The following is a 71,636-nucleotide window of genomic DNA, read 5'->3' on the forward strand; positions in this document are numbered from 1 at the left end:
TAGAGAAGAATACAGAGACACAATAACAAAATGTAATGTGATATACTGTATAGTATCAGAAAAAGGATATTAGTGGTGCTAAGGCTCAGAAAATAATACCCCAAAGTATGGTGCTTTTGCATGATGAGTGCTTTGAACTAAAGGAGATCAGAAGACCTCAGAAGTAGCCTCAGAAGCAAAGTCTCTCCGACCTTCTCCTGCCCTGTCTCTCACCCTTCTTTCTCCCCCCAAATAAGTTATAGAAACAAAATTATTCTTCCCCAAGGATAGTTATAGAAATTACACCTCCTCTCCCCCAAAGTCAGCCATAAAACCTAGAAATTCTACTCTAACCTACCCCCTCCTTTCTGTGTAAGAGCTGGCCATAAAGAAATTCTCTGAACTAATTTGTCTGACGGTAGGTCATAAGACCTCCATTCCAGAAGGATCTTGCCCCATACCCTGGAGGAAGGAATGCTAAACAGAGAGGCCAAGAAGAATCTGGACAGGCCTTGCCAGGTTCCCCCTATTGACCTATTATCATTAGGTTATACCTTTTTGTCCACTCATGTTTCCATATGGCTGTCCATTATTCATAGAATCTAAGCATAAACGTGGGCAGTTTTCCCTGGGTCTTTGAGCCTTCATTTCTGATTTCTCCCATGTCATGTAAAACTTTGATTAAATAAACTTGTTATGCATTTCTTTTGCTAATCTGTCTTTGTTATAAGAATGTTGGCCATGACTGTTATGATGGTTGAAGAAAGGTATCACACCTTTTCTGCCCCTACTTTAGAAAATTAGTGAAATCTGATAATGTCTGTAGCTATTGGTATTGTACCAATGTTAATTTCTTAGTTCTGACAAATGTATCATTGGTATGTTAACATTAAAGGAAACTTGGTAGAGGCTGTACAAGAATTCTTTGTACTATCTTTGGAACTTTTATGTAAACTTAAAATTATTCACCCCAAAAGATTATTAGAACTAAGACTTTCTTTAAGAAAGATACAAATAGTAGCTCCTAACATCTAGAAATTGGTTTTAAGAAATCACATGTGTGTCTTAAATTGTGTCAAAAGTTTTCTCTTAATCTACTGAGATAGTTACACTATCTTTCCTTTATTCTGTTAATGAGATATATTACATTGCTTGATTTGGAAATACTTAAGAAACTTTACATTTTATCTAGTTGATGCTGGTCTCATCGAATGAGTTGGGAAGTTTTAAATTCTATTCAATTTTCTGAAAGAAATTCTGTAAAACTGGCATTGTTTTCCTACTTATTATCAAGAGAATACACTGGTGAAGCTAACTAGAAGGCTTTTGACTAAGTTCTATATGACACCATTTACATGTTCTATATTTTCATGTGTAAGTTTGTTAAATCGTATTTTTAAAGAAATTTTGTTCATTTTATCTAAGCTTTCCAAATTTTTGTTATCCAGTTTTTATATGTTTTTACTTTCCTTTAATTTCACTGGAGTCTACAGTAATTTCCACTTTTACATTCCTTATGTTGGTATTTTGAGTCATTTTTGTTCTTAATCACTCTGGCTATGGTTATATAAACTTTATTAATTTTTTTCTTAAATTTATTTATTATTATTAAACTTCAAGTTGTAGGGTACATGTGCACAACGTGCAGGTTTGCTACATATGTATACTTGTGCCATGTTGGTGTGCTGCACCCATCAACTCGTCATTTACATCAGGTATAACTCCCAATGCAATCCCTCCCCCCTCCCCCCTCCCCATGATAGGCCCCGGTGTGTGATGTTCCCCTTCCCGAGTCCAAGTGATCTCATTGTTCAGTTCCCACCTACGAGTGAGAACATGCGGTGTTTGGTTTTCTGTTCTTGTGATAGTTTGCTAAGAATGATGGTTTCCAGCTGCATCCATGTCCCTACAAAGGACACAAACTCATCCTTTTTTATGGCTGCATAGTATTCCATGGTGTATATGTGCCACATTTTCTTAATCCAATCTGTCACTGATGGACATTTGGGTTGATTCCAAGTCTTTGCTATTGTGAATAGTGCTGCAATAAACATACGTGTGCATGTGTCCTTATAGCAGCATAATTTATAATCCTTTGGGTATATACCCAGTAATGGGATGGCTGGGTCATATGGTACATCTAGTTCTAGATCCTTGAGGAATCGCCATACTGTTTTCCATAATGGTTGAACTAGTTTACAATCCCACCAACAGTGTAAAAGTGTTCCTATTTGATAGGAAGAATCAATATCGTGAAAATGGCCATACTGCCCAAGGTAATTTATAGATTCAATGCCATCCCCATCAAGCTACCAATGAGCTTCTTCACAGAATTGGAAAAAACTGCTTTAAAGTTCATATGGAACCAAAAAAGAGCCCGCATCTCCAAGACAATCCTAAGTCAAAAGAACAAAGCTGGAGGCATCACGCTACCTGACTTCAAACTATACTACAAGGCTACAGTAACCAAAACAGCATGGTACTGGTACCAAAACAGAGATATAGACCAATGGAACAGAACAGAGTCCTCAGAAATAATACCACACATCTACAGCCATCTGATCTTTGACAAACCTGAGAGAAACAAGAAATGGGGAAAGGATTCCCTATTTAATAAATGGTGCTGGGAAAACTGGCTAGCCATAAGTAGAAAGCTGAAACTGGATCCTTTCCTTACTCCTTATACGAAAATTAATTCAAGATGGATTAGAGACTTAAATGTTAGACCTAATACCATAAAAATCCTAGAGGAAAACCTAGGTAGTACCATTCAGGACATAGGCATGGGCAAAGACTTCATGTCTAAAACACCAAAAGCAACGGCAGCAAAAGCCAAAATTGACAAATGGGATCTCATCAAACTAAAGAGCTTCTGCACAGCAAAAGAAACTACCATCAGAGTGAGCAGGCAACCTACAGAATGGGAGAAAATTTTTGCAATCTACTCATCTGACAAAGGGCTAATATCCAGAACCTACAAAGAACTCAAACAAATTTATTAATATTTTTTAAATGGCCTTTTGAATTTGTTTTTTTATTTTTTATATTTTCTCATGATGACATCTACTGTTTTAATTATTTATTCTTTTATTTATTTTGGGTTTAATTTTCTATTCCTTTTCTTGAGTCTTAAGGCATAAGATTATTGATTTGAGATCTGCCTCAAAAATTTGATAGCAATTCAGTAGAAAATATTTTATAAATTCCCTATGGTTTATTCCTGAATTGATTATTTATTTAAAAGTGGGTTGTTTTTCCTTTGGAAGCTTCCTCTCACACATGCACACGTATGTTTATTGCGGCACTATTCACAATAGCAAAGACTTGGAATCAACCCATATGTCCATCAGTGGCAGACTGGATTAAGAAAATGTGGCACATATACACCACGCAATACTATGCAGCCATAAAAAAGGATGAGTTTGTGTCCTTTGTAGGGACATGGATGCAGCTGGAAACCATCATTCTTAGCAAACTATCACAAGAACAGAAAACCAAACACCGCATGTTCTCATTCATAGGTGGGAACTGAACAATGAGATCACTTGGACTTGGGAAGGGGAACATCACACACCGGGGCCTATCATGGGGAGGGGGGAGGGGGGAGGGGGAAGGGATTGCACTGGGAGTTATACCTGATGTAAATGACGAGTTGATGGGTGCTGACGAGTTGATGGGTGCAGCACACCAACATGGCACAAGTATACATATGTAACAAACCTGCATGTTATGCACATGTACCCTAGAACTTAAAGTATAAAAAAAAAAAGAGGGTTGTTTAATTTCCAAATAGATATTAATTGATATTATTATAGATAACTCATTTAATAATGATTTGATCAGAAAATATAATCTGAATTTCAGTCCTCTGATATTTACTGAGACATGCCTTATAGCTCAGAACACAGTCAATCTTGATAGATGTTTCTTATGGACTCACAAAGAATGTATTCTGAAGTTGTTAGGTGCTATGCTTTATAAGCATCAATTAGGTCAAGTTGGTTGGTAGTGTTTAGTTTTTAAAATGTTCTTTCTGGTTTTCTTTTGTCTACTTGTGTAAATTTTTGGCAGAAAGATGCTGAAAGTCTTCAGTTATATTTGTAGATGTGTCTATTTATTCTTTTATTACTGTCAATATTTTATTCATGTACTTTGAATCTCTGGAATTAGCTGATAACATATTTGGATGGTTATGTATTTTTGATGAAGTGACACAAGATTTCTTCCTGCTTCTAGATTTACTGAAGTACAATTGATATATAAAAACTGTACCTAATTAACATGTACAATTTGATGAGTTTGGACATATGTATACATTCATGTTGCCATCACTACAATCAGAATAATAAACATATCCGTAACCTGCAAAAGTTTCCTTGTGTTCCTTTGTTGTTATTTTTTAATGGGGGTGGCATAAGAAAAGTTAACATGAAATATACCCTTTTAACAAATGTTTAAGTGCACAATACCTCATTGTTAATTATAGACACTATGTTATGCAGGAAATCTCTGGAACCCACTCATCTTGTATAAATGTAACTTTATAACCACTGAAAAAAGAGCTCTTAATATCCCACATCCTCATCTCCTGGTAACCACCGCTCTATTTTCTACTTCTACATGTTTGACTATTTTTTAATGCCTCATAGAAGAGAAAGTATGCAGTATTTGTCCTTCTGCAACTGATTTATTTCACTTAGCTAGTATCTTCTAGGTCCATCCATATTGTCATGAAAGATAGAATTTCCTTTTTTTATTTTTAATTTTTGTGGGTATATAGGTGGGTGTGTATATTTATGGCATACGTGAGATGTTTTGGTACAGGCATGTGCTGTACAATGATCACATCATAGAGAATGGGATATGCATGCCCTCAAGCATTTATCCTTTGTGTTATAATGAAATAAACCAGTTATACTCTTTTAGTTATTTTTAAATGTACAACTAAATTATTATTGACTACAGTCACCCTGTTGTACTATCAAATAGTAGGTGTTAGAAATTCTTTTTATTTTTTTGCACCCAATAATGATCCTTACCTCCTCACCAGCCCCCACTACCATTCCCAGCCTCTGGTACCAGGCTTCTATTCTCTATATCCATGAGTTCAACTGTTTGGATTTTTAGATCCCACAGATAAGTGAGAACGTGCAATGTTTGTCTTTCTGTGCTTGGCTTATTTCACTTAATATAATCATCTCCAGTTCCCTCCATGTTGTTGCAAACGACAGGATCTCATTCTTTTTATGGCTGAATAGTACTCCGTTGTGTATATGTACCACATTTTTTTATCCATTCATCTCTTGATGGACACTTAGGTTGCTTCCAAATCTTAGCTATTGTGAATAGTGCAACAATGAATATGTGAGTGCAGATATCTCTCCGATATATTAATTTTCTTTCTTTTGGGGTGTATATCCATCAGTGAAATTGCTGGATCATATGGTAGCTCAAGTTTTGGCTTTCTGAGGTACCTCCAAACTGTTCTGCATAGTGGTTGTACCAATTTATACTCCCACCAACAGTGTACAAGAGTTCCCTTTACTCCACATCCTCACCAGCATTTGTTATTACCTGTCTTTTGGATAGAAGCCATTTGAACTGGGGTGAGATGATATCTCATTGTCGTTTTGATGTTTGCATTTCTATGATGATCAGTAATGTCGAGCACTTTTTCATATGACTGTTTGCCATTTGTATGTCTTCTTTTGAGAAATGTCTATTCAAAGCTTTTGCCCATTTTTTGATCGGATCATTAGACGTTTTCCTGTAGAGTTGTTTGACCTCCTTATATATTCTGGTTATTAATCCCTTGTCAGATGGGTAGTTTGCAAGTATTTTCTCCCATTCTATGGGTTGTCTCTTCACTTTCTTGATTGTTTCCTTTGATGTGCAAAAGAAGCCTTTTAACTTGATGCGATCTCATTTGTCCATTTTTGCTTTGGTTGCCTGTGCTTGTGGGGTATTGCTCAAGAAATCTTTGCCCAGTCTGGTGTCCTGGAAATTTTCCCCAATGTTTTCTTGCAGTAGTCTCATAGTTTGAGGTCTTAGATTTAAGTCATTAATCCATTTTGATTTGATTTTTCTATGTGGTGACAGATAGGGGCCTAGTTTCATTCTTCTGTATATGGATATCCAGTTTTCCCAGTACCATTTATAGAACAGACTGTCTTTTTCCTACTGTAGGTACTTGGCACCTTTGTCAAAAATGAGTTCACTGTAGGTGTGTGGATTTGTTTATGGGTTCTCTATTCTGTTCTATTGGTCTCTGTGTCTCTTTTTATGCCAGTACAATGCTGTTTTGGTTATTATATCTCAGTAGTATAAATTTTAAGTTCATAATGTTTTATTTTTCTTTGTTTAAAATAGTGTTGGCTATTCTTGGTCTTTTTTGGTTTCATATAAATTTTAGAATTGCTTTTCCTATTTTTGTGAAGAATGCCATTGGTATTTTGATAGGGATTGCACTGAATCTGTAAATTGCTTTGGGTGGTATGAAGATTTTAACAATACTGACTCTTCCAATCTATGAACATGGAATATTTTTCCATTTTTTCGTGTCCTCTTCAATTTCTTTCATCAGTATTTTTTAGTTTTCTTTATAGAGATCTTTCACTTCTTTGGCTAATTCCTGGGTATTTAATTTTATGTGTGGCTATTGTTAATGGGATTACTGTTTTTATTTCTTTTTCAGAATGCTCACTGTTGGCATATACAAATGCTACTGATTTTTGTATATTGATTTTGTATCCTGCAACTTTACTGATATTGTTTATTAGCTCAAATAGTTTTTCGTGGAGTCTTTAGATTTTTTCATATATAAGATCATATTTTCTGCAAACGAGAATAATTAAACTTCTTCCTTTCCAACTTGGATGTCCATTATGTCTTTCTCTTGTCTGATTACTCTAGCTAAGACATCTAGTACCATACTGAATAGCAGCGGTGAAAGTGGGCTTCCTTGTTGTGTTTCAGATCTTAGAAGAAATGCTTTTCAGTTTTTCCCCATTCAGTGTGATGCTAGTTGTGGTTGTGTCATAAATGACTTTAATTATGTTGAGGTATATTCCTTCTATTCCCAGTTTTTGAGGGTTTTTATCTTGAAGGGATGTTGGATATTATCAAATGCTTTACATAGAAATGATCAATTGAAATGGTTATATCATTTTTATCCTTAATTCTGTTGATAGGATGTATCACATTGATTGATTGGCATATGTTGAATCATCCTTGCATCCCACAGAGAAATCCCAGTGGGCCGTGATGACTGATCTTTCTAATGTATTGTTGAATTCAGTTAGCTAGTATTTTGTTGAGGATTTTTGCAGTAATATTCCTAAGAGATATTGGCCTGTAGTTTTCTTTTTTTGATTGCTGGTTTTGGTATCAGGGTAATACTGGCCTCGTAGAATGAGTTTGGAAGTAGTCCCTCCTCCTCTATTTTTCAGAATAGTTTTGAGTAGGATTAGTATTAGCTCTACTTTAAATGTTCAGTAGAATTCAGCAGGGAAGCCATTGGGTCCCGGGCTTTTCTTTATTGGGAGACTTTATTATGGCCTCTATTTTGTTACTTGCTATTGGTCTGTTCAGGTTTTTGATTTCTTCCAGGTTCAATGTTGGTGAGTGTATGTGTCTAGGAATTTGCCCATTTCTTCTAGATTTTCCAGTTTATTGGCATTTAGTTACTCATAGTAGCCACTAATAATCCTTTGAATTTCTACAGTATCAGTTGTAATATCTCCTTTTTCATGTCTGATTTTCTTTATTTGGATCTTCTCTCTTAGGCTGGCTAGAGATTGGTCAATTTTAAGTTTTCAAAAAAGCAACTTTTTAGTTCATTAATCTTTTGTCTTCTTTCTTTGACATTTTTTTCTGCTCTGATATTTATTATTCCTTTTCTTCTACTAATGTTGAGGTTTGGTTTGCTCTTGCAAACTGTTAGAGCCATTTGATCTATAGTAAAGATTAAATCTGATGTTTCTTTCTTGATTCTCTGACTGGAAGATCTATCCAGTGCTGAAAATGGGGTGTTGAAGTTTCCAGCTATCATTGTATTGGGGCCTGTCTCTTTCACTCTAATAATATTTGTTTTATATATTTGGGTGCTCCAGTGTTGGGTGTATATATACTTGAAATTGTTATATCCTCTTGCTAAGTTGAACCCTTCAGCATTATACAGTAACATATTTCTTTTCTTATAGTTTTGGTCTTGACATCTATTTTGTCTGATGTAAGTATAGGGACTCCTGCTGCTTTTTGGTTTCCATTGCTATGGACTATCTTTTTCCACCCTTTTATTTGCAGTCTTTTTGTGTCTTTATAAGTGAATTGTGTTTCTTGTAGGCAACAGACTGATGGGTGTTGTTTTTTATCCATTCAACTAGTCTATGTCTTGTGATTGGAGATTTTAGTCCATTTTCATTCAATATTGATATGTCTTGAATGCGTCCACACCCAAATTTCACCTTGAATTGTAGTTCCCATAATCCCCATGTCATGGGAGGGACCTGGTGGGACATAATTGAATCATGAGGGTGATTACCACATGCTGTTCTCATGATAGTGAGTGAGTTCTCACAAGATCTGATGGTTTTATAAGGGGCTTATCCATGTAATTTAACAATCTGAGTTCTCCCAATCCCTATCATAGTAGCAATTTGATCTAAATAAGGAGTTAGAGTCCGTGAATTAGTATGTGGAAGAAAAAGCCACTCTACTAAGTCCTGTTCTTGGACAATAACACCAGTAGGTGAATGCTGAGTTGAAAAAATTAGCAAATGTAGAGACTTCTCTGGATCTATTCTATTTATTTGAGCTTTACGGATTTGCTTCTGAATCAGTTGTAACGTTGCCTCAGCCTCCTTTGTTAATTGTCGAGGGCTAGTGAGACTAGGATTTCCTCTAAGGATAGAAAACAGATTACTCATGACATAGGTAGGAATGCCTAGAGTAGGTCATATCCAATTAATGTCCCCTAGTAATTTTTGAAAGTCATTTAATGTTTTAAATTTATCCCTACATATGGTTACTTTCTGTGGCATAATGGTAGTGTCATTTACTAAGGTCCCCAAGTAGGAGTAAGGAGTAGTAGTCTGAATTTTGTCAGGAGCTATAATTAAACCAGCACGAGAAATCAAATTTTGCAAGTGATCATAACATTGGAGCAATATTTCTCGAGTGGGGGCAGCACAAAGTATATCATCCATATAGTGAATAATGTAACACTGTGAAAAATTTTTACAAGTAGGCTCAATTGCTTGCCCCATATACGTCTGGCAAATGGTGGGACTGTTTAACATGCCCTGTGGCAACACTTTCCAATGATAACGCTTAGCAGGCTGCAGGTTGTTTACTGCAGGAATTGCAAATGTAAACTGTTCACAGACTTGCTCAGCTAAAGGGATAGTAAAGAAGCAGTCTTTTAAATCTATGACTATTAGAGGCCAATTTTTTGGAATTACAGCAGGAGAAGGCAATCCTGGCTGCAATGCTCCCATAGGTTGTATAACTGAATTGATAGCTCTTAAGTCAGGTAACATTCTCCATTTACCTGATTTTTTCTTAATTACAAAAACTGGAGAATTCCAAGAGGAAAATGTTGGAGCTATGTGCCCATTTTTTTAATTGTTCAGTAACTAATTTCTCTAAAGCCTCCAGTTTCTCTTTACTTAGTGGCCATTGTTCTATCCAAACTGGTTTATCTGTTAACCATTTTAAAGGTATAGGTTCTGGAGGCTTAACAATGGCCGCCATCAAAAATGATACCCTAATCTTTGGCAGGAACTTGTCTTTCTGCTTGAAGTGGTTCTTGAAAACCTTGCAAATTTTTTTCTAGTCCCATACCGGGACCTACCCCATTTCATGCATTGTATGTTGATTTTGAGGGCTATATAATTGTTCTGGAATTAGAACTTGTGCTCCCCACTGTTGTAATAAATCTCTTCCCCATAAATTTATAGATACAGAAGTTATAATTGGTTGAATAGTCCCAGGTTGTCCATCGGGCCCTTCACAATGCAAAAAAATAACTACTTTGATATACTTCAGGGGCTTTACCAACTCCAACTATGTTCAATTGAGCAGGTTGAATTGGCCATGTGGATGGCCAGTGCTGTAGAGAAATGATTGAAATGTCCGCTTCTGAATTTCTTTTCCTGAATAGTTATTTCACAGGTAGGACATTTATCAGTAATTTGATTTACCCAACAAGCTGCTTTGCCTTGTTTATTTGTGCTTCCAAATCCTCCTGTTCATTTAATTTCACTTTTACCCATTCCCACATATGGCACAATCAGGAGATGTGCTATGCGCTCTCCTGGCTCTGCTTTCCAGGGAACAGAAGTAGATATAACAATTTGAATTACCCCATTATAATCTGAATCAATGACTCTTGTATGTATTTGTACGCCTTTTAAACTTGAACTAGACTTTCCTAAAAGTAATCCTATTGTCCCTGCTGGCAAGGGTCCACAGACTCCTGTTGGGACCTTTTGAGGGGGTTCCCCAGGCAGAAGGCTCACAGCTTTTGTGCAGCATAAATCTACTGTGGCACTACCTGCTGTGGTGGGGGACAGATATCGTACAGGGGTGAGGGAATGGCCTGAACTGGAAATGCCCTGGTTTAGAATGGGGCCCGAGACGGGCCCCTCATGGCCTTTCCTGAAATCGGGTTCCCTTCTTTATCAAACTTATAGTGACACTGATTAGCCCAGTGTTTTCCTTTTTTACATTTTGGACATATTTCAGGCTCAGCAGTTTTCTTTTTTCCCCTATCTGGCGGCCTGACTCGCTGATTTTTTCTACATTCTTTTTTAGTATGACCCTGCTTTCCACAGTTAAAACAAGCTCCAGGAAATGGAGTATTTCCATTATCTACTCTCAGTCCTGCCATTGCCTGTGATAGCAGAGTAGCTTTATGGAGATTACCTCTGATACCATCACAGGCCTTGATATAATCAAATAAATGTGCTTTCCCTCTGATAGGTCGCAGAGCAGCCTGGCAATCGGGACTAGCATTGTCGAAAGCTAATAACTGCAACACTATAGCCTGAGCAGATGAATCTGCAATCATCTTTTTTTGAACCTTTTTTTTTTTTGAACCTTTTTTTAAAAATATACTTTATGTTCTAAGGTACATGTTCACAACATGCAGGTTTGTTACATATGTATACATGTGTCATGTTGGTGTGCTGCACCCATTAACTTGTCATTTACCTTAGGTATATCTCCTAATGTTATCCCTGCCCCTCTCCCCACCCCACAACAGGCCCCGGTGTGTGATGTTCCCCTTCCTGTGTCCAAGTGTTCTCATTGTTCAATTCCCACCTATGAGTGAGAACATGTGGTATTTGGTTTTCTGCCCTTGCGATACTTTCCTGAGAATGATGGCTTCCAGCTTCATCCATGTCCCTACAAAGGACTTGAACTCATCCTTTTTTATGGCTGCATAGTGTTTCATGGTGTATATGTGCCACATTTTCTTAATCCAGTCTATCATTGATGGACATTTGGGTAGGTTCCAAGTCTTTGCTATTGTGAATAGTGCTACAGTAAACATATGTGTGCATGTGTGTTTATAGCAGCATGATTTATAATCCTTTGGGTATACACCCAGTAATGGGATGTCTGAGTCAAATGGTATTTCTAATTCTAGATCCTTGAGGAATTCCCACACTGTCTTCCACAATGATTGAACTAGTTTACAGTCCCACCAACAGTGTAACAGTGTTCCTATTTCTCCACATCCTCTCCAGCACCTGTTGTTTCCTGATTTTTTAATGATCGCCATTCTAACTGGTGTGAGATGGTATGTCAATGTGGTTTTGATTTGCATTTCTCTGATGGCCAGTGATGATGAGCATTTTTTCATGTGTCTGTTGGCAGCATAAATGTCTTCTTTTGAGAAGTGTCTGTTCATATCCTTTGCCCACTTTTTGATGGGGTTGTTTGGTTTTTTCTTGTAAATTTGTTTGAGTTCTTTGTAGGTTCTGGATATTAGCCCTTTGTCAGATGAGTAGATTGCATAAAATTTTCTCCCATTCTGTAGGTTGCCTGTTCACTCTGATGGTAGTTTCTTTAGCTATGCAGAAGCTGTTTAGTTTAATTAGATCCCATTAGTCAATTTTGGCTTTTGTTGCCATTGCTTTTGGTGTTTTAAGCATGAAGTCCTTGCCCATGCCTATGTCCTGAATGGTATTGCCTAGGTTTTCTTCCAGGGTTTTCATGGTACTAGGTCTAACATTTAAGTCTTTAATCCACCTTGAATTGATTTTTGTATAAGGTATAAGGAAGGGATCCAGTTTCAGCTTTCTACTTATGGCTAGCCAGTTTTCCCCAGCACCATTTATTCAATAGGGAATCCTTTCCCCATTTCTTGTTTTTGTCAAGTTTGTCAAAGATCAGATGGCTGTAGATGTGTGGTATTATTTCTGAGGGCTCTGTTCTGTTCCATTGGTCTATATCTCTGTTTTGGTACCAGTACCATGCTGTTTTGGTTACTGTAGGCTTGGAGTATAGTTTGAAGTCAGGTAGTGTGATGCCTCTAGCTTTGTTCTTATGGCTTAGGATTGTCTTGGCAATGCGAGTTCTTTTTTGGTTCCATATGAACTTTAAAGTAGTTTTTTCCAATTATGTGAAGAAAGTCATTGGTAGCTTGATGGGGATGGCATTGAATCTATAAATTACCTTGGGCAGTATGGCCATTTTCACAATATTGATTCTTCCTATCCATGAGCATGGAATGTTCTTCTTTTTGTTTGTGTCCTCTTTTGTTTCATTGAGCAGTGGTTTGTAGTTCTCCTTGAAGAGGTCCTTGACATCCCTTGTAAGTTGGATTCCTAGGTATTTTATTCTCTTTGAAGCAATTGTGAATGGGAGTTCATTCATGATTTGGCTCTCTGTTTGTCTGCAATCATCTTTTTAAGAGACTCCTGTAACCGAGCTATGAAATCAATGTATGGTTCTCTTGGTCCCTATTTTATAGCACTAAAGGAAGGGTATTGTTCTCCACGTGAACTGATTTTTTTCCAAACTCTAATACACACTCCGCTAAGCTGTTCTACAGCATCATCCTGCATGACCACTTGTGCATCTAAACCAGCCCAGCTGCCAACCCCCAAAAGCTGATCTGCAGTTATATTAATTTGAGGTTGGTCCTCTTTGTTGCAAGCAGCCTGAATGGATGCTTCCTCTGCCCACCAAGTTTTAAATTGTAAGAACTGAGCAGGAGTTAGACAAGCTCGAGTAAAAGCATCCCAGTCAGTAGGAATCATCCGACTGGAAACAGTAGCATTCTTTAACTGTCCCATTACAAAAGGAGAACCTGGTCCATACTGATTCATAGCTTGTTTAAATTATTTGAGTAATTTAAAAGGAAAAAGGCTCAAATGTAGCTATAATATTTCCCTGTTGATCTGGGGGGTGTATTCTAATGGGGAACTGCCAAGCCTCTAAATCACCCTCTCGTCTAGCTTGCTGAATTCCTGCCTGAGTAGAACTAAGAGCAGTCACTTGAGGCGCTGCTCGAACAGTCACTGGGGCAACTACTTTTTGCCCAGAGTCCTCTGGAAAAGAAAGATCTGGGGAGTCTTTTTCCTCAAAATAATAATGAGGGGGGTGCAGAAGGGTAGGGATGAACGTCTCCCTCCTTTGCTTCTTTAGCTTTAGCTGACAAATAAACCTGGTCTGTAACCTCTTCTGTTACTTCATTATACTCCTGTTCCTCCTCATCATCAGTGTGAAAAAGTTCCAAGGTGAAACGAACCAGAGTCCACACTTGTCCCATTGTTACCCTCATGATTCCGAGCTCCCCTTCTTACTCACCACTGGGATTGCTTTAAGAGTACTCGGGTGTCCTCCAGCTAGTTTTCTGTTCCAACCATTGCTCCAGTGACCCTTCGACCTGGATTCAAGCCCCCATGATGGACACCACTTGCCGAGACAAGCTTGGTTGGGGAGACCCTAACCCAGTGGCACTAGAGGAATTAAAGACACACACAAAGAAATACAGAGGTGTGAAGTAGGAAATTGGAGGTCTCACAGCCTTCAGAGCTGAGAGCCCCGAACAGAGATTTACCCACATATTTATTAACAGCAAACCAGTCATGAGCATTGTTTTTATAGGTGCTAAATTAACTGAAAGTATGCCTTATGGGAAACGAAAGGATGGGCCAAATTAAAGGAATAGGTTGGGCTAGTTAACTGCAGCAGGAGCATGTCCTTAAGGCACAGATCACTCATGCTATTGTTTGTGGCTTAAGAATATCTTTAAGCTGTTTTCTGCCCTGGGTGGGCCAGGTGTTCCTTGCCCTCATTCCTGTAAATCCACAACCTTCCAGCCTGGGTGTTAGGGCCATTATGAACATGTCACAGTGCTGCAGAGATTTTGTTTATGGCCAGTTTTGGGGCCAGTTTATGGCCAGATTTTGGGGGGCTTGCTCCCAACACTTCTCCCTCCTGCTGACGTGTGTAAAAGGATGTGTTTCCTTCCCCTTCTGCTATGATCGCAAGTTCCCTGAGGCCTCCCTAGCCCTCTGGAACTGTGAGTCAATTAAACTTCCTTTCTTATAAATTGCCCAGTCTCAGACAGTTCTTTAAAGCAGCATGAGAACGAACTAATATAAGTATTACTGATAAGTAAGAACTTATTCCTGCCCTTTTGTTATTTGTTTTCTGGTGTTTTTGTGGTCCTTTCTTCCTTCTTTCTTTCTTTCCTGTCTTCCTCAAGTGAGGGTGATTTTCACTGGTGATATAGGTCGGTTTCTTGATTTTTATCTTTTGTGTGTCCATTGTATACTTTTTTTGGTTTGAGGTTACCATGAGGCTTGCAGTTTCTATCTTGTTACCAATTGTTTTAAGCTGATAGCAACACTGTTTGCATAAATAAACAAACATGCAAAAAGAAAGCTAATGAAAATGCTATGCCTTAACTTTGTCCCCCTACTTATTACATTTTTCTTTTTTCTCTATATCTTATTGTACTGTTGATATCTTGAAAAACCATTGTAATTATTATTTTTGATTGGCTCATCATTTAGTCCTTCTACTTAGGAAAAGAGTAGTTTATACACTGCAGTTACAGTGTTATAATATTCTGTGTTTTTCTGTGTATTTACTATTACCAGTGAGTTTTGTATCTTTAGATGATTACTTGTTGCTCAGTATTGTCCTTTCCTTCCAGTTGAAGTACCTCCTTTAGCATTTCTTGTAGGACAGGTCTGGTGTTCATGAAATCTCTCAGCTTTTGTTTGTCTGGTAATGTCTTTATTTTTCTTTCATGTTTGAAGGATATTTTTTGCCAGATATACTATTCTAGGGTAAGAGTTTCTTTCCTTCAGCACTTTAAATATGCCACACAACTCTCTCCTGGCCTGTAAAGTTTCTACTGAAAAGCCAGCTACCAGAGGTATTGGAGTTCCATTATATGTTATTTGTTTCTTGTCTCTTGCTGCTTTTAGAATCCTTTCTTTATCCTTGATCTTTGGGAGTTTGATTATTAAATGCCTTGAACTAGTCTTCTTTGGTTTAAATCTACTTGGTGCCCTATAATTTTCTAGTACTTGCATATTGATATCTTCCTCTAGGTTTGGGAAGTTCTCTGTTATGTTCCCTTTGAATAAACTTCCTACCCCTATCTCTTTCTCTACCTTCTTTTTAAGGCTAATAACTCTTAGCTTTGCTTTTGTGAGGCTATTTTCTAGATCCTTTAGGTGTGCTTCATTGTTTGTTTTTCTCTTCTGTGTATTTTCAAATAGCTTGTCTTCAAGCTTACTAATTCTTTGTTCTGCTTGATAAATTCTGGTGTTAAAAGACGCCGATCTATTCTTCAGTATGCCAATTGCATTATTCAACTCCATAATTTCTGCTCAATTCATCTTAATTGTTTCAATATCTTTGTTAAGTTTACCCAACAAAATTCTGAATTCCTTTTCAGTGTTATCTTGAATTTCTTTGAGCTTCCTCAAAACAGCTATATTGAATTATCTGTCTGAAAGGTCACATATCTCTGTTTCTCCAGGATTGGTCTCTGGTGCCTTATTTAGTTCACTTGGTGAGGTAATGTTTTCCCCAATGATGTTGATGTTTGTAGATGTTTGTCAGTGTCTGTGCATTGGAAAGGTTGGTATTTATTGTAGTTTTCATTGTCTGGGCTTGTTTGTACCTGTCCTTCTTGGTAAGGCTTTCCAACTATTTAAAAGGAGTTGGTGTTGTGATTTAAGCTGTATCTGCTTTAGGGGGCACCCCAAGCCCATTAATGCTATCATTCTTGCAGATATGCAGAGGTACCACCCTGATGGTCTAGGACAGATTTTGGGAGAATTCTCTGAAATACCAGGCAGAGACTCTTATTTTCTTCCCTTACTTTCTCCCAAGCAAACGAAGTCTCTCTCTGTGTTCTGAGCCACCTAAAGCCGGTAGTAGACACAAGATGCCCTCTGGCCACCACCACTAGGACTGCACTGGGTCAGATCTGATGCCTGAACAACACTGAGTTTTGCCCAAGGCCTGATGTAACCACTCCCTGGCTACTGCCTATGTTCACTCAAATCCCTGGGATTCCACAATCAGCAGGTGGCAAAGCCAGCCCGACCTCTGTCCTTTCCTTCAAGGCAGTGAGGTCCCCCAGGCCCCAAGTGGGTCCAGAGGTACCATCCAGGAATTAGGGATTAGAGTAAAAAACCTTAGAAGTCTACCTGGTGTTCTATCGTACTGTGGCTGAGCTGGCAATCAGACCACAAGATGCAGCCCTTCTCACTCTTTCCTCCTCTTTCCAAATGCAGAGGAGCCTCACCCTATAGCCAATACCACCACAGGCCACAGGGAGTGCTAACAGACTATCACCGATGTTCCTGTAAGGCCCAGGGGCTCCTAAGTCAGCTTGTGGTGAATGCTGCCTGGCCTGGAACTCACCCTTCAGGGCAATGGGCTCCCATTTGCCCCAGGGTAGGTCCAGAAATGCCATCCAAGAGTCAAGTCCTAGAATCAGGAACCCCAAGAGCTTGCTTGGTCTTCAACTGCCCTGTGGCCAAGCTGGTACCTAAGGCAGAAGGAGTTTTGCTCTCTAGCCACCACAGCCAAGAATGTGCTGAGTCTCTCCTGAAGCCAAAAAGTCTCAGAGACTTTCCCAAGGCCCTCTATGTAGTACCTGGGTATCACTTCTGGTTTTTAAGGGCCCAAGCACACTTCAGTTAGCAGGTGATAAATGATGCCAGGACTGGATCCTTCCCTTTAAGACAGTGGGTTCCATTCTGGCCCAGGGAGTGTCTAGACATATTGTATGGGAGCTAGTGCCAGGAAGCCAGGAATGGGGGCCTTATGGCTCTGACTGGTACCCTATCCTGCTGTGGCTGAGCTGGTATCCAAGATATAAGACAAGGTCCTCCCCAGTCTTCCCTCTCCTCTCCTCTCCTCTTTTGGAGCTGCAAGCTGTGCAGCCTGGAGTTCAGGGAGGGTGACGCCAACACTCCTTTAGCCATGCCAGCTAGTGTCTCAGTAGGTCACGTGCCCTCCCAGTCCACTGTCTCTGGGCCCAATTCAGCACTAGGACTTGCCTTAAGAGTTGCAGTTCTAGTGGCCTAGACTGCCTTCCAAGTTTACTTCGAGACTCAGAACATGTTACTCCTCAGTGGCGAGGTTTGTGGGAACTCGAGTTCTGACTGCTAGGATTGGCAATTCCCCTCTGGCTAGGCTGGTTTAAATGCTCCCGTTGTGGGTAGGCATCAGCTGAGTTGATGGTCCTGTTTTCCTTTCTGATCTAACAGGACAGCATTCAGTTCAATGCCTCACAATTGCTGTGCTCTCCCTCCACCAGGATGCAAAAGTGCTCTCCACACTATACCACTGCTGTTGGGAGGTGTAGGATGGGTTGTGTCAGCAATTTAAGACAGTCCCGTTTACATCTTAAGTGCGTCTTTCAGTGATACAAAATGAAAACCAGGTACTGTGATTTTTAGTTCTCATGAACACATTTTTGTGTGTAGCTAAATTGATGTCCTTGCGGAGTAGGGGTTGAGGGGTCGGTCAGAGGAGCCTTCTATTCGGCCATCTTGTCCTACCTCCTCCACAGGAAGTCTTCCTTCTTAAAGTGTGAATAATATCCCATTGTGTGTATCACCACATTTTCTTGATCCATTCAGCTGTCAATTGACATTTGCGTTGTTTCCATCACTTGATTATTGTAAATAATGCTGTAGCAAACATAGAGTGCAGATATCCCTTTGAGATCCTGTATTCATTTTTTTAATATATCTAGAACTGGGATTGCTGGATCATATGGCAATTTTTTGTGGAACCCCATAATGTTTTTGATAATGACTGCATCATGTTATATACCTACCATATTTTAAAAGGGTTTCAATTTCTCTGCAATATTGTAAATACATATTGCCCTTAGTGCTTTTTTGTTATTACAACTATTCTAACAGGCATGAGATGATATCTCCTTCTGGTTTTGATTTGCATTTTCCTGATGCTTAGTGTTATTGAGCATATTTTCATATACCTGTTGGCCATTTGTTTGTATTCTTTGGAGAAATGTCCATTCAAGTCTTTGCCATTTTTAAATTTTTAATATATGTTTTGCTATTGACTTTTAGAAGTTTCTATAGATATTGGAAATGTATAGAGCACAAGATGTCTTTCCATTAATCTCTGTCTTCTTTAATTTATTTCATCAGTGTTCTGTAATTTTCAGTGTACAGGTCTTAAATTTCTTCAGTTGGCTTTATTCCTAAGTATTTTATTATTTAATTATTTTTGTTACTGTTGTGAATGGGTTGTTTTCTTAACTTTGTTTTTAGATAGTTCATTGTTTGCATGTGGAAATGTGACTAATTTTTATATATTGATTTTATATCCTGCAATTATACCAAATTGGTTTATGAATTCTAATGTTACTTTTGGTTGAGTCTTTATGGTTTTCTTTGTTTATGATGATGTCAAAACATCATCGTTTTACAAACATTGTTTAAACAAAACATGTTTATGATGATGATGATGCTGAAAACAGAGATAATTTTACTTTTTCCTTTCCAATTTGGAAACATTTGATTTCTTTATTGTATCTCGTTGTTCTGGCTAGAACTCTAAGACTTCCAGTACTCTGTTGAATAGAATTGGTGAGAGTGGGCATACTTGCCTAGTACCTGAACTTGGAGGGAAAGATTTTAGGTTTTCCCTATTGATTATAAAGTTTGCTGTGGGATTTTCATACATGGCCTTTATTGTGTTGAGGTAAGATCCTTCTACATCTATCTTGTTGAGAGTTTTAATCATGGATAGATTAATCAAATCAATGTTGAAATTTGCCAAATGCTTTTTGTACATCTATCAAGATAATCATATGGGCTATGTTTATGTTCCTTTTGTTAATGTCATGTATCACACTGATTGACTTTAGCAGGAAGAATCATTCTTGTATCCCAGAGATAAATCCTACTTGGTTATGACATATGTTGCTGTAGAATTCAATTTGTTAATATTTCATTCAGGATTTCTGCATCTATGTTTGTCAGGGGTATTGGTCGGCAGTCGTATTTTCTTTTGGTATCTTTGATGATCGGGGAGATGTTAACTTTATAAGATGAGTTTGCCAGTATTCCATCTTCTATTTTTTGGAAGAGTTTGAGAAGGATTTTTAGCACTTTTTCTTTGAATGTTTGGTAGAGTTACCCACGAATCCGTCTGCTTCTGGGGTTTTATTTGTTGGGCTATTTTTAATTAATAATGCAATACCCTTACATTTTTGGTCTGTTCGGGATTTCTACTTCATCTTTATTCAGTTTTGGAAGGTTTTATGTTTCTAAGAATGTATCCATTCTAGGTTATCTGATCTGTTGGTGTATATACATTGATAATCTTCCCTTAAGATATTCTTTATTTCTGAGTCATCCATTGAAATGTCTTCTCTTTCATACCTGATTTTATTTATTAGTGGCTTCCAGCTATAGGCTTACCAATTTTGTTAATCTGTTCAAGAAGGAAACTCCTAATTTTGTTGATTTTCTTTACCATTTCTCTATTTGACTTGTTATTTATTTGACGTATTTCTGCTCTAATTTTTATTATTTTTTATCATTTCCTTTTGTTAACTTTGGACTTAGTTTGTACTTTTTACTCCAGTTCCTTGAAGTGTAAAGTTAAGTTGTTTATTTGTCATTTTTCTACTTTTTAATGTAGGCATTTATTACTATAAACTTTCCTCTAAGGATTGCTATTGCATTTATTTGCTAAAGACCATGAAGAAAGGCATGTTTAAAAGTCTGAAGGGGATACAAGACATTGAAGGTGGAGATGAGGAAGTGGTGACAACCAGTTTAGACAAGATATCAGAAAAGTTTTGCTGTGAACAGCAACAAATATATGAAACAGTAAGTGGTGGGGAAGCGTCAACAAGGGAAGGTATTTAGGATAGAGGATGGTGGAATATGCTGATGTTAAGTATCAGTGGAGCAGAAGAAATTGAAGATGCACAGAAACAATTGTCATCTTCAGAAATAAAACTTTTAAAACAGTGAGAGGTAAAGATGAGATCAACCGGAAAGGCTAGCTTTGCTTAATTAAAAAAAAAAAACTCACCCCACCAGCCCCACACTTCATGCTATTGGTTAAAGACATGCTGATAACCTGTATCCCCAGGGAGGGCCAAATTGAGAATGAGGGATTGGCAGGGCAGAGATGTCTAGAGAATGAGGAATTGAACTTTGATGATTCTGAGACTCAGACTTAGTAATGGAGGTTAACCTATGCTGACAAATTCAGATTTTGCAAAGTGAATTAGGGATTATTGTGGTTAGGGATTATTATGTGACACTAACCCAAAGTGGTTAGGGATTATTGCGTGACACTCATCGTTTCTTAGCGTTTGTGTGAGTATCCCTGTGTGTACATATGTCCATAGGGGGGTGGAGATGTAGACAGATTCCATTGTTGAGACATAAAGAAATCCTACAATGAAGCAGATTAATGAACGGGACTTTCTCCTTTACAGGGTGAGAAAAGGGCAGTGCTAAAAACAGGAAGAAAAGCCATAACAGGGATTCACCCAAAATGAAGTGTCCCTAGAGAACCTTACCTTTTCTGTGAGATAGGTGGTTCTTTGTGGACTCCCGGGGCAATGATATTTAGCCATTGCTCACTAGTGGTTTGTCCCACTATCATTTCATATAGAAACTATTGACCCTTCACTGAAGTCTGTAACTGGCATAGAGTCTACAGTCTTGTAAACAAGTGGTGTTTTTGGGGGACTTAAGAGCAAAGCAGTCAAGTGAAGCATTACCTTCCTCACATAACCATTTCCCATTGGCCCTTCTCTAAGGGAGACTGGTCCTAGTCATCCAGACAGAGACCAACACAAAGTGGATCTGGGATTCCCTGAGAGGGGTGTGAAACACAGAGGAGTCACTGGTGGGTGGGTACCCAGGAGTGCATATGAGACAAAGCCCCTGATCAAAAGGAGACTGGACGTCACCTACTGTCCATGGAGGTCAGGAAGATGGGCAGACCTTCATGTGGTTCCTTCTGGTGGAGGGCACAGCTATGGGTGTGGGTTGCTCCATTGCAGTGAAGAGGAGGGATATGGTTTGGACCTGTGTCTCTGCCAAAATCTCATGTCCAGTTGTAATCCCCAGTGTTGGAGGTTGGGCCTGATAGGAGGTGATTGGATGATGGAGGTGGTTTCTAATGATTTGGCATCATTTCCCTAGTGCTGTTATCACGATAGAATTCTCATGAGAGCTGGTTGTTTAACAGTGTGTAGCATCTCCTCCTGACTCTCTTCCTTCCGCCCGGCCCATGTGAAGTGCTCCCTCCCCCTGTGAAGTGCTCCCTCTTCCTTTGCCTTCCACTAGGATTGCAAGTTTCCTGAGGCCTTGCCAGAAGCCGAGCGGATGCCAAAAATCAGGCTTCCTGTACAGCCTCCAGAACTGTGAGCCAATTAAACCTTTTTTCTTTATAAATTACCCAGTCTCAGGTATTTCTTTACAGCAATGCAAGAAAGGAATAGTACAATGAAGTTACTTGGATATTTCGGGCCGAGAGTTTCCAGGACATGGGAAATGGCAGCTGGGTCCCAGGAAAGGAGAGTGCAGGTGGACAAAGGGACTTCAGAGACTCGCTGGAATAAATGGAAGGAAGGGAGTGGAAGTTGGGGGCCTATGCCCAGCTTTTGCGTGGTTTTTCTTCACAAATTTATGGTGTGGAATGTGTCATGTCCTGCCTGGAACCCTGTTTGTCCACCCTCTGATACAGGGAGCCAATACAAAGGAGATAGCTACTCAGGAAAAAGGGATGGGGAAGAGGCCCCTCATTAGTTTGGCTGCTTCCCAAAGCAAGAGACTGTCAGAAACTTCCCTCCTTTGGGTCTCCCCCAGGCCCTGGTGGAATGGGAGTCTGGCAGGAAGGGGGAGCCCTAAGAACTGGTCCCATGATCTGGCTGAGGTCTCCCAGGCCACAGAGGAGAAAACGGAGGGAGTCTGTTCTGTTCTGTGTGATCTAGCAGGAAGGGTCAGGGAACTTTTCTGGGGCAGCATTTCTGAAATCGGGCTGGAACTATCTGACTTAAAATGGGGATGACTGAAAACCTCCCATATTATGATAGAGGCTAGTGGGTGGGGAACAGGGCAAGTGGATTGGGATAGCAAGAATCCTAGATTCCACGGGCATGGTTTGGAGGTACAATACATTGTTGGTAAGATGGTGGCTAAGGGACAAGGAAGCCTGGATGTAAACCCTTAAGATTGGTATTGGATCCCTCTGCCTTTCCGTTCTCCTCCACCCAGCAGTGAGGGGAGGTCAGGGCAGAACTAAAGTGAATGTTCTTTTCATTTTCTGAATAGGGGCTTGTGTACCTCAGAGGAAGACAGAATGTGCACATTTCTCTGTGTTTCTCTTTGTCTCATTCTTAGTCCCGAGACCGTTAGTCCTAGTTACCATGGGAACCGAAGCTGAGTGTCTGACGCATTCATTGGACTCTGGGAGAAAATTCGAGTTGGTCCCTGATTTCAGTAATCATCCGTTTACTACCTTCACTCTTTTTGCCATATTTAATTGTGATAAAACTATTATAATACCAAATGCTTCCTATCTACATTAATACTTCACTTGCATTTCTTATAGTTTGCTTAGAATTTTAATTCATTAATATCACGTGCTATCTTCATTGTCGTGTTTAGAAGGCATAGTGTTTTCCTTTGAACAAAATAGTTTTTCATCAGTAAGTATACTTTCAAAGGAGACTTAATATCACTACCATAAGTGGAAATCCAACATCACTTGTCGTAAATAGAAAGTTACTGTAAAAAACAAACGCAAGTGAGGCAAAATGTATCATTTAGGAAAAATTATTTAACGTGTTTTAAAATTGTCAATGTTTCATTCAAATGATGCACCTGACCTCATTTTGTGTACCATATGGGTATAATTTTGGTAAATTTTATCAATGTGAGGCAGTCTTCTGTAGCCCAATTCCCTCTGGATGTGTGGACAACGTTTAATTGCTGGACCTACAAAACTGGGAACAATGGTGATCGTAGCATGGTACTGACTTCCCCTGTGGAGGACCTGACTGAATGACGAGATGGCCTTCCCCAGGCATCCCTGGAGTCATTATACCTTTTAAAATGATGAGAACTGGTTTGTGAATGTTTCCCTTGCCAGCTCAGGGTACATGGATTCTTTAGTGATCTGGACAGAGGCATTGTTGATTTCCTCTGTAGCTCTCAAACCTTGCACAGTATTTGGGGGAGACAGAGTTCTCAAAAAATGTGTGTCAAATCAGCTTCCTTCTGTGCAAATTCTGTTCCTTCTTCCCGGAATGTCATTCCCACAGCTTTGATGGTTGATAACCTGCAACTCATCCCTTAAACTTGGAGTAAGTGCTTCTGATTCCCTCAGGAAGTTGTTTCTTCCCTCCTCTTTGTCCCTGTAAGAAAGGTAATACTGACTATGATAAGTATCATTGTCTATGAGCCTTATCTCTCCCACCAGACTCTGAACTTCTCAATGGCAGTGACTAATTCTCATCCATCTTTTCGAAGGCTCTTCAACTTATGTAGCACCTTTCATTATATTGAATAATGTCATGTATGGGTCCCCTTTTTCAAACCAGATTGGGAGTTCCCATGGTAAGAGGAAGCCCGATCATCCATTCTGTATGGCGTGTGATTCTACAGTCATCAGTCCTGCTCCTAGTGCCCCAGCAAGCCCTTCCTTAGCCAAAATACTGAAGCCTCAGTGAAGCCTCTTCATTGCCCCAGGTTTCATTTTCTGGACTCAGGGATTTTATTACCCACTATAATAAAGACTAAATAAGCTTTTCACTGTGTGGAAGAAAGAATAGAAGTTCAATGGCGGCACATTGTTTCCTCATCATCCTACGTTCTCTGAAAACTATTTGGGTTCAGAAATATTTTGTGCGCCTCTTATCCAATCCACTTTTGGAGAAAGAGAAATTTCACCTAAAGTTCCGCAAACTCCTTCGAATTCCTTGTGGTAGATGTAAATGGGGAGGGAGACAGGATGGGCAAGAAGGTGAAGGGAGGACCTGGGAGATAAGGGGTGCACAAGATGATATCTGACCCCACTATCCATCCGCTCCGCATTCTACTCCTAGCAGGTGCCTCCGCCCTACCACCACCTGGAGAAGACTGCTTAGAGAAACAGAAAACCTTCCAGACTCAGCCCATTCACATCCCTCTTAGTCTTTGAGGTTCACGAAAGTTAAGTAACTTGCTCAAACTCACTTAAGTCATTCTATGAGACCAATATTACCCAGAAACCAAAGGCAGAAGAGGACATCACAAGAAGAGCATACCACAGAACATTATCTTTTATAAATGTAGGTGAAAATGCCCTCAACAAAACCAAAAGGAGAGATTGGCAGAACAGATTTTTTAAATGCTCCAATTACATGCTGTCTAGAAGAGGTGTGCTTTACTTTCAAAGACATAAATTGCTTAAAATAAAAGCATGGAAAAAGTATAGTGTGGAAACAATCATGAAAAGAGAGTTGGAGTGGCTCTACTAATATTCTCTGAGACAAAAATATACTTCGAGACAACAATTTGATTTAGATACAGAGAAGGACGTTTTATCATGGTAGAGTGCTCAATCCATCAAGAAGATGTAAAGATTGTTACAAAAATATATAGACACATAGCAATAGTGCCCCCACAATACATGAAGCAAAAATGGACACAACTGAAGGGAGAAAGATGCACACAAGATCCCAGCCTTGTAGGATGTGGCTAAATTAGCTCTTAGATGCAAATGTATAGCTATAAACGCCTATATTAAAAAAAAAAAGAGTAGTGCTCTCAAACAATTCTCCTAAATTTTTATGTTAAGATACAGGAGCAAGAAAATTAAACTAACCCCAAACAAGCAGAAGGAAGGAAATAAGTACTGTTAGAGTGATAGAAATAAAAATAATATAGGAAATAATAGAGAAAATTTAAAAGACCAGCAGTTGGTTCATTAACAAAGATCAATAAAATTGACATGCTTTTGCCAGACTACAAAAGAATAGAAAAGATGCATATTACAAAACTCAAAACTAGAATATAGGATATTAATACAATCTTACAGAAATAAAAAGGTTATGGGAAATACTGTGAGCAACAGCATATCAACAAATTAGATAATCTTCTGAAAAGGACAAATGTCCAGAAACACACAAACTACTGAAACTGCCTAAAGGAGAAGTAGAAGATTTGAACTGATTTACAACAAGTAAAGGGATTGAATTACTAACAGATATATTTCCCCAAAGAAAAGTCCAGAGGTAACTGGTGGAATTCTACCAAATATTTAAAGAACACTTAACACCAAGGCTTCACAAGATTGTTCAAGAACAGAAGGGTAACCTTCCCAGCTAGGTTTTTGAGCCCAGCTTTAACCAAACTCCAAAATTAGACAAGGCATCAGAAGGAGATCACTAACATAATTACAGGTGAATATCTGTTATGTATACACAAATCTCCTCCACAAATTTCACACATACCTAATTCAGCAACACACACACGTGCACGTGCGAACACACACACACACACAAAGATTTCACACAAAGACCAAGTGGAACTTGCTCCAGGAATGTAAAGTTGGTTCAACGTACAAAAATCAATCAATATAATATACCACACTAACCAAATAAAAATCCCATATCATCATTTCCATAGACACAGAAAAACTTGTGACAGATCCAAAACCATTTCACAATTAAAAAAAATATGAAAAAACTGGAGAAAAAAGGCACTTCTGCAACTCAGTAGACTCTATGAAAAACCCGCAATTGCCATCATGATTAATGGTGAAAGGCTGAAAACTTTCACCCTCAACAAGCAACAATGTGTGCTCTCACCATTTCTATTTAACATTGTACAAGAGCTTCTAGCTAATGCATTTAGGCAAGAAAAAGAGATAGAAGACCTCCAGACTTGAAAGGAATAAGTAAAACTCTCTCTGCTCACACATGACATTATCATGTACGTAGAAAACACTAAAGAAGCCAGAAAATAAAATACTATTAGGACGAGTCATTGAGTTTATTCTATATAATATCTACATCAATGTAAAACACACAATTTTATTTCTTTATACTACCAATGAATAATCCAATAAAGGATATTTTTATAACAATTCCATTTATCATAGCATCCAAAGAAACACAATAGTTAGAAATAAATTTCACAAAAGAAGTGTAAGACTTGTACAGAGAACACTACAAAACCTTATTGAAAGAAATTAAAGGAGACCTAAAGAAATGTGAAGGTGTCCCTTATGCATGGATGGGAAGACTGTGTATCATTAGAATAGCAACAGTCCACAAGTGGATCTACAGATACAACGTACTCTCTGTTTAAAATCCCACCAGGATTTTCTTGCCATGATTGACAATCTGATTCTAGCGTTCTCATGGCAATGCAAGGTACCCAGAAAAGCCAAAACAATCTTGAAAAAGAGCAACGATGGAGGACTCACACGTCTCTATTTCAAAACTTACTGCAAAGCTACAGTAATCAATGTGTTGTGGTACTGGCATAAATTTAGGCATATATCAGTGTCATAAAAATGCAAATTTTAGAAATAAACCTCTTCTTTTAAGTTGAATTGATTTTCGACAGGTGTCTCAAGGCAACTCAAAGTGAGAAAGAATAGCATTTTCCACCAAGGGTGCTGGGACAAATGGTTATGCCCGTGGGGAAGATGAAGCGGACCCACCATCTCATGCCATGTCTGAAAATTAATTCAAAATGAATGACAGACATAAACCTAAGGGGAAAAAAACTATGTAACTTTTGGAAAAAAACTTTGGGGGTAATCTTCATGACCTTGAAATTGGAATTGGCTTTGTAGATATGGTACCCATATCACGGGTGAAGAACATGAAACACAGAGGAACTGTACTTCATTAAAATTAAATACTTTTGTGCTTCAAAGCCCACCATCAAGGACAAGGAAGACAACTTATGAGATGAGATGATTGAAAAGACTGGAAAATCATATATCTCATATTTGACTCTATTTGCAATATCTAATAAACACTTACGACTGCCTAATAAAAAAGACACAGCCCAAATAAAAGTGGGAAAGGATTGTGATAGATGTTTCTCTAAAGAACATACACAAATGGCTAATAAGCTCAAGAAAAGATGCTCAGTGTCATTAGTCATTAGGGAAGTGCAAGTCAAATCCACGTTGTGATACCACTTCCCACTCACTAAGATGGCTGAAATCAAACAGACAATGACAAATGTTGGCAAGGTTGTGGAGGAACTGGAATCTTAAGACATTTCTCATGGGATTGTAAGATGGTTCAATCACTTTGGGGGAGGGTGCAGCAGTTCCTCCAAAAGTTAGAGTTCCTTTATGACCCAGCAAGTCCACTCTAGGTATTCACCCAGGAGATTTGAAAAAGTAACTCAGGTAAAATCCTGTACAAGAGTGTCCATAACAGCCTCATCCATAAAACCCAAAAAGTGAAAGAATCTAAATGTCCATCAACAGTTGAATGAGTAACCATTATATGGTAGTTAATCAAATGTACGAGCCACAACATTGATTAATCTGGAAAACACAGTGCTTGCTGAAAAAAGCCAGTCAAAAAGGTCATGTATTGTATGATCTGATTTATAAAAAACATTCACTACATGCAAAATCAGAGAGCCAGAAGATAGATCAGAGGGTACCAGTGGTTTGAAGAAGAGGGGAGATTAAGTCACTTAAATACATACAGTGTGTTTTTTTAAATAAAACAGTTTTTAAATTACATGGTTGTGATAGTTGCACAACTTTCTGTTTTCTAAATTTTATTTTATTGTACTAAGAACATGTAACATGAGATCCGCCCTCACTAAAATTTTAAGTGCAGAATGCCATATTGTTAACCATAGGCACAGGCTTGTACAGGAGATCTCAAGAATGTATTCCCCTTGCACAATGGAAACTTTATACCCATAGAACAGCAACTCCCTGTTTCCCCCTCCCTCAAGGTTCAAGCAGCCGACATTGCACTCTGGATTTTAAGATTGACTATTTTAGACAGCTGAAATATTTAGAACCCACATTATTTGTGTGTGATGGCAGGAATTCCTTCTTCATGGAGGCTGAGTAATGTGCCATTTTATGTATATACCACATTTTTAATATGCATTCATCTGTCGATGAACATTTAGGTTGTTTCCATATTGTTTTAAAATTTTGACTGTTAGATGTAATGCTTCAATAAAGGTGGGAGTGCATATATTCCCTTCAAGGTCCTGATTTCAATTCTTTTGGTTATATACCCAAAAGTGGGATTGCCAGATCATATGGTCATTCTATTTTTAATTTTCTGAGGAACCACTATGGTGTATTCCATAGTGGCTGCACCACTTTACGTGCCTACCCCAGTGTGCCCGTGTTGGAATTTTTACACATCTTCTCCAAAACAACACTTGTTGTTCTTTCTTTTTTCCTTTCTTTCTTTCTCTTTCTTTCTTTCTTTCTTTCTTTCTTTCTTTCTTTCTTTCGTTCGTTCGTTCGTTCTTTCTTTCTTTTCATTCCTTCCTTCCTTCCTTCCTTCCTTCTTTCTTTCTTTTCTTCCTTTCTTTCTCTCATTTTTTTCTTTTTCTTTCTTGTTTTGATAATAGCTATCTTTCAAAGTGTGAGGTGGTAGCTCATTGTGGTTTGTATTTGCATTTCTCTGATGAGTAGTGATGTTGAGCACTTTTTCATACACTGTTGGGCATGTGCATGTCCTCTTTGGAGAAACGTCTATTCAAGTCTTTTGCCCATTCTTTAGTCAGTTTGTTGTCTTCTTTTTTGGTATTGTGTTGTAGGAGTTCCTTGTATAGCTTGGATATTAATCCTTTATCATATATATCCTTTTCAAATATCTTTTCCAATAAATCTCCTAGAAGAGAACATAGGTGAAAAGTTCCATGGCATTTGACTTGGAAATGACTTCTCGAATATGACAAAAAGCACAAGCAGCAAAAAGCCACATTAGATAGGTGACACTATGTCGAACCAAAAACCTATGGTGAACCAAATGAAACAATCAACATGGTGAAAAGGCCGCCTACAGAATGGGAGTTGCTCAACTTTTTGAATATACTAACAAACACTGCACTGTACTCTTTTAAAGGGTGAGCTTTGTGGTATCTGAATTATATCTCAATAAAGCTGTTTCTTTTAATGAAGGAGGAAAGAATCGCTGAAGGAATTCAAAATGTTCATAACTTATTCCTAAGTTAACATACGTGCTAATATATTAGGATACAAGTCGGAGGGATATTTTTGAATTATTACAAAATGAAACCTATATGAAGACTTCCAGAAGGCTGAAAAATTAAATGCGGTAGGAGGCTTCCAAAGCGGCCTCTCTGGCAGAGTAGCAAGGTTCCAAGAACCATGTCTAGACAAAGCTATTTCTCAGGCATGACCTTCGTGATTGTTTTTATGTCTCAGACTCCCATGAATCCTACCTGCTTTCCAATCCTGGTTATGCAGCCCTCTTACTGACTCCATGTGCAACCTGGTATTCTTGCAGCCATTTTTTTTTTTTTTTTTTGGTTGAGCAATCGTGAGTGTTTTTCTGTTGTTTCTAACCAAACATACTGATGGATACAGGAGGTGGCAGATGTAGGTGTTCTTTACGTCTATAAAGTGAAAGGAAATTTCTTAGAGAAAAAATGTAGAAAAAGAGGAAACAAGGCCACAATCTGGAGCATATCAACAAGTAGAGGAGTTTAGAAGAAGAGGAGACAGGAAATAACTCAAAGAATAGGATCTATCCTGGAAGGAAGATCACCAGAAGAGGATGGTTTCATGGAATCCACAAGATTTCAAGAGATCGATAGTGGGCAGCACGTTCAATGCTACTAAGAGGGCAAGCCAGGTCAGAGGGATGATAATTGGATTTGACATCGTGTAAGTTATTAAAGAACATGAAAAACAAAAAAAGCATATTGGAGGACAGAAGGCCATGCAAGACATCGGAGGTGGAGACGAGGAAGTGGTAACAACCTGTTCAGACAACTTACCAGAAAAGTTTTGCTGTGAAAGGCAGCAGGTATGTAGGAGAACAGCCGGTAGGGAAGTGTTGCCAAGGGAAGGTATTTGTTTAAAATGGAGGACAGTGGAGCATAATTGTATGCTGATGGGAATAACCGCTGGAGCAGGAGAATGTGAAGATGCAGAGAAACAGTGGACATCTGCAGGAATACAAACTGTGAAACAGTGAGGGGTAAAAATAGGATCAACCAGAGAGGCTGACTTTGTTGAAAATATGAGCCACCAGCCCCATGCGTCATACTCTCAGTTAAAGCCATACTGATAACCTCCATCCCCGGGGATGGCCAAACTGAGAATGAGGGATTGCCAGGGCAGAGATGTCCAGAGGATGAGAAAATGAAGTTTGAAGTCCATAGGATCCAGGCTGAGTAACGCAGGTTAATGTAAACTGACAAATTCAAATTTTGAGAAATGTATCGGTCAGAGATATTTTTAATTTTTTAAATTTAATTTTATTTTTTTCTGCAGATGGGGTCTCGCTGTGATGCCCAAGCTGGTCTTGAACTCATGGCTTCAAAGTGCAGCCTCCCAAAGCTCTATGCAGTGGTACTGTCATAACTCACTGCAGCCTCAAACTCCTGGGCTCAAGTGATCCTCCCACGTGAGTCTCCCGAGTAGCTGGGACCACAGATGCGTGCCACCATATAAGGCTAATTTTTTCGATTTTTATAATTTTAGAGATGAGGTCTCACTACATAGACCAGGCTCGTGTCCAGCTCCTGGCCTCAAACAATCCTCCTGCCTCAGTGTCTTGCATAGCTGGGGTTATAGGTGTGAGCCACTGCACAGAGCTAGGTGAGGGATTATGTGACACTCATAGCTCCTTGGTGTTTGGGGATTGTCTCTGGCTGTTCATGTGTTCACAGGGAGGTGGAGACATAGACAGATCCCATTACTGAGAAATAAAGAAATCCCTACAATGAAGCAGATTAATGGAGGGGACTTCCTCCTTTCCAGGGAGAGAAAAGGGCAGTGCTCAAAACAGGAAGAAAAGCCATGAACAGGAATTCACCGGAAATGGAATGTCCTCAGAAGATCTTATCTTTTCCGTGGGAGGCAGGGGGTGGGTGATTCTTTTTGGATGTTAGCAGCATGGATACTTAGCCATCGCTCGCTAGTAGTTTGTTCCACTGTCATTTCATGTAGTCACTATTGATCCTTCACTGAAGTCTGTAACTGGCATAGCATCTACAGTCCTGTGAGTGGTGTTTTTGGGGATTTATGGAGCAGAGCAGTCAAGCGAAGCGTTGCCTTCCTGGCGTTGCCATTCCGCATCGGTCCTTCTCCAGGGGAAACTGGTCGTGGTCATCCAGACAGAGACCAGCAGCCGAGTGGATCTGAGATCCCCTGAGAGGGGTGTGAAACACAGGGGAGTCACTGGCAGGTGAGCACTCAGGAGCGCATATGAGACAAACCCCCTGACCCAGAGGAGACTGGATGTCGTGCAACATCCGTGGAGGTGGGGAAGATGGGCAGGACTTCATGTGGTTCCTTCTGGCATAGGGCATGGCTACGGGTGTGGGTTGCACCATTGCAGTGAAGTGGAGTTTATTTAGATATTTTGGACTGAGGGGTTCCAGGACATGGGAAATGGAGGGCGGCTGGGTCCCAGGAGAGGAGAGTGCAGCTGGACAAAGGGATTTCTGACACTCGCTGGAATAAACGGAAAGAAGAGAGGGGAAGTTGGGGGCATTTGCCCAGCTTTTGAGTTGTTGTTTATCACAAATCTACAGTGTGAGACGTCTCATGTCTTGCCTGGCACCCTGTTTGTCCAGCCTCTGGTAAGGGGAGCCAATACACAGGAGGTGTTGGGCTTCTCAGGAAGAGGGGCAGGGAAGAGGCCTCTCATTAGTTGGGCTGCTTCCAGAAGTGGGAGACTACCAGAAACCTCCCTCCTCGGAGTCTCCCCAAGGCTAGGCGGAACAGGAGTGTGGCAGGAAGGGGGAGTCCTAGGAACTGGTCCCATGGTCTGGGCGGAGGTCTAACAGGCCACAGAGGAGAAGAGGGAGGAGGTGTGTCCTATGTGACTCTGGCAGGAAGGATCAGGGAGCCCTTCTGAGACAGCGCTTCTGAAATCCGGCTGGCTGGAACTTCCTGTCAGAAAATCAGAATGACTGAAAAAACTCCCCTACTATGATAGAGGCTAGAGGGTGGGAAAGAGGAAAGTGAGTTGGGGTAGCGGGAATCCTAGGTTCCACAGGCATGGTTTACAGGTACAATACATTGTTGGTAACATGATGGCTCGGGGACAAACAAGCCTGTCTCCAAGCCGTGCAGGTGCATTGAGAGGATGTAGAAATTCTGGATTCATGTCGGGCCCGTCTGCATTTCTGCCCTCCTCCACCCAGCATCGAGGGGAGGGCAGGGTAGAACTAAAGCGAATGTTCTTTTCAATCCCTGAATAGGGGCTTGCGTACCTCAGAGGAAGACAGAACACGCACATTTCTCTGCGTTTGTCTTTGTCTCATCCTTAGTCTCTAGACCATTAGCCCCTGTTGCCATGGGAACTGAAGCTGAGTGTCTGATGCATTCATTGGGCTGTGGGAGAAAAGCAGAGTTGGTCCTTGAAATAAAGGCCCCTGGGAGAGGGGATTCTAGCAAGGCAGTCACATCGAAAGAATTCACAATTCCCACAGATGTATTGATCCCTGCGATTATTAGTACACACACACACACCCCACACACACACTCCCACCCCATACACACACACACAGGCTTCATCCTGAACAGAGATGATGTACGGTGCATCACACTGGCTGGCCCGTAGGGTTCTTGTGGGAGAGGCCAGGTCTCTGCCACCATGAAAGGGGTTGCAACTGATACAGTCAGGGAGGGATCCCAGGAAGGGGAGTGATTCCCTTAAATTTGCTTGTTGAAACAGGCAGGGTAAAGGAGGATCCGGTGCAGAGCTTGGATTCATCAGAGGTGGCTGTTGATGTGACCGGTTGCCCTGTTTGGGTGGGAAGGCCCCGAATGACACATGCAGCCAGGCAAGAGGGGTCCCGTGCACCCTTTGCTCTTGGCTTATCCAGCTCCTCCCTCTGAGATAGTCCCATGGGGAGCCCCAGATTGACCTGGAATGGGGATCCCCTCTTTCCAGAGGCACAGTAGAGTTCTCAACGCTGGCAGTTTTCTCCTCCTTACCCTTTCTCCCTCACTGCCCCTTCGTCTTGCCCCCCGCTCATCAATCACCCTTTGGTAAAGGACCTCTCCCCTTGTTCCTCTCTCTTTACTCCCTCATCCATTCCTCTACACTTCTTTCCTCTTTCCTCTCTCATCCTACCTCACTTCAGCCTCCGTCATCACCCCTCATCTCCCCTCTCTGCTCTCTCGCCTCCATGCCTTGTCTTTCCCTTTGTCCTCCCTCCGAGTTCCCATATCCCTCACTGCCCTTTCTCTCCCTCTTTCCTTTCGCATGTTGTCCTCCCTGGTTTCCCCCTCCTTTTGCTTTTTCCTTCTCTGTACGCCGTTCCTTCCCCTCACCCTCCCCACCCTCCCTTCCCCTGATACTTACCCAGTGACTAATCCTTAGTTCCTTAAGTGGCACTGGGCGTAACGTGGGCCCTATGTGTTTAGCTTTCAGCCTCGGAGGGCAGTACATCCTAAAGTGAATCACCAACTTAATTATTCCTCTGCAAATTACCATCAGTGATATGAGATTCAACAAGGAGCTGTGAGAGTGCACAGGAAGGGAGCTCATTTCTGGGGTGGGCTCAGTGAAGAAAATGTCATTGATGATAGTCTCTGTTCTGCCATCCACCATCCTCTGCTTGCCTCTTTCTGGCACTGCCTTCCCTTTTATGTTGGGGACAACTCTCCTCTTCTATCTTTTGCAGCAGGGTGGGACTCCTCTCATGGTGTCCTGCCCTCCACACCCCAAAGTGTGAGTTCTCCTGAAGTCCAACCGGATGCTCATTCCCTGCAACCGGAGCACCCAACAGACCAAAGAGCACGAGGGGTAGTTTCAACTCGCCTGGGGACCCTTGTTCTTGCTCCCAGGTTCCCCAGGGCACCTTTGGTCATGTACTTCACTCACCTCTTCTCTTTTTCACCTTCACTTCTCCCTTCTCTTCCCCCTCCCTCTTTCCTGGCTACATCCTTCTTTCTTAAGGCTTTACCCCATAAAGACAAAGAAACTGGCTGAGGAGACAAAAGAAAGAAAGTAGCAGAAGATGGTAAGGAAACAGGTGAGTGACATCTGACTTAGCTGATTAAGAGAGCTTGATCTTTTTGGAGGGCGTGGCGGGTGCTTGCTCTGTCCCCCAGGCTGGAGTGCAGTGGTACGATCATAGCTCCCTGTAGCCTCGAACTGCTGAGCTCAAGGGATCCTCCAGCCTCAGCCTCCAGAGTAGCTGGGACTACATGTTAATTTTTTTTTTTTTTTTATGTTTTGCTTTTTTAGAGACAGAGTCTCACTTGTGTTGCCAAGAGAGCTTGAGCATCAACTGGCAGTGAGGACAGCCGGAAAGCAACCGACTTACCCCTGTCACCAGACCTTCCAGCTGTCTACCACACTGGCATTGCCGTGTATCCCTGCATCTTGTTGGTAATGGTGGGGGCTGTAAATTGCATGATTGCTCTAGAAAGTGTAGTTAAAAATCACTTAGACACCCAGATCCCCTCTCAGCTCCTCGTAGCATGACAAATCACTCTCCCCCAACTCTGGGAGTTGGAGGACAAATGTACTGTCTGCACAGCATGAACCAGCAGATTTATGGGCTTTGGAACTTCAGACTCGCTTGAAGGCATACATCCCAACCCAGCGTAGGGATTTCAGTTGCTGTCTACAGCAATCTGCAGTCCCTCACCTCCGCTGGAGTTTGGCGTCCAGATTGCTGGCATCTTGCCCCTTCTCAGAGATGCAGGAGAGTCTTCCTGTGTAATCTAAACTTCCCCTGAGAGGAGACTTAGTAATATTGGCAGGCAAAGACCTCTGGAGTTTGCTTCGTTAGTAAGCTCAAAACATTTTCTCATTTCAACGTTAGTTTTTCTTAGAGCCATGGGTTACTAAGGAGGATGTTTCTTAATTTACAAACACATACGGGGGTTTGTAATGATCTTTTGTTATTGATTTCTAGATCCCATTGTGGCATTGTGGTCAGAGAATATACAAATCGCTGAAGAATCCATTGTTTATGGACATTCCTGGGATTGTATTCATTTAAATATCTTTGTGTACATTGTAGTGGAATATAATACAAAAATGGAGTTGCATGAAAAATGAAGGTACCGCTCAGTAAATGGTTCCACAGGGACATCTGATCCCCTACGATCTGGGTTAAGAAATGGTGTACTGTATTGCTGGCAGCTCAAAAGCACTCTCATGCCAGTCACTCTTGTCTTCCACCTCGGCCAATCTAACCACTCTTGTGACTTTTAACACTTGAAGATAATCCCGCCTGTTTGTGAACGCATTACAGGTACGTAGAATCAGTACAGTACATATTTTACAGTACATATTTTGTAATCTGGGTTTCTCTTGGGTTTTCAGTAAGGTTTTTCTCCTTACTATTGACTTCTGTCGTGCTGTGTAGCTGAATTTCGTTTCTTTGCCTTCCTGCGCAGTATTTTGAATTGTATGACAATGCCACAATTTATTCATGCCTTTTATTTCTAATGGACTCTTCAGTAGTTTCCAGCGCTGGAGTGTTAGTGTTATTATTGTGGTGCACGTTCACAAGGATGTCCTTTAGTTGACATGCTTTTGCATTTAAGGCTGTGCTTGCAGGACTGCTTTGATTACTTTTTCTTCCTTCATGGCACTGTAAGTGGTGACAGTGGATGTAGCGGTATTTATTTATTTATTTATCCCTGATCTCGGAGGGAAAGCTGTCAACATGTCACCAGCAAGTATCGTTGTTTTCGTAGGCTTTTAAAAAATATTCCAACTGAATCAAGAGCGTTCCCTTTTATTTGCAGTTGGCTAAGAGGTTTTATCATAAGTGCGTGGTCATTTAAAAAAATCAAACCCGTGAAATACCCTTCCTGCATCTGTAGGGAATATCATATTTTTTCTCTTTCACACATTACTTCTGAGAGAGATTTTTCAAGCGCTGAACCGCTTCATTTCGAGAATACTCGACTTGTTTGTGATACGTTTTCGTTTTTGGAGATTTAACTGATTTGTTTTGCTAATGCTTTATCCAAGATTTCTTCTTCTGTGCTTATGTGAAAGATAGGCCTGTGCATTTCATTTCTTACCATGCCCTTTAAGGTTTTTGCCTCATAAAATGGGATGGGAAGCATTTCCCTTTTTTTATGTTACCTGGCAAGAAGATAAGATTGACATTCTTTCCTTCACAAATGTTTTGTAGAATCAATCGGTGGCGGCATCAGAGCCTGTAGGTTCTTGTGGCTGTTGCTGTTGTTTCCTTCAGATTCCGCCCGTTTAGAATTTGTAGGACAATTCAGATGTTTAGTCTGTTTTCTGTCATTTTGTTATCCAAAGTTTCACATTTGTGGGCATAAAGCTGTTCATGATTTTGAATAATGATCTCTTTAATATCTTCGTTGCCCATAGTGATGTTTTCTTAGCCACTCCAGACACTGGTTGCTTCATTATTTCTCTCCTTTTTGTTCAGGCCCACACAAGGCATGTCTTAATCACATCATCTTTACAAAAAACCACCTCTGGCTGTGTTGTTTTATCTTTAACTGATTTGTACTTTTATTGTTATTTCATTTCTTCTGCTTTCTTCAGGTTTAATCTGTTGCTCAACATGGTTGGGAAAGATGCAAATGTTGTGTCTTTCTTTTTCATGCAATCTAGACAATTAAAATATATCCCATAAGTTTTCATCAGGTTCAAAATACTTTGTGATTTCATTGGTGATGTTTTCCTTGAGCTATGGGTTATTTAGAAAATAGGAAATAAAAAGGATGCCTTTTCTAAAGATAAAAGGAAGTGAAATAAAAAGGATGCCTTTTTATTTCATTTTCTTGCCTAATTGCCCTCCGAACTTCCGGGACTATGTTGAGAAGAAGTAGCAAAAGCGGGCATCTCTGCCTTGCTCGTGATCTTGGAGGAAAAGCTTTCACTCTTTCGGCATCTAGTACAGTGTTCACAGTGAGTATTTTATATAGGACTTTTGTAACGCTGAGGTTGTTTCCTTCTGTTCCAAGGAGTTTGAGTGTTTTTGTCACGAAGGGAGCTGACTTTTGTCAGATGCTTTTAGTGCATCAATTGAGCCAATCATGTGGTTTTGTCCTTCATTTTGTTGATACCGTACACTAAATTAGTTGATTTTCATTGATCGAAACTTCCTTGCATTCCACGAATAAATCCCACGTGGTCATGGGCCTTTCATGTGCTGTTGAACTCGGTGTGCTAGGCTTTTGTTGAATATGTATGCATAAACATTCTTTTGGGAAGTGTGTGTGTGTGTGTGTGTGTGTGTGTCCGTATGTTTCTGGTCCTAATTCTTCTTTAAATGTTTAGTAGAATTCTCCACTGAAGCCATCTAGTCCTGGGGTTTTCTATGTTGGGAGGTTGATGAATACTGGTTAAGTCTCCTTACGAGTTGTCGAGATCTGCTGAGATTTTTTACTTCTTCAGGAGTCGGTCTTGGCAGCGTGTGTTTCTCAGAATTTATCTATTTCTTCTAGAGTATCAAATTTGTTGGGATATAGTTGTTCCTGGTCTTCTCTTTCTAATCTTTTTTGTTTCTGTAGTATCAATTGTAATGCCCCTCCGTCGTTCTGAGTTTAGTTATTTGACCCTTCTCTGTTTTTCTCTGAATCTGCTTAACCTATGTTGACCTTTTCAGAGACACCAGCTCTTAGTTTCACTGTTTTTTTTTTCCCTATTATTTGTCTATTCTCTATTTCCTTTATTTGTGCTCTAATCTTTATTACTTCCTTCCTTCTGCTAACTTTGGGTTTACGTTGTTCTTCCTTTTCTAGTTCTCGAAACATAAAGACAGGCCGTTGATTTGAGGTCTGTCTTCTTTTTCACTGTAAGCATTTACCACAATAAACTTCCCTCTTAACACTATGCTTTCCCTGCATCTCCTTAGTTGTGGTATGTGGTGTTTTCATTTTCATGTGTCTCAAGATGCTTTCTAATTTCCTTGTGGTCTGTTCTTTGACCCATTGGTTATTGAAGAGAGTGTTGTAATTTCCACCTATTTGTGACATTTTCAATTCTCCTTCTGGTATTGCTTTCTAGTTTCATTCCATTGTGGTCAGAAAAGATAATTGGTATGATTTCAAACCTCTGAAGTTTGTGAAGATCCTAAATGTCAACACAAAAGCTAAAGCATAAGACCTCTGGAAGAGAATTCAGGATAAAGCCTTGAAAAACTTGCTGTAGGCGAGGGACTCTTCTAGCTATGACACAGAAAGCAATGGCCACGCAAAAACACGTTAAGGGAATTTCATCAAATTTAGAAATCTGGCTTTTCATCATTAGAGAAATGAAAAAGCAAACCATTCATTGTGGCAATGTTTGCAATATATACTACCCGACAATGGAAAAGTTTGCACGCAAAAAAGCACTCTTATACTTCAGTATTAAGACGACAAATCATAATCAATGTGCCAACCATGTGAATGGTTCTTCACATGCCACACCAAACGATATACAACTGGTCAAGAGAAGAGGCTGGGCCAAGGTCACTAGTGGAGGCAGCGGCAAAGCTGGGTCAGAGATCTCAGGCAAGTCACCTCCCTTCTCTGAGTCTGTTTCCTCAAATGCACAGTAGTAGCTCAGACGATCTTTGAGGGTGTCATGAGGTAGTGGGCAAAACGCCCTTGGCCCAGGGCCTGATGACGACGAAAACAAAGAGGAGCAGCAGGATGGATGCCCAGGAAGGAAAACACCCAACCTGATGTCTCAGGAGGCTGGGAGGGCGGTGGCAGGCCTCAGAAACCTAGGGTGGAACCTGTCGTTCAGGGAAGCCGTGAGGGGTGGCGATCATGCACAATGAAGGGAGATGGGGAGCGGTATGTGCACATGGGCGGGAGGGTGGGTGTCAGGAGAGAGCGCGCAGCAGGTGGGTTTATCACCCCCAGGACACTGCGAGCCCCTGGATGGCAGGAGCGGCCGACAGCAGGGCCCAGTGCACGCACCCCGACCTCAGAGGGTCCCAGGTTCAAGTCTGTGCTCTGCCACTTCCTGGCTGTGTGACTTGGGGAGAGCGTCTTCCCTCTCAGAGCCTCAGTTGGCTGAGACCATGAAATGGCCTTACTGCCCCCACCTCTCAGACTTGCCCGAGAAATGGAAACATAGGTCCAGACAAGAAATTGTATATGAATATTCAGAACAACTTTATGCATGATATCAATAGCTGGAAACAAGCGAATGCACCAATGCTCGTCTATCACCAGGCCTGGGGCAGGAGTGATCAGAAGAAGCAGGCCCGGCTGGGAGAAGGTTGTGAGTGCTGTCCACTGCCACAGCAGGGCCTCAGAAAACACTTGCTGACATGGACTGTGGGCGTTTGCGGTGTGGGGTCTACAGAAGGTCCCAGGCTGGGGGCAGGAGGGAAGCCTGCCTGGGTCTCCTGTTTGCCATGTGAGCGAGGTGGTGGCCATCTCCAGGGTGGCCGATCTGACCCTCCTGCAGGACACGCAGTCCAGTCCACCCCCATTTCCCACCAAGGTGCTCCTGCCTCCCTGCTCTCCTCCTCTCTTCCCAGGTGCCCTCAGCGCTGCCCCTACAGGGTAGAGGGAGTGGGTCCCTGGTGAGGCCCCACCTCTGCAAGGTGACGTGAAAGGGGGAGTGTCCAGCAAGCCTGGAGGCCTGAGGAGGCCGTGACCTGGCCAGCACCCTGCCTCTGAGGGCTGCTGCTTGTTCCTTTCCGGTGGAGCTTTCGTATCTCAAGTGCCTTCCACACACAGTGCTCAAACTCACTCCTGTGGCTTATGGTGACGACCCCCACCCTGATCCAAGGACAGGCATGTGCCCGCTATGTGCACAAGGGTGTCTGGGGAGGTCCTGGCCAAATAGCATTAAATTTATGATGCCAGGGGTGGAGTCCCAGGCATCCCTAATCTCTTCCACAGCCCAGACCACAGACCAGGGGACTCCATTGTGTGTGTGTGTGTGTGTGTGTGTGTGTGTGTGTTCCAGTAAAACTTTGGGACTGGATTTCTGTCAGAGTCCCAGAATGTCAGTGTTGCCAAGCATGGACCCAAGCACCAGAGAAGCAGAAATCACAGCGACAGCCAATATGGAGACCCACCCAAAGCCTTTCTGACGGACAGCTTCTGGGGTGTGCAACCAATGCAGTCCAACCCTCACCAGGGCTCCCTATGTGGCTCCATGCTCTGCTGTTGCTGTTTTGAAATCCTTCGTAGTTTTTGACAAGGAGACTCATGTTTTCATTTTCCACTGGGCCTCCCAAATTAGGCAGCCCGGTCTGGGTCAGGATCTGGCCATGGTGGAGATGGCAGCCCCTCCTGGGGAAACAGAAGCTGGGGCTGGGTGGGGAGTGGGAGGCAGGGAGCCTTCCACTGCTATGTTTTCCCTCCTTATCTAGGGCTCTGTCCTCCCAAGCCCTGGACATTACCGGGGAACTCCAGAAAGCCCTGGACACTGTCCCTGCCTGCCACTGAGCCCTTCCCAGGAGACCAAACTGTCTCTGCCCTCACTGTCTTGTACCTGAAGCATGTGCAGCCCTACCTCAGACCCCTCCAGACGTCACCCAGCCCTTGAACACACCGGGACCTAGGTAGGCCTGGTGGTGTCCTCACTGGGAGAGCCCTGCTGCTGTGGGAGAAGGGCTGTGAAGCCCCAAACAGGCCGGCGTTCCATCACCGGCAAGGGGCTGTGTACGTGTGCACCGTGCGTTGTTTTTATTACATCCTGCTCCCTCAGCAATCACAGCCCCTCCTTCTACCCACTGGAGGGCTGCGAACATCACTGCGGGGCCCACCTCATTGTCTGTCAGACTCGGTACCGAGGACGGGGTCCTGAACTGTGTGGATGATGAGCCAAGGGTTCCAGAACATCGTCTCCAAGGAGGGGGTGTGGGAGGTGGATCCTGGTGAGAGCCTTGGACCCTGTCCCTCGGCGGGAGGGGCAGTGGCACCAAGCTGCAGTCTTCCGCCCAACCCCTGCTCTGGCCCTCCCCTCTTGCCATGTCCCTGGGGCTGCTGAGCAAGGAAGGCTTCTAGAAAATCACATAACTGTGAGCACTGGGGCCTCTCCAAACTCCTGGTCGCACACTCAAGTGTAACCAACCTCTGCACCTCCCAGCATCCCACCTGTCCCTGTGGGTCTTTTTGGCAGAGGTGGGGCCCACCTATCCCAGAGAGCCTGAAGAAGTTTCCTTGCTACAAGCCCAAGCATGGCCAGGTATAGCAACGGGTGTGCAGGTAAAGGAAGAAACGTCCAAATTAATTTTGCAACTTTAATGTAACACTGATACCCAAAACATGAAAGCGCAAGGAAAAGCACAAAATGAAAGCAGGAAGAGCAAAGAGAGCTTCATCTTGCATGCCACCTCTGACTGACAGGAAGAAGCTGCCTAGGGTGCTGTGTCGAGAAGGAATCTGAGAGGAGGCACTCTGGCTTGGCCAGTCAGATCGCTGCAGTTCGTCAACGGTGCCTGTAAAAGCACAAGAAACCAAAGTGACAACATCCATGGACACATGCGAACCAGGGAGGGATATACGTAACAAAATAAGTGTCCGTCCATGCTGTTGCCGTTGCCCCCAACGCCCCCATCCCGGCCCTCCCTCTGACATCTCACCCCCCTCCGCAGCCCTCCTGCAGAGTCTCATTTCTCTGCTGAAACTCTTACTGGATCCAAGAGAAGAAGCTGGCGCCAGCTCTGGCGGCATTTCTGGTCCGGATGGTGGAGCTGGTGCTAGGGCCATCTAGGACGCTGGTGCTGGCCCCTCCGTTGGTGCCACTGCTGACACCAGCTCTCCACGTGGCCCTCCTGTTGGCACGGTTGCTATTCAGAATGTACTGGTGGTATCTGGCCCAGAAAGCAAAGGGGATCCTGGCCCAGGCGTCGCCAAAATCTCCGTCCTCATCCCAGGTCAGGAGCTCGACTTGTATGTCATCCCAGCTCCACCGTCCAATCAGAGCTTCGTCCCCGATATTCATCTGGGCCCTCATCTGGGCCCTGGCATGTTCCTCGGCCATATCCACATCCATTGTCTTGAAAGCATCATCCACAGCCTCCAAGAAATGAGCCTTCCATTCCCGGGGGTCTCGGTTCTGATTCTGTGGAGGAAAAGGGCAAGCATAGACACAGAGCTACCCCACAGTGGCTGAGCACCCACCGCCCGCCTCACGCCATCCCGTGTGCTTTGCGCAATGACGGCAAAATCAGGACCACAGGGATCAGGGGCTCCTACTATCCTGTGCCAGACCTGGGATTTTACCCCATCTGTGACCTTGCGTAGGGTGCTCAGGTGCCTCTGTGAGTGTTCGGTACCCTCACTGGAATATGGGGTAATGGGAAGGAGGCCTCAACCAAGAAACAAGCAAGGTATGGAGAGCACCACCCCCGGTGCCGGGCACCCGACAGAGGCTCTCCCTTACCTGGGCGATGAATCTCAGGACCCTCATCTTGCTGGTCTCATGGCGGGCTCGCAGGCCCCAGAGGAATTCATACTCAGGTGGGTTGCTGTTAGGGATCTTCTTGTATTCCAGGTACCTTGGCATGAGAGGAAAGTGAACTTTGCTTCTAGCCAAGCAGACCTGTTGCTGAACGGATGGGTTCCAGGGGGCCCCTCCTCAACCCGATGCAGCTCAGCTCCTGGAAGAGGACTGCCCTGCCCCTCCAGCCCTTCACTCATTCCCAAACCCACTCCCAGGACTTCTGCCTGCAAAAGTGAGGCCTTCAAAGCCTTTTGCCATTGGTCCTCCCCGGAAGCCATGCGGAGGTGCAGGGGGGCCACATGTAGGGCATTTGTCTGTAGGGAGGCCACAAGTTTGTGCCCCTCATCACAATGGCCCCAGCTTCCTGTTGGGTGTGTTGTAAACAGAGGAGCCATTCTTCAGGCCGCCTGCTCTGAGCACACCCCACCTTGAGGGTCTTGGCCACACCCCGGCGGAGCCCTGGAGAGGCCCACCAGAGGAAACGACTGGAAAGGAAGAAACAGTCAGCCAGGAGAAGCGTGCTCCAGGCATCCTCCTCAAGTCCTGACCCTTTGTTGGTGTGCATGCGCGCCTGTGCGTTGGCAAGTCCTCCAGGGACGGGGAGAGGGTGGGCCCTGGCCTGAAAATCAGGAGAGTCGGGCTGAGGCCCTTACCAGCTGGGAGCCACGCTCAGAGGCGTCCCCTCTCTGAGCTCCAGGTTCCTTAGGTGTAAACCAGGGGGAACTCTCGTGTCAGTCTACAGGGCAGGTGCTCAAGGAGATGGTGGCCGTTATCACACCCCACACCGTGTTCTCAGGTGACGTGCGCTCCCTTTTCCCAAGACCCCCCTGACCTTCGGCTCCCCACACACTCGCATACCCCCACTGCCACTCACTCCCAGGCCAGAGGCACCCATCCCTCCAGTTGAAGATGTGGGATAGGGAACTGCTTTCTCAGCCAGACCAGCACACAAGGGATGCTCGAGTGAGCGTTGCAGTTAGCTCAGGTGATACTTACTTCTGCTTCACAAAGTCATCTGTGATGAGCTTCCTCAGATCGCCGAGGAATGGGTGCCTCACCCTGAGGGCAAGGAAAGGAATCCATGAGCAGAGGCGGTGGCAAGGGCCCTCCCTAGCACGACTATGACTTCCCAGCCCACGGGGAGTCGCCGTGGAGGCCTGGGCATGGAGCAGAGGCCAGAGGACTGTTGGTCAGGGATGCCCCGGGTAGGGATTTGATGGAGCCCCTGACTCTGACTGTCTCTCTTAGATGTCATCTGGGGCCACAGAGCAGAGAGGGGGCCGAGCAGCGTCCGGCACTGCTTCCCCGTCCGCCCCGGTGAGACCCTTTGCTCTCTACCGAGCCCAGGGGGCCCCACACCCTTGCGCCAGACCACCAGGCTATTGCAATCCCGGGACCTCTTTGGCCAGAGGATAGCACCGAGGGGAGGAGCTGGAGAGGCCAATCATACCCAGGGCGCAGTCCCATCTTGCGTAGTGCCTCCCAGAGGACAGCTGCGAGGGGAGAGGAGGTACGAGAGTTTGGCACCCAGAAGATGAGACTATGGGCAGCCCCCCAGTTGCAGGTCCAGCCACTCACCCTCGCTGGCACGGTTGCCATTCATGAAGATGACGCCCAGAATCACCAAGAGGAGACTCAGCCTGGGAGTGTCCTTGGTTCTAAAGGTGTAGAAAGAGAAATCCTGTGTAGCAGCTATTTGCCTGAGAGACACCACCAGGCTTTCCCAACTAGCCTCTCTCAGGTTTCCCAGCTTGAGGGGAACTCTTCCCAGGACAGGCACGGTTCACTAGCTGCTGGCAGACCATTCGCACCTCCGCCTGAGACTTAATCACCTCCTCTATAACATGGGTACTAACACTTCCCTGACAGGGTTCTGCAGAGCACAGGGCGAGGCAGGGAGCCGAAGCTCTGCAAATGGCAAACGTGTGTCCAGAGATGGCTCCAGACCTTTCCTGCCCCTTCCACATCAGGACCTACACTGAAGAGGAAGCTCTCCCCTAGGCCAGCTCTGCCGGGCCCAGGCCAGGCAGGCAGGAGGAAGAGGCAAGCCACTTTCCTCCGAAGCTTTGCGGGTAAAGCCCGGCAGCCGCTTGGGGAGACCTGAGGGCAGCAAGGCCTCACCCCAGGTATCATTCCTTTCATCCAGCAGTCGCCAGGCAGCCCTCACTGTGTGTGGGAGCCGTGCACCGCACTCAAGCCCTGTCTTCCTGCTTCACTGAAGGGGTGTGGGCAGGGAAGGGACACCACCGAGGAAGGCCACAACCCGCTTTCCCTTTCTTACTTTCCAAGGAGGCGCGCTGAGGAGTCCCGTGTGCAGACAAGAATATACAGGTGTTCTTCCTTGTCGATCTCCTTCAGGTGGATCCCAAACTTCTACATGGGGGAGAAAACAGAGTGTGAGATCCAAACCCCATGCTGGGCAAAACAGAGTGTGAGATCCAAACCCCACTGCCGGCAGACAGTGATTCCCTGTTAGAACTGCTCCTCAGCAAGGAATCCAAACTCGTGAGCGAGGGCGGAAGAAGACAGCACACGGAGGACCTTTGCTGTGGGAGCTGACGCTGGCAGAGGCGATGAGACCCACCTCGCAAGATGGCGAGACACTCAGAGAGCATGAGAGAGAGAAGCCAAGGGCAGGAAGCACGAGTCAAACCGCCAGTGCAGTGGAAGCTCAGAGTCGGAGAGGCTAGAGATGGCTCCAGAGACTGGGCCTTGAGGGGCTGCAGGGTCGCCCCACTCTATGCCCGCTCTTCCTCCAGAGAGCTACTCCCATCCCGCACCCACCTTTTCCAGGGTGTACGTTGCTCGTTCAATGATCTCAGGGAAATGTTCATCATATTCTCTGATGACATCCTTCAGCATGTCTGCAGGAGGGGGAAGAGTTGGAGAAAGCACCTGGGCTGAGCAGGGGTCATAGAGCTGTAGCCCCTCGGTCAACCCTGCCGAGGGTGGTGCAGCCAGGACCCCGTCCTGTGGCGACGGAGGGGACCAGCCGCAGCACCCAAGCAAAGGGATGCCCACAGACTAGGGGATGGCGAAGGGGGCACAGGCTGCCTACCTGCACGCTTGATGGGGATCTTCTTGTAGTCCTTAATCATCAGGTATTTTACCAACTTATTTGCCTGGAGAAGGAGGAACACGCGGGGAGGTCAAGGCATGGGTGAGGGCAGAGACATGGCCCACAAGGGAGGAGAGGAGGGAGATGGGGGAGGGTGGGCTTCTTACCCTCTCTTGCAGAAGCGTCACGTTGCGGGGCGGCAGGCACAGTACGTGCCTTGAGGGTATCTGGGACCTCGGGGCCACCGGGCGCCGAGGGGCCAACTGAGCCCGCACCGTCAATGAGGGCTGTGATGCTCTCCAGGTGGGTGGGACCGCAGGAGGCTCTCTCTCCTCCTCGCTGCTCTCATACTCATCATCCAGGTGCTTGGACTGTATCATTGGAGAGAGGAGAGACCCAGGGCTACCAGGCTCCCCGTGCCAAAGCGCCCCGCACGCACCTCACCCGTAGCAGGCTCTTGGAAATGAGAGCAGTACCAGCAGCGGCTGGCATGTGCTGCATGCTTACTAAGTGCCAGGCACTGAGCCAGCCTCTTCTCCCACCAGTCCTGAGGGTAGGGACTACGTGGAGTGAAAACATGCTCAGCAAACTTGTGTTGGAGAAACATGGACTAGCTGAGAGGAGAGGAGGGGAGGAGAGGGGAGGTGAGGAGAGAAGGAGAGGAAAGAGGAGAGGAGAGGAAGAAGGGGGAGAGGAGAGGGAGGAGAGGAGCAGGAAAGGGAGGAGAAGGAAAGGGCAGGAGCAAGGGGGTGTGGAGGTGGCAGGGGGCAGGGGGATCTCACCTTCTTGGTCCTCTTGCCTCCCATCCTGGCCCAGGGCTCAGCACTGTGCTGAGCAGTGGCAGCAGCTGCGCCCTCCGGCTCAGGGATGCTCGTGGCCATCTTGGCCTTGGCAGCAGCTGCTGCCACAACGTTCTGAGGCTCCACCCACCGAGTCTTGGCCAGCGCCTTCCCTGACTTGGTGGTCTTGGGCCGGGTGGCTGCCACCTCTCTGCCAGGTCCAGTCTGGGGCACACCGGAGGCAGCACTGGAGCCCTCCGTGGCCCCCTCTTGGGCTGGGGCAGGTCTCTTGGGGCGTGGGAAGGCCATGCCACTGACCCCCGCCGGCTGAGTGAAATCAAAGACATCATTCTGACCCAGGAAGGCTGTGCTGGGCCGGGTGGTGTCCACCTCCCTGGCACACGGAGCCTGAGAGAAAGCACAGGCGCTACTAGGGCCCTCGGTAGCAGCCTCCTGGGCCGGGGAGCCTGTCTGGGACTTAGTGGAGGTTACCGGGGCCCCGGGGGCAGCCATCTCACTGGTGACTAACATCTGGGAGGTCTGCGGAGAAGCAAGGGGTGGCTCAGGGGTGGGCCCCTGAGCCTCGGCGGCGTAGGTCGTGGGCTGGGTATCCTCTCCTGAGACCTGCGGCGTGGCCACCCGGTGGCTAGCGACCACCTGAGTGAAGGCGGTACGGGCAGCGGCGGCAGCGGCCCGAGCCGCACGGTTGGAGGCGGCGGCGCGGGCTACGTTGGCAGCACGGGCGGCGGTCTCATTGGCAAGTGTGTCCGGATCCAGTTGCAATGCCTCCACCAGGGTCTGGGCCAGCACAGGGTTTTCCAGTTCCCACGGCTCATTCTGCAAGGCCAGAGAGAGGGGTTGGGGAAGGCAGGTCACTCGACGACACACTTGTGTTAGCTTGCCTGTGCTGGCCAGCCTCTTCCCAGCAGTCAGCCCTGAACACCCCAAGACCTTCCCAAATCCTCTTCTTCCGAGCAGGGGAGGAAAGGCTTGGGGAAGCTGGGCAGTCCTTTCCCACACAACCCTCCTTGCTCCCCCCTCCTCCCTCCCCCATTCACAGGGGAAAGGCCCAGGCCAGCAGGTGGCCTCACCGATAAGATGCGAAGCCCTGGACCCAAGCTTCCGAAGGCTCTGAGGATATGGATGTCAAAGCTGGTGAGGGTGCCGTAGCCACCAAACGCACCGAATTCTTCATAGTCGTTGCCTTCAACCATCTCTTCCTCCCGGACTTCGTCGCTACCCTCATCCATGTCTTCAACACTGTAGCTTTCCGATTGCACGCCGAAGCTTCCCTCAGCCATGCTGCGGGTCCCAGGGAGATGAGAGCAAAGCCTGAGAGGGAGGGTGAAGCAGCTGCAGGGGGAGGGGGCGGGATCCAACGGGAGGCGGGATCTCCCGGGAGGTGAGGGGCGACAATCATCAGGTTACTAGGCAATATTAGGCAGTAGGGGGCAGGGGGGGAGGTGGGGGGAAGACGGTTTGGCTTTCTGATGGGGTAGACCTGGTCAGGGACAGAGCCCAAGGAAAGGGACAGAGGAGGTCGCAGGAGGCGCCGCACTGAAAGCGGAGTTTAGGATGGGCAGACTCGCCATCCCAGCGGCTAGATTTGAAGAGGGGCTGTTCTGGAGGGCTGGGGTCCGAAGAGTCCCGAAGGGGATGCATTGGGGAAGAGAGAAACAAAGGGTTTGGATTTAAGGGCCAGAGAAGGGGACCGGGATGACGGGGGAGCAGATGGGAGAGCTCAGACAACGCGGACAGCGGCAAGCGGCAAGCTCTGCGAAACAGAATCCCAGGGACCTTTTGGCTAGGTCCGGGCGGGGGGCCTAGGTGGGGCTCAGACTAGAGCACTAGAGGCGGATGGAGTGGGGGCCTCAGACCTAGGTGAGGCTCCAATCCGAGCGCTGGAGATCTCAAACGCGAGGACTGGGCACTCCAGGAAGGGGGCAAGCGGTCAGCTCGGTTCGAGTAATCTAGGAGTGATTGGGGTGGGGGTGGGGCCTCCGCTCCAAGGGAGCTCAGCTCGCAGCACAGGGGTCCGCTAAAGGGGTGAGGATCCTGGGCTCCGGTTTCAGTAGGGCTCAGGTCGGGGCGCCTGGGTCTGATGGTGATGGGGGCTCCTATCTAGACCTTGGGTCTAATGGGGTTCCGGTTCTGAGTGCTTGGGCTTTGTTCAGATCCGGAGGCGGAGGGAGGGCGCAGCGTGTCGGGTTCCACTCGCCCTCTCCCGGTCCTGTCTGGGGCTGGATCCTTACCTTCTCTGGGGCTCCAATGGCGTCCGTCCTCAGCACCAGGAACCCCGCAGCCGCGCCCTCGCCTACTGCTGCCAGCACAGCAGCCCGGACCACCCCGCCCCTTTTCTCCGTGCACCCCCCGCGGCTGGGTAGCCTGCGCATGCGCGGACCCCTCCAGCCCGCCCGCTTTCCCAACAAAAGCCCTTTCCTCCAGGTCTCCAGTGCGCATGCGATTCCGCGGGTGGGTGGGCGGTGGGGTCGAAGGTAGGGTGGGGGCGCTCTTCCCGCCAGACCCGCTTCACCTCTCCTCCTCCTCCTCCTCCTACTGCGGGCGCGCACACTCATACCCTGCAGTGCAGCTCGACCCACCCAATCATCTCTTCTCAATCCCCCCACTTTTGCACAATGCTTCTCTGTCCTGCCCTGCCCTTTCACCCAAACTCCTCCAGCCTGGTCTGGGATACACTATGCCCCGTTTCCCCGGCACGACGCCTTAGGTCACAATTAGCGAGGTCTCACAATTAATAAGCTGGGTCTCTAAACTGCAACAAGTGGAAATCCTCAACCTGCGGGGCTACGAAATGGACATGGCCAGAGGATGGCACTTCGCTTTGTGTGCTTCTCCACTAGCCAACTCTCTGGCCCCCAGACGTCCTGGGAACATCTGCTTCCTCAGCTACCCTTTATGCAGCTTGTATGTCACAGAGGGATCTGTGCTGGGGCTTTTCTTCCTCTCACAGCAGTGCTGGGAGGTGGATGTCAGCATCCCCATTTGACAGATCAGGAAGCTGAGGCACAGACACATTGCATGAACTAGACCACAGAGCCAGGAAACAGAAGATGCAAAATTTGGGCCTGGGTCTTCCGGACTCCAAAGCCCACCTCCTGCTCCTGCTGGCCTGGGGACTGAGGCACCTCCGTTTGAGTGACAGATCTCCCACCCCAACATCTGTCCCAAAGAAGCAAGGTTTGTGCTGTAGAAGGCCTAAGCTCATGCTCTGCATTCAGGACACAGGGAGACAGAGCCCCACCCTCTCCCCTCCCCGCCCCCCCGCCTCTGCGGCTCTACGTGGGTCCATCCAGGTATGAGAATTGCTCCACCGGGTCCACTCTCTGCTTAGATTGTCAGGCCTCTTCCTTATCAGTGATACAATCACGCTGCCGCTGAGACCCTGCTGGTATCTGTCAGGACAATCGGACACCTGTGTGTCTGACTAATTACTCCAACAATCTACAAGCCCAGTTCAAACTTCACTTTTGAGGTCCAAGTGCATAGTACATTCACCCTCCTATGTGACATCTCCGCTCGGATGTTTTTTGAGGCAGAAAATGCTGTGGTCTCATCTGCAGTCGAACCTGGACTGTTTGTAAAATTTGTAGTAGATTTTTATATTTGTTTTTACGTCAGCCTCACCAGAACCCCTGTGTATGAATGGAAGGTATTGCTAGGACCGCAGCTTTTACTCTCCGCTGACCGGTATCCATTCTGCCTGTCTCTGTGGCTTTCTCCAGCTGTTGTATATCAATCTCTCCTGTCATCTGCCTGTGTCTCTTTAGCCCTTCCCCTGTAACATGTCCTCTGCGGGAGAGAAACACACCCTACAAACAAAAGCCTTCAGGAAGTGCTACGTGCTAATCACTCCAAAAATCTACAACCCCAGTCTGAACTTCACTTTTGAGGTCCAAGTACATACATTCACCCACCCACGTGGCATCTCCACTTGGATGTCTCAAGGGCTCTTCATGGTTCACCTGTCCAAAACTGGTCACTTGGTATACTCACTCCTCCCATACACTCACACATCCCCCCGCCCCACCCATCTTCACAATCTCAGTAAATGGCACCATTATCCACACAACCACTCACTCCAGAAACTGGGAGTCATCGATCACCACTCCCCCCTTTCTCATACACTGCATCCAGACAGGCAAGCTCTGAAGGGTCTCCAGAGCTGCCTCTCTGTGCAGCTGCCTCCTCTCCATTACTCCCGGCAAATTCTGGTCCTATGGACCTCTTGAACTCTCAACTCTGTCTCCTTCACTCAGACTGTCCGCCAGGCTCTGTCCTGTTCGGCTCCCCTGTGCTGCAGCCTGCAAACTCTCTCTGGGCAACAAGTTGGTGGAATTGGGTGATCAGAGTGCTCACCTGGTCAGGTTCCCTTTCTCTCCGCGGTCACTGTCCCATATGCAGGTGGTGCCATAACGTCAAGCCTTATAATTTTTTTGATTTGTACGTATTTAGGCGAGACGGTAAATCCGCTTCCTGTTAATCCATCATGGCTGGAAATACAAGTATTTCACTGAGCCCTGTGCTTTCAAGATGCATCCATGTTGCCACGCATAATCTAAAGTATATCCAAGGGGCTATGCACAGAGAATCCATGGGGCGCATTCCTGACATTTTACCTATCTGCTCTCCCAGAGATATATCCTTTCTCCTAAGTAACTAGAAAATCCGATAAAAACATAAGAAACATTTAGATGTCCAAAGAAATGAATGACAGCACACTTCTCATTAGCAATGTGCAAGTCAGAAGTCATGTGGCACACCATCTTTAAAATCGTGAAATAGAAATAAATGTCAACTGTTAAGTCTGTACTCAATGAATACCTTTTTAAATGAAGTTAAAATAGGTGTTTAGACATACAGAAGTTGAAAGAATTGATCATCAATAGACTCGCACTGTAACATTTATTAAAACTTTTATGTTTGGGGGTACATGTGAAGGCTTGTTACATAGATAAACATGTGTCACGGGGGTTTGTTGCACACATGACTACATCACCTGGGTATTGAACTCAGTGTCCAATAGTTATCTCTTTTCTGCTCCTCTGCGTCATCCCACCCTCCCCCTTAAGTAGACCCCAGCGTCTGTTGTTTCCTTCTTTGTGTTCATAAGTTCTTATCATTTAGCTCCCAATTATAAGTGAGAACATGTGGGATTTGCTTTTCTGTTCCTGCGTTATTTTGCTGAGCTTATAGCCTCTAACTCCATGCATGTTCCCACGAAAGACATGGCCTTGTTCTTTTTTATGGCTGCATAATATTCCATGGTGTATATGCACCACATTTTCCTTATCCAGTCTGTCATTGATAGGCATTTGGGTTGATTCCATGTTTTTGCTATTGTGAACAGTGCTGCAGTGAATAGTCCGGGTGCATGTGTCTTTATGGTAGAATGCTTTATATTCCTCTGGCTATATACCCAGTAATAGGATTGCTGGGTCAAATGGTAGTTCTGCTTTTAGCTCTTTGAGGAATTGCGATACTGCTTTCCACAATGGTTGGACTAATGTACACTCCCGCCAACAGTGTGTGTGGGTTTCTTTTTCTCGGCAACCTCGCCAGCATCTGCTCTTTTCTGTTTTTAGTAATAGCCATTCTGACTGTTGTGAGATGGTATCTCGTTGTGGTTTTGATTTGCATTTCTCTAGTGATCAGTGATATTGAGCTGTTTTTCATATACTTCTTGGCTACATGTATGTCTTCTTTTGAGAAGGGTCTGTTCACGTCATTTGCCCCCTTATTAATGGGGTTGTTTGTTTTTCTCTTGTACATTTGTTTAGGCTTTTTATAGATGCTGGATATTAGACCTCTGTTAGATGAATAGTGCTGCAAAAATTTTCTCCCACTTTGTAGGTTGTCTGTTTGCTCTGTTGATAGTTTCTTTTGCCGTGCAGAAGCTCTAAGTTTAATTAGATCCCATTTGTCAATTTTTACTTTTGTTGTGATTGCTTTTGGTGCCTTTGTCGTGAGATCTTTGCCCGCGCCTATGTCCAGGGTGGTATTGCCTAGGTTGTCTTCCAGGGTTTTTATGGTTTTGGGTTTTACATTAAAGCCTTTAATCCACCTCATGTGGATTTTTGTATATAGTGTAAGGGGAGGGGTCCAGCTTCAATCCTCTGCGTATGGCTAGCCAGCACCATTGATAGAATATGGAGTCTTTTTCTCACCTCTTGTTTTTGTCAGCTTTGTCAGAAAAACAGAAAAGCTTGTTGTAGATGTGCGACATTATTTATGGCCTCTCTATTCTGTTCCATTGGTCTATGTGCCTGTTTTTGTACCAGTACCAGTACCATGCTGTTCTGGTGACTGTAGCTTTGCAGTACAGTTCTTTTTGCTTACGATTACCTTGGCTATCCGGGCTCCTTTTCTGGTTCCATGTACATTTTAAAATAATTGTTTCTAGCTCTGTGAAGAATGTCCTTGGTAGTTTGATGGGAATAGCATTGAATCTATAAATTGCTTTAGGCAGTGTAGCCACTTTAATGACATTTGTTCTTCCTTTCCATGAGCATGGGATGGTTTTCCATATGTTCTTGCCTGCTCTGATTTCTTTGAGCAGTGTTTTGTAATTTTCATTGTGGAGATCTTTCACCTCCCTGGTTAGCTGTATTCCTAGGTGTTTTATTTTTGTGTGTGTGGCAATTGGGAATGGAATTGCCTTTCTGATTTGGCTCTCAGTTTGGTTGTTGGTGGTGTATAGGAATGCTAGTGATCTTTGTACATTGACTTTGTATCCTACAACTTCGCTCGAGTTGTTTATCAGCTGAAGGAGCTTTTGGGCCGAGACTATGGGGCTTTCTAGATATAGAATCATGTCATCTGCAAACAGAGGTGGTTTGACTTCCTTTCTTCCTATTTGGATGCACTTTATTTATTTCTCTTGCCTGGTCGCCCTGACCAGGTGTTCCAATACTATGTTGAGTAAGAGTGATGAGAGAGGGCAACCTTGTCTTGTGCCGGTTTACAAGGCGAATGCGTCCAGGTTTTACCCATTCAGTATGATACTGGCCGTGAGATTGTCACAGATGGATTTTTATTATTTTGACGTATGTTCCTTCAATATCTGGTTTATTGAGAGTTTTTACCATGAAGAGATGTTAACTTTTATCAAAAGCCTTTTCTGCATCTATTGAGATCATCATACGTTTTTTGTCTTTAGATCTGTTTATATGATGAATCACATTCATTGATTTTCATATGTTGAACCAAACTTGCATCCTGGGGATGGAGCCTACTTGATCGTGGTGGATTAGCTTTTTGATGTGCTGCTAGGTTCGGATTGCCAGTGTTTTGTTGAGGATTTTCGCATCGATGTTCATCAAGGATATTGGCCTGAAGTTTTCTCTGTGTGTGTGTGTGTGTGTGTGTGTGTGTGTGTCTGCCAGATTTTGGTATCAAAATGATGCTGGCCTCATAGAATGAGCTGGGGAGAAGTCCCTCCTCCACAGTTTTTTTTAGAATAGTTTCTGGCACCACCTCTTCTTTGTACATCTGGTAGAATTAGCTGTGAATTCCTCAGGTCCTGTTGTTGTTGTCGTCGTCGTTGTTGTTGTTGGTAGGCTATCGGTTACTGAATCAATTTTGGAGCTCATTATTGGTGTGCTCAGGGAACCAATTTCTTCCTGGCTCTGTCTTGGGCGTGTGTATGTATCCTGGAATTTATTGATTCCTTATAGGTTTTCTAGTTCGTGTTCATATATAGATGTGTTCATAATAGTCTCTGGGGTTTTTTGGTATTTCTCTGGGGTTAGTGATAATGCCCACTCTGTCATTTCTGAGTGTGTTTATTAGGATCTTCCCTCTTTTTTTTTTTTTTAAATTGATCTAGCTAGTGGTCTATCAGTCTTATTTTTTCCTTCAAATAACCAACACCTGGTTTCATTGATCTTTTGTGTGGTTTTTTGCAACTTAATTTCATTCAGTTAAGTTCTGATTTGGGTTATTTCTTGTTTTCTGCTAGCTTGGTGGTTGACTTGCTCTTGTTTTTCTAGTTCCTCTAGGTATAATGTTAGATGATTAATTTGAGATCTTTCTAACTTTTTGACGTGGGCATTTTGCACTAAAAACTTTCCTCTTAACACTGCTTTAGCTGTGTCCCAGAGATTCTGGTATGTGGTAGCTTTGTTTTCATTAATTTCAAAGAATTTATTGAGTTCTGCCTTGATTTCATTGTTTACCCCAAAGTCACTCAGGAGCAGGTTGTTTAATATCCTTGTTATTGTGTGGTTTTCAATGATCTTCTTAGTATTGATTTCTGTTTTTATTGTATTGTGGTCTGAGAGGGTGGTTGGTAATTTTTTTTTTTTCTCTTTTGCTGAAAATTGATTTATGGCCAATTATGTGGTCAGTTTTACAGTATGTTTCATGTGCAGATGAGAAGAATGTACATACTGTTGTTTTGGGGCGTAGAGTCCTGTAGAATAGTCTGTTCAGTCTATTTGGTCAAGTATCGAGTTCAGATCCCGGATAACTTTGTTAGTTTTCTGCCTGATGATCTGTCGAATGCTGTCTGTCAGTGGGGTGTTGAAGTTTCCCACTATTATTTTGTGGTTGCCTAAGTCCCTCTGTCAGTCTCTAAGAACTTGTTTTATGAATCTGAGTGATCCTGTTGTTGGGTGCCAGTGCTCCTATTGTTGGGTACGTATATATTTAGGGTAGCTAAGTCTTCTTGTTGAATTGAATCCTTTACCCTTATGTAATGCCCTCTTTGGGGAAATTACAACTTTCTTCATCTTTTTGGTTTAGGCAAAGATTTTCAAAATGAGACACCCAAAACACAAACTATAAAGGAAAAAATATTAATACATTTGATTCCACCATAAAAGAGAAATCCATAGTCTGTGATAAAATATTTAGAATTCATATATCTATATCCAACGCAGGACACTTCTAGACTCTAAAGAAGTCTTATAACTCAATTATAAGAAAGCAAATACTCAACCGTAAATACGGACAAAAGACTCCGACAGACTACCTCACCAAAGAAGATATAGATGGCTAATAACCACACGAAAAGATACCATCATTTATCATTCAGGAAATGCAGATTAAAATCAATGTCAATACCGTTGTAGATACACGAGCATGATTGAAATTAAAATAACTGATTGTACCCAGTGCTAGCAATGATGTGGAGCTTCTGAGTCATGAAAACACTTCGGAAAATGGTTTGGTGGTCGCTTACCCAGTTAAATATTCACCTCCCATAAACCAGCCATTCCATTCCAAGACATACACAGGAGAAAAGAAAATATATTTTCATATGATTACTTGTTTGTGAATATTCATAGCAAGCTTATTTGTAAGAGCCGAAGCCTGAAGACAACCGAAGTGTCCATCAACAGGGAGATGAATTATGAAATTGTGCTATGTCCATAGAATGGAATACTACAGCGCATTAAAAAGAAATGAATTGTTGACACTTAGGACAACATAAATGCATCTGAAAATATGCTGTCTGAAAGAAGTTGACCAAAAAAAGGGTGCAGGAATAAGATTACATCTATTAAAATTCTGGAATTTCAAAGGAGCCCGAGGATATTTTTGCTTGTAATACAGATGTTCATTATCTTTACTATAATGATTGTTTCACAGGTGTGATACCAAAACTTATTAGATCGTATATGCGAAATACGCTCAGTCTAACATAAGTCGATTATAATTAATAAAGCTGTAAAGAAGCCAGGCATGGTGGCTCACACCTGTTATCCCAGCACTTTGTAGGGGTGAGGCAGGAAGATCACTTGAGGCCAGGAGTTGAAGATCAACCTGACCAACATAGTAAGACCCAGTCACTATGAAAAATTTAAAAATTAGCCAGGTGTGGTGGGACATGCCTGTAGTCCTTGGGAGTCTGAGGCAGGAGTATCACTTGAGCCCAGGAGTTCCAGGCTGCAGTAAATTAAGAGGATGCCACTGCACTGCAAGTTGGGTGACAGAGTGAGACCCTGTCACTAAAAAAAAATAAATAAATAAAAAATAGACACAGTATGAGATATCCATATCTATCTATATATCATATTATATAACATGCATAATGATATAGCTAAAGATAATCTTACATAAAGTAAGAACATGTCACACATTACATGTTGTTCATCACATAAGAAAAATGATAAATGATAAACATATTAGAATGGTACATTTAGATGAGCAGTGCAGAGTGGGAAGTGGGAGTAGAGAATGCAAACAAAAGGATCATATAAATGAATGGCAACAAGAAGGGGGCCTTGCCTAAAAGAATGGCAAGAACAGTGATATGAGCTGGAAATGGTTTTCTCAACCCTCTAACCCTACCGTATCCCCGCCCTCCCCTTGCTTGAACTATTCTGACCTTCTCTTAGGCCCCTGTTGAAGCCATGCTTTTTGGTCTTAGTGACTGACTTTATAGCTTTGCTCCCAATACCCCTGAACTGGTCACCCTCTTTGCTGTTCACCTGTATACCTCATGCTTATTTCCAAGTCTTCAGCCTAAATGTCACTACTTCATGATAGCATTTTCTGGCCACAAACCACTTCACCCTCAATTTAAATTATTTTTGCTCTTTTACTTTCTCTTAGTGCTCTGGAAACTTCCTCTATACCATTTATCCCAATATATGTCATAATGATATATATTTTTAGAGGGATTTGTTTTGAAACATCTCTCTCCCCACTGCAGTGAAAGCCCCAGGGTGAAAGTTATCATTGTCTGTTTTCTTCTCCACTGTATATCCTAAGAGCCTGCCTAGTCCAGTGCTTGTTATATATTAGAATCTCAAATATGTTTGTTGGAGGCATGAATGAATGAATGAATGAATGAGTTGAAAAACCAAATGGAAAAGATGCATGGTTTGACAGAGAGACTGGTGGATATATGTATGTACTGATGGTCTTCCCACATGTTGGCTTCCCTGGTAGTGGGGAAACAGACAGTGATGTGTGTGGGAGAGCAAAGTGATGAAAGAGTCCCAAGCCTGGAATATAGAAGGAGAAAACATGGATGGGAAAAGGATGGAATGAAAAGTCAGTTGGAGAACTGAAACGATGCAGGAAGGAGGGGAAGAGAGAGAGAAAGAAAGGGAGCTAGATAGATAGATGATACATAGCTAGCTAGCTAGCTAGCTAGCTAGATAATTGATAGATAATAGATAGCAACAAACAGAGAGAGCAGAGGCAGGGGAGATGAGGGAGCGATGGAGGAGAGAGACAGGAGGTTGTACCACAAGGTGACAAGCAGAAAGCCAGGAGCAGGAAGAAAGCACAGAAACGTGTCTTCCTGATGGCTGTGCAGTGATCAAAATATGAAATTCCACAAGTTCCCCTTTTCTTTTCCTTACCACAAGCTCTTAACATTAGCTATGAGAAATTAAAGCTGTTTGTAAAACTTAACATAAGAAAGGTCCCACTTTAGGCATTGCTTTTGGTGAAAAGCTAGTTGCTGACATCTCACCAGTAATAAAGCTGCAGGGAAAGGGACAAGGACAAGAAGGCACTCCTCTTTCAGAAGCAAGCTGCATTCATGTGTCTGTGTGGGAAGCACATATTGCAAAGGTAGTAGATTGATGTATGCATTGCTGTTAAAGGAAAAAAGGAACGAAATATTAAGGGTTTTGTATAATATTCTATGGAGAATTCCTCACCATGGGGCACAGGGGGTGAAACTGAATCATCTTCTCAGGGACATAACAAGGTATTCCAGATGGAATTTGCCCTGCTGCTGGTATTGGAAATTCATTATATCAAACTTCTAAAATGAAATAGAGAATTTAACTTCACAAGACATAAAAATGTTGGATCCATGTTCATTAGATACCGAGGACGATTTTGCAAGTGCTGTAGAGTAATGAAACAGTGGAACCCGTGTATTTCAGAATTTTAGTGATATATTTCCCAAGATGTATGTTTTGTTATAATTCAGTGTGGGCCTGAATTGTTATCAAGCTGATAGAAAATTGTAAGCAACATTTTGATTTTCAATGAAGTGAAATGAAGACGTTCTTCTCATATTGAAATCAGTGTAATGTTCTGATTTCTTGCCGTAAGTTCTTTCCTTCCCCTCTCCTGAGACATGAAGTGGGTAGAAATTTGCAATGATCCCACTGTGAATTACTTTGCATAGTGGTGCATGCAGCATTGGAGTGGCCTCACTATGGGATTTACTTGGGGAGGACAGAGGAAAAGACTATGATGAGAGCTTATGTAAAGTGCAGCATTGGTTTTTCAATGGTAACCAGCAGCTCTAGGACAGCTAATACAGGCCACAGCAAGACACTGATTAACTAGCATACTTGTGAAGCTTATTCAGATGGTGGTCATAAAGGAAAAATTTGCCATCAGATAAATCATTTCTCTCTGCAGATCCTTTCGTTTGGGTATATAGGGCAGTTTTTTTCTAGGTACCACAAGAATGTGCCAAAATATTTTCAATATACAACTTAGTAACAGCTGAAAAGCAAAAAGACAGTAGTGATGTGTGTTGTCTATCTGAAGGTAAAATGTGAGGGTAACTGACCCTTGAATAACACAGGATTAGGAGCACTGACCTCCCCCACCGTGTAGTTGAAAAATCTGTGTATAACTTTTGATTCCATATCAAAATTAACTACTAATAGCCTACTATTGAGCAGAAGCCTTACTGATAGCATAAGTAGTTAATTAACACAAATTTTGTATGTTATACCTATTATATACTGTGTCTTACAATAAAGTAAGTTAGAGAAAAGAAAATGTAAGAAAATCATAAAGAAGAGGAATAAATTTGCTATTCATTAAGTGAATGTTTGAATATTGATCATCATAAGGTCTTCATCCTTGTCATCTTTACAATGACTAGACTGAGAAGGAGGAGGAGAAAGAGGAGTTGGTCTTTCTGTATCAGGAGTAGTAGAGGTGGAAAAGGTGGAGCAGGTGGAAGGGGAGGCAGGAGAGGCAGGCATATTTGGTGTAACTGTACAGAAACACATTGTAATTTCTGTCTGACTTTTTTGTTTTTAATTTTTCTAAAAATGTTTCTATACTGTACCAATCCTTCTCCCACTGTTTGTTTTCATTTCAGTGCCTGTATCATAGAAGGTCCGTGTCCTAAAAGAAATCAAAAGCAATCTTAAATAATTGGAACTCTACTGCCATATTAGCTAATGTCAATTAGTTTTATTTTATTTATTTATTTATTTATTTTTTATTATAATTTCAGTTCTAGGGTACATGTGCATAACCTGCAGGTTTGTTACATATGTATACTTGTGCCATGTTGGTGTGCTGCACCCATCAACTCGTCAGCACCCATCAACTCGTCATTTACATCAGGTATAACTCCCAATGCAATCCCTCCCCCCTCCCCCCTCCCCGTGAGAGGCCCTGGTGTGTGATGTTCCCCTTCCCGAGTCCAAGTGATCTCATTATTCAGTTCCCACCTATGAGTGAGAACATGCGGTGTTTGGTTTTCTGTTCTTGTGATAGTTTGCTGAGAATGATGGTTTCCAGTTGCATCCATGTCCCTACAAAGGACACAAACTCATCCTTTTTTATGGCTACATAGTATTCCATGGTGTATATGTGCCACATTTTCTTAATCCAGTCTGTCACTGATGGACATTTGGGTTGATTCCAAGTCTTTGCTATTGTGAATAGTGCCACAATAAACATACATGTGCATGTGTCTTTATAGCAGCATGATTTATAATCCTTTGGGTATATACCCAGTAATGGGATGGCTGGTTCATATGGTACTTCTAGTTCTAGATCCTTGAGGAATCGCCATACTGTTTTCCATAATGGTTGAACTAGTTTACAATCCCACCAACAGTGTAAAAGTGTTCCTATTTCTCCACATCCTCTCCAGCACCTGTAGTTTCCTGACTTTTTAATGATCGCCATTCTAACTGGTGTGAGATGGTATCTCATTGTGGTTTTGATTTGCATTTCTCTGATGGCCAGTGATGATGAGCATTTTTTCATGTTTTCTTCAATTCTGTGAAGAAACTCATTGGTAGCTTGATAGGGATGGCATTGAATCTATAAATTACCATGGGCAGTATGGCCATTTTCACGATATTGATTCTTCCTATCCATGAGCATGGTATGTTCTTCCATTTGTTTGTGTCCTCTTTTATTTCACTGAGCAGTGGTTTGTAGTTCTCCTTGAAGAGGTCCTTGACATCCCTTGTAAGTTGGATTCCTAGGTATTTCACTCTCTTTGAAGCAATTGTGAATGGAAGTTCATTCATGATTCGGCTCTCTGTTTGTCTGTTACTGGTGTATAAGAATGCTTGTGATTTTTGCACATTAATTTTGTATCTTGAGACTTTGCTGAAGTTTCTTATCAGCTTAAGGAGATTTTGGGCTGAGACTATGGGGTTTTCTAAATATACAATCATGTCATCTGCAAACAGGGACAATTTGATTTCTTCTTTTCCTAACTGAATACCCTTGATTTCTTTCTCTTGCCTGATTGCCCTAGCCAGAACTTCCAACACTATATTGAATAGGAGTGGTGAGAGAGGGCATCCCTGTCTTGTGCCAGTTTTTAAGGGGAATGCTTCCAGTTTTTGCCCATTCAGTATGATATTGGCTGTGGGTTTGTCATAAATAGCTCTTATTATTTTGAGATACATTCCATCAATACCGAATTTATTGAGAGTTTTTAGCATGAAAGGCTGTTGAATTTTGTCAAAGGCCTTTTCTGCATCTATTGAGATAATCACGTGGGTTTTGTCTTTGGTTCTGTTTATATGCTGGATTACGTTTATTGACTTGCCTATGTTGAACCAGCCTTGCATCCCAGGGATGAAGCCCACTTGATCATGGTGGATAAGCTTTTTGATGTGCTGCTGGATCCAGTTTGCCAGTATTTTATTGAGGATTTTTGCATCGATGTTCATCAGGGATATTGGTCTAAAATTCTCTTTTTTTGTTGTGTCTCTGCCAGGCTTTGGTATCAAGATGATGTTGGCCTCATAAAATGAGTTAGGGAGGATTCCCTCTTTTTCTATTGATTGGAATAGTTTCAGAAGGAATGGTACCAGCTCCTCCTTGTACCTCTGGTAGAATTCAGCTGTGAATCCATCCGGTCCTGGACTGTTTTTCGTTGGTAGGCTATTAATTATTGCCTCAATTTCAGAGCCTGCTATTGGTCTATTCAGGAATTCAGCTTCTTCCTGGTTTAGTCTTGGGAGAGTGTAAGTGTCCAGGAAATTATCCATTTCTTCTAGATTTTCTAGTTGATTTGCATAGAGGTGTTTATAGTATTCTCTAATGGTAGTTTGTATTTCTGTGGGGTCGGTGGTGATATCCCCTTTATCACTTTTTATTGCGTCTATTTGATTTTTCTCTCTTTTCTTCTTTATTAGTCTTCCTAGCAGTCTATCAATTTTGTTGATCTTTTCAAAAAACCAACCCCTGGATTCATTGATTTTTTGGAGGGTTTTTTGTGTCTCTATCTCCTTCAGTTCTGCTCTGATCTTAGTTATTTCTTGCCTTCTGCTAGCTTTCGAATGTGTTTGCTCTTGCTTCTCTAGTTCTTTTAATTGTGATGTTAGAGTGTCAATTTTAGATCTTTCCTGCTTTCTCTTGTGGGCATTTAGTGCTATAAATTTCCCTCTACATACTGCTTTAAATGTGTCCCAGAGATTCTGGTATGTTGTATCTTTGTTCTCATTGGTTTCAAAGAACATCTTTATTTCTGCCTTCATTTCGTTATGTACCCAGTAGTCATTCAGGAGCAGGTTATTCAGTTTCCATGTAGTTGAGTGGTTTTGATTGAGTTTCTTAGTCCTGAGTTCTAGTTTGATTGCACTGTGGTCTGAGAGACAGTTTGTTATAATTTCTGTTCTTTTACATTTGCTGAGGAGTGCTTTACTTCCAATTATGTGGTCAATTTTGGAATAAGTGTGATGTGGTGCTGAGAAGAATGTATATTCTATTGATTTGGGGTGGAGAGTTCTGTTGATGTCTATTAGGTCTGCTTGCTGCAGAGATGAGTTCAATTCCTGGATATCCTTGTTAACTTTCTGTCTCGTTGATCTGTCTAATGTTGACAGTGGAGTGTTGAAGTCTCCCATGATTATTGTATGGGAGTCTAAGTCTCTTTGTAAGTCTCTAAGGACTTGCTTTATGAATCTGGGTGCTCCTGTATTGGGTGCATATATATTTAGGATAGTTAGCTCTTCCTGTTGAATTGATCCCTTTACCATTATGTAATGGCCTTCTTTGTCTCTTTTGATCTTTGATGGTTTAAAGTCTGTTTTATCAGAGACTAGGATTGCAACCCCTGCTTTTTTTTGTTCTCCATTTGCTTGGTAGATCTTCCTCTATCCCTTTATTTTGAGCCTATGTATGTCTCTGCATGTGAGATGGGTCTCCTGAATATAGCAGACTGATGGGTCTTGACTCTTTATCCAATTTGCCAGTCTGTGTCTTTTAATTGGAGCATTTAGTCCATTTACATTTAAGGTCAATATTGTTATGTGTGAACTTTATCCTGCCATTATGATATTAACTGGTTATTCTGCTCGTTAGTTGATGCAGTTTCTTCCTAGCCTCGATGGTCTTTACATTTTGGCGTGTTTTTGCAATGGCTGGTGCCCGTTGTTCCTTTCCATGTTTAGTGCTTCCTTCAGGGTCTCTTGTAAGGCAGGCCTGGTGGTGACAAAATCTCTAAGCAGTTGCTTATCTGTAAAGGATTTTATTTCTCCTTCACTTATGAGACTTAGTTTGGCTGGATATGAAATTCTGGGTTTAAAATTCTTTTCTTTAAGAATGTTGAATATTGGCCCCCACTCTCTTCTGGCTTGTAGAATTTCTGCCGAGAGATCTGCTGTTAGTCTTATGGGATTCCCTTTGCGGGTAACCCGACCTTTCTCTCTGGCTGCCCTTAACATTTTTTCCTTCATTTCAACTTTGGTGAATCTGGCAATTATGTGTCTTGGAGTTGCTCTTCTTGAGGAGTATCTTTGTGGCATTCTCTGTATTTCCTGAATTTGAATGTTGGCCTGCCTTACTAGGTTGGGGAAGTTCTCCTGGATGATATCCTGCAGTGTGTTTTCCAACTTGGTTCCATTTTCCCCCTCACTTTCAGGCACCCCAATCAGACGTAGATTTCGTCTTTTTACATAATCCCATACTTCTTGCAGGCTTTGTTCATTTCTTTTTCTTCTTTTTTCTTTAGATTTCTCTTCTCGCTTCATTTCATTCATTTGATCCTCAGTCGCTGACACTCTTTCTTCCAGTTGATCGAGTCGGTTACTGAAGCTTGTGCATTTGTCACTTATTTCTCGTGTGATGGTTTTCATCTCTGTCCGTTCGTTTATGGCCTTCTCTGCACTAATTATTCTGGTTATCAATTCTTCCACTCTTTTTTCAAGCTTTTTAGTTTCTTTGCGCTGGGTACGTAATTCCTCCTTTAGCTCTGAGAAGTTTGATGGACTGGAGCCTTCTTCTCTCATCTCATCAAAGTCATTCTCCGTCCAGCTTTGATCCATTGCTGGCGATGAGCTGCGCTCCTTTGGAGGGGGAGATGCGCTCTTATTTTTTGAATTTCCAGCTTTTCTGCCCTGCTTTTTCCCCATCATTGTGGTTTTATCTGTCTGTGGTCTTTGATGATGGTGACGTACTAATGGGGTTTTGGTGTGGGTGTCCTTCCTGTTTGTTAATTTTTCTTCTAACAGTCAGGACCCTCAGCTGTAGGTCTGTTGGAGATTGCTTGAGGTCCACTCCAGACCCTGTTTGCCTGGGTATCAGCAGCAGAGGCTGCAGAAGATAGAATACTGCTGAACAGCAAGTGTACCTCTCTGATACCTGCCTTAAGTCCTAGTGCTCATTTATCTTCCTTATTAATAAATGTCCTTTGTGACTTTTTTTCCAGAATAGGGCACTTCCATCTGTGTTAAAACCTGTTATGATAAATACCCTTTCCCCTCAATGATTTTCTTTCTCTTGTCTTTTCTTTCCTTTCCTTTTCTTTTCCTCTCTCTCTCTCTCTCTCTCTCTTCTCTTCTCTTTCCTGAGATGGAATGTCACTCTGTCATCCAGGCTGGAGTGCAGTGGTGCAATCTCGGCTCACTGCAACCTCCACCTCCCAGGCTCAAGCGATTCTCCTGCCTCAGCCTCTCAAGTCACTGGGATTACAGGTGTACACCACCACGCCTGGCTAATTTTTTGTATTTTTACTAGAGACTGAGTTTCATCATGTTGGTCAGGCTGGTCTCAAACTCCTGACCTCAGACGACCTGCCCGCCTTGACCTCCCAAAGTGCTGTGATTACAGGAGTGAGCCACTGTGCCCGGCCACCCCTCAATGATTTTCTTAATAGTGTCTGTGAACTCACTTGCCTCTTGGTTGGCAGAAGCTGTTTCTCCTGTTATTGTGACTTTTTTTTTTTTTTTTAAGAAAAAGCCAAACCCCTTTCTAAAATGATCAGCCTATCATTTGCTGGCATTAAATTCTGCAGATTTAGATCATTCTCCTTTTTTTTTTTTCTTTAAGTTGTCAGATAATCACTTCACTTTTTCTCGAATCCCTTTCTTAGAGCTGTCCTGCACCCACATACAAGCTGCATTTTCAATACAGGATAAAGAGGTATTTTGCCAAAAGTGCAAGGTTTTAGCTCCTGCTGGCATACCTGCAGTGACAACTTCACAAATTTCCTTTTCTTTTTTTACACTGGCCCTTATGCTGGATTAATTTATCTTGAAATGGCGGACAACCACAGCTTCAGACCTCAATCTATGGTACATATCAAGCAATTCAACTTTTTCTTGGAATGTCATGACTCTTCTCTAAATCTTGGGAGAACTTGCAGAATCACTAGTAGCACTTTGTGTAGGTTTCATGGTGTTATTCAGGGTTTAGGATATTGCACTAAACATGATGAAAAACATGCAAGAGCCATGAGAGATTACTTTTTCTGTCATACATAATTTACTAGAGGAAGAAATTGCTCAAGCGGTGATCATTACCATCACATGGAGTTTTAAGCTGATATTTTAAAAACTTGAGCTCACCACAATAGCATCATAAGGTGGATAAGAAGTTATTGCAGTAGTACAGTATGTGCTACAGTTAATTTTATGCAGTCATGATTCAATACTACATCTCTACCTTTGTTTACATTTCTCTTGACTGCGAGTGGTACAATGTATGTTCTGTTTTTGTGTGTGCACACTTTGATAACTTTTAATTTTTTATAAGATGTTTATATATGTTTTATGATAGTGAATGATGAAATAGACTAGTTATCTACATACATTTTATGCATGTGTGACATACTTAACTTTTTTTCCCAATATTTCTAGGCTACACAGTTCACCTTTGAGTTTTCTCAAATTGTCACAAATCTCCAGAAAATTTTCCAATATACATATTTTTAAAAATCCACATAGAAGGGGACTTAAAGAGTTCAAACCCTTTTCAAAGGTCAACTTTATATAAAATAACATTCTATGTAAAGAAAGATGATGATGATGATTTAGATATGGGAGAATACTTACTGAAGATAAACTAAAGTGGACAATTCCAAATGAGAAATGGCAGAAGCCAGTGAGTCAGCCATGAGATGTGTTTGCAATTTGGACTGTCTAAATGTCAAGTTCAAAGTTCAGAGAGCTAAAATGAGAAATGAGGTCCCAATGAGGAAAACCTGTCTTTGTGTGTGTGTGTGTGTGTGTGTGTGATCAGTTTAAGAAGCAGAACACTGTCTTTCTGTGACTGAGGCTGATGCATGAACCTCTGAGGGAAAAGACAGGTATAGGGGAACCACTGGGATTCAGGAGGCCTTGACCGTCCTCACACCAACAGACCCTGACCATCCTCACACCAACAGACATTTACCTTATCTTTTCACGGATGGAATCTACCAGCCATGCCTGAAAACAGCAAGTACTGACCTCTGGATGGGAGCATGGCAAAGCCTGAGGGCATACTTATCTTAATGGGTACAATGTAACGTTTTAGTGTCACTGAGATACATCTGAATATGTGGGGTCACTGGTGAAAATCTGACAGTATGGGGCAAGTATTTGTTTGGAGTAGACAAGAATGCTTTACTTTATGTCTTACACTGCTGCTCTGCTGTGTCACAAGGCTTTCCATAATGCAGACATATACACAGATACCTACAATATCCCTTACTGGGCCAGTTTCTATAGCCCCTCAACGAAGAATCTTCTGGTCGAGTTGAATAAAAGAACAAATTTAGGCTCAAGAAAGAAGCAGGATCTCTTCCACTCTCTAACTGCAACTTATCACCAGCTGACCCCTAGTGTGCAGACAACAGAGCCCCAAATCTCCAGTGAGAAGAAAGGAATAGGGAGTAATGTGGCAGAGCCCAGCCTTCACAGGCAAGCACTGGCTCAACTTATCATTTTGGTATTGTGAGAGGGAAGAGCATGGCCATGCCCTACATGCATGAATGTCACATTGGACAGTGGTACTGCTGATAGTGCTCCTGAATCTGACCCATCACATCAGTCTTCCCTTGTCCAAGGGAGGAGTGACAAAAGGGCTTGGGAGAAAAGCGTTTTATGTAAGATTAGGAATACTGAAAAGAGAATCTTGCCCTCACCTCCAATGACCTGGAAATATGGATAGAAGCTGGTCTGAACATAGAGAAAAGTAGACTGTGTGTAAAAATTGATTTTACTGCTAAAAGCCCACATCCACCATTTCAGGAATCTGTTAAAATGTGGGTCCATAGACAAAAACGGATGTAAATTTTTAAAAGTGAATTTTCTTTTTTACAGATCTATTGAAGTATAATTGACAAATAAAATTGTATATTGGTTTTTTGAAAAAATCAACAAAATTGATAGACCGCTAGCAAGACTAATAAAGAAGAAAAGAGAGAAGAATCAAATAGACTCAATAAAAAATGATAAAGGGGATATCACCACCGACCCCACAGAAATACAAACTACCATCAGAGAATACTATAAACACCTCTACGCAAATAAACTAGAAAACCTAGAAGAAATGGATAAATTCCCGGACACATACAATCTCCCAAGACTAAACCAGGAGGAAGTTGAATCCCTGAATAGACCAATAACAGGCTCGGAAATTGAGGCAATAATTAATAGCCTACCAACCAAAAAAAGTCCAGGACCGGATGGATTCACAGTCAAATTCTACTAGAGATACAAGGAGGAGCTGGTGCTATTCCTTCTGAAACTATTCCAATCAATAGAAAAAGAGGGAATCCTCCCTAACTCATTTTATGAGGCCAACATCATCGTGATACCAAAGCCTGGCAGAGACACAACAAAAAAAGAGAATTTTAGACCAATATCCCTGATGAACATCGATGCAAAAATCCTCAATAAAATACTGGCAAAGCGAATCCAGCAGCACATCAAAAAGCTTATCCACCATGATCAAGTGGGCTTCATCCCTGGGATGCAAGGCTGGTTCAACATAGGCAAGTCAATAAACGTAATCCAGCATATAAACAGAACCAAAGACAAAACCCACGTGATTATCTCAATAGATGCAGAAAAGGCCTTTGACAAAATTCAACAGCCTTTCATGCTAAAAACTCTCAATAAATTCGGTATTGATGGAATGTATCTCAAAATAATAAGAGCTATTTATGACAAACCCACAGCCAATATCATACTGAATGGGCAAAAACTGGAAGCATTCCCCTTGAAAACTGGCACAAGACAGGGATGCCCTCTCTCACCACTCCTATTCAACATAGTGTTGGAAACTCTGGCCAGGGCAATCAGGCAAGAGAAAGAAATAAAGGGTATTCGGTTAGGAAAAGAAGAAGTCAAATTGTCCCTGTTTGCAGATGACATGATTGTATATTTAGAAAACCCCATCGTCTCAGCCCAAAATCTCCTTAAGCTGATAAGAAACTCCAGCAAAGTCTCAGGATTCAAAATCAATGTGCAAAAATCACAAGCATTCTTATACACCAGTAACAGACAAACAGAGAGCTGAATCATGAGTGAACTCCCATTCACAATTGCTTCAGAGAGAATAAAATACCTAGGAATCCAACTTACAAGGGATGTGAAGGACCTCTTCAAGGAGAACTACAAACCACTGCTCAATGAAATAAAAGAGAACACAAACAAATGGAAGAACATTCCATGCTCATGGATAGGAAGAATCAATATCATGAAAATGGCCATACTGCCCAAGGTAATTTATAGATTCAATGCCATCCCATCAAGCTACCAATGAGTTTCTTCACAGAATTGGAAAACACTACTTTAAAGTTCATATGAAACCAAAAAAGAGCCCACATTGCCAAGACAATCTTAAGTGAAAAGAACAAAGCTGGAGGCATCACCATACCTCACTTCAGACTACACTCCAAGGCTACAGTAACCAAAACAGCATGGTACTGGTACCAAAACAGAGATATAGATCAATGGAACAGAACAGAGCCTTCAGAAATAATACCACATGTCCATAACCATCTGATTTTTCACAAACCTGACAAAAACAAGAAATGGGGAAAGGATTCCCTATTTAGTAAATGCTGCTGGGAAAACTGGCTAGCCATAAGTAGAAAGCTGAAACTGGATCCCTTCCTTACTTCTTATACAAAAATTAATTCAAGATAGATTAGAGACTTAAACGTTAGACCTACACCCATAAAAACCCTGGAAGGAAACCTAGGCAATACCATTTGGGACATAGGAATGGGCAAGGACTTCATGTCTAAAACACCAAAAGCAATGGCAACAAAAGCCAAAATTGACAAATGGGATCTAATTAAACTAAAGAGCTCCTGCACAGCAAAAGAAACTACCATCAGAGTGAACAGGCAACCTACAGAATGGGAGAAAATTTTTGCAATCTACTCATCTGACAAAGGGCTAATATCCAGAACCTACAAAGAACTCAAACAAATTTACAAGAAAAAAACAAGCAACCTCGTCAAAAAGTGGACAAAAGATATGAACAGACACTTCTCAAAAGAAGACATCTACGCAGCCGACACATGAAAAAATGCTCATCATCACTAGCCATCAGAGAAATGCACATCAAAACCACATTGACATACCATCTCACACCAGTTAGAATGGCGATCATTAAAAGTCAGGAAACAACAGGTGCTGGAGAGGATGTGGAGAAATAGGAACACTTTTACAGTGTTGGTGGGACTGTAAACTAGGTCAACCATTGTGGAAGATAGTGTGGCAATTCCTCAAGGATCTAGAACTAGAAGTACCATATGACCCAGCCATCCCATTACTGGGTATATACCCAAAGGATTATAAATCATGCTGCTATAAAGACACATGCACACGTATGTTTATTGTGGCACTATTCACAATAGCAAAGACTTGGAACCAACCCAAATGTCCATCAATGACAGACTGGATTAAGAAAATGTGGCACATATACACCATGGAATACTATGCAGCCATAAAGAAGGATAAGTTCATGTCCTCTGTAGGGACATGGATGCAGCTGGAAACCAACATTCTCAGCAAACTATTGCAAGAATAGAAAACCAAACACCACATATTCTCACTCATAGGTGGGAATTGAACAATGAGAACACTTGGACACAGGACGGGGAACATCACACACTGGGGCCTGTTGTGGAGTCGGGGGAGTGGGGAGGGATAGCATTAGGAGATATACCTAGTGTAAATGATGAGTTAATGGGTGCAGCACACCAACGTGGCACATGTATACATATGTGACAAACCTGCACATTGTGCACGTGTACCATAGAACATAAAGTATAATAAAAAAATAAAATTATATATCTTTAAGTTATCTTGATGTTTTGGTATACATTGTGAAATAATCACCACAATCAAACTAATTAATATGTTCATCAACTCATACAATTTTGGGTTTTTCTGCTTTTTGTGTTGAGGAATTTAGATCTGTCTTCTTAGCAAATTTTGAGTATATAATGCAGTGTTGTTAACTATAGCCACATTGCTGTACATTGGATATTCAAAATGTATTCATCTTGCATAACTGAAACTTTGTATCCTTTGATCATCATCTCATTTCTCCCTCCCCCAGCCACCGGCAACCACCCTTCTACTGTCTGATTCTATGAGTTTGACTATTTTAGATACCTCGTAAGGGTGGAATCATGCAGTATTTGTCCTTTTGTGACTGCCTTATTTCATGTAGCATAACGTCCTCATGATGGCTATTGTCAAAACAGGAAAAGACAACAAGTGTTGGCGAGGACGTGGAGAAATTAGAACCCTTGCATATTGTTGGTGGGAACATGAAAGTGAAGCTCCTATGGAAAATAGCATGGAGATTCCTTCAAGAAACTACAAATAGAACTGCCATATGATTCAGCAATTCCACTTTTGGGTATTTATCCAAAAGAATTGAAATCAGGGTGTCAAGGAAGTATCTGCACTCCAATGTTTATAGTGGCATTATTCACAATAGCCAAGAAGTGGAAACAACCTAAATTCCCTCAATGGATGAGTGGATTTATAAAACAAGCAAACAAACCAAAAAGACTTGCTAACAGTTTGTGGATATTGCTTCATTGCCTTTTGGCTTAAAATGCTGGTGTGAAAATCTGAGCTCAAACTATGTTTCCTCCTTGTATGTAATTTGCTTTCTCTGCCAGGATATCCGAATATCTATGTTTTTATCCTTCAACTTAAATAACTTAAATTGGATTCATCTTTGTCATTATTTCTTTACACATTTTTCTGATATGTGGTGTGATTTTTTTGATCCACAGCTTTCTTACGTCTTCTATTTCAAGGAA

The 71,636-nt window shown here is 42.9% G+C and overlaps 1 protein-coding gene, 1 long non-coding RNA gene and 1 other non-coding gene across 5 annotated transcripts; 1 reads left to right on the top strand and 2 right to left on the bottom strand.

Annotated features, from left to right (window-relative positions):
* The first annotated feature begins 34,432 nt into the window (after positions 1 to 34,432).
* On the top strand, positions 34,433 to 35,979 carry LOC140710776 (uncharacterized). The gene is made up of 3 exons (XR_012091847.1): positions 34,433 to 34,715; positions 34,931 to 35,074; positions 35,607 to 35,979. It is a non-coding gene; the product is annotated as an uncharacterized lncRNA (long non-coding RNA).
* Positions 35,980 to 41,868: 5,889 nt separating this feature from the next.
* On the bottom strand, positions 41,869 to 49,319 carry LOC103232002 (melanoma-associated antigen D4). 3 transcript variants are annotated; one of them, XM_007991746.3, is made up of 13 exons: positions 49,177 to 49,319; positions 48,016 to 48,226; positions 46,928 to 47,761; positions 46,313 to 46,516; positions 46,146 to 46,209; positions 45,872 to 45,951; positions 45,369 to 45,460; positions 44,666 to 44,745; positions 44,538 to 44,580; positions 44,084 to 44,146; positions 43,028 to 43,142; positions 42,276 to 42,706; positions 41,869 to 42,080 (listed from the first exon to the last, which is right to left on the bottom strand). In XM_007991746.3, exons 2-13 carry the CDS (start codon positions 48,223 to 48,225, stop codon positions 42,071 to 42,073), a joined length of 2,226 nt encoding a protein of 741 aa, XP_007989937.1. In that variant the 5' UTR covers position 48,226; positions 49,177 to 49,319; the 3' UTR covers positions 41,869 to 42,070. The 3 variants fall into 3 exon arrangements, with proteins under 3 accessions (XP_007989937.1, XP_007989936.1, XP_072869785.1); XM_007991745.3 differs by having other exon boundaries at positions 48,016 to 48,256; positions 49,177 to 49,284; XM_073013684.1 differs by lacking the exons at positions 41,869 to 42,080; positions 42,276 to 42,706; positions 43,028 to 43,142 and adding an exon at positions 43,330 to 43,706 and having other exon boundaries at positions 48,016 to 48,256; positions 49,177 to 49,284.
* LOC119622606 (small nucleolar RNA SNORA11) lies at positions 43,385 to 43,512 on the bottom strand. Its single transcript, XR_005239217.1, has one exon. It is a non-coding gene; the product is annotated as a small nucleolar RNA SNORA11 (small nucleolar RNA).
* Positions 49,320 to 71,636: the final 22,317 nt, after the last annotated feature.

Source organism: Chlorocebus sabaeus, chromosome X (genome assembly GCF_047675955.1).
Source record: "Chlorocebus sabaeus isolate Y175 chromosome X, mChlSab1.0.hap1, whole genome shotgun sequence".
Taxonomy (NCBI): domain Eukaryota; kingdom Metazoa; phylum Chordata; class Mammalia; order Primates; family Cercopithecidae; genus Chlorocebus; species Chlorocebus sabaeus.

Bases quoted from the DNA above. Each gene is read 5' to 3' on its own strand.
- LOC103232002 (XM_007991746.3), bottom strand. From the start codon at position 48,225: ATGGCTGAGGGAAGCTTCGGCGTGCAATCGGAAAGCTACAGTGTTGAA. The intron at 46,517-46,927 runs GTGAGATCCCCC...CCAATGATACAG, and splicing joins GAGGCAAGAGGACCAAGAAG to TCCAAGCACCTGGATGATGA. The intron at 44,581-44,665 runs GTGAGTGGCTGG...CTCCCCTCGCAG, and splicing joins TGGCAACCGTGCCAGCGAGG to CTGTCCTCTGGGAGGCACTA.